Source organism: Mytilus edulis, chromosome 2 (genome assembly GCF_963676685.1).
Source record: "Mytilus edulis chromosome 2, xbMytEdul2.2, whole genome shotgun sequence".
NCBI classification, from domain to species: Eukaryota; Metazoa; Mollusca; class Bivalvia; order Mytilida; family Mytilidae; genus Mytilus; species Mytilus edulis.
The window spans coordinates 6,984,531-7,056,619 of record NC_092345.1 but is presented as its reverse complement, the minus strand read 5'-3'; the positions used below and the strand labels follow the sequence as shown (position 1 = coordinate 7,056,619).

The 72,089-nt window shown below is 32.1% G+C and overlaps 5 protein-coding genes and 1 long non-coding RNA gene across 6 annotated transcripts in view; 3 read left to right on the top strand and 3 right to left on the bottom strand.

Annotated features, from left to right (window-relative positions):
• Positions 1–1,270, top strand: part of LOC139511321 (uncharacterized) — a 30,231-nt gene extending 28,961 nt beyond the window's left edge. Inside the window, exon 11 of the mRNA XM_071297963.1 lies at positions 1,041–1,270. Coding sequence (XP_071154064.1) covers positions 1,041–1,224 — 184 coding nt within the window. The 3' untranslated portion in view covers positions 1,225–1,270. The remainder of the gene's footprint in view (positions 1–1,040) is intronic.
• Positions 1,271–20,255: 18,985 nt separating this feature from the next.
• On the top strand, positions 20,256–27,716 carry LOC139511320 (uncharacterized). Its single transcript, XM_071297962.1, has 6 exons — positions 20,256–20,339; positions 22,377–22,574; positions 22,977–23,028; positions 24,257–24,655; positions 25,184–25,285; positions 27,401–27,716. The coding sequence occupies exons 1-6, from the start codon at positions 20,316–20,318 to the stop codon at positions 27,595–27,597; spliced, it is 972 nt and encodes a 323-aa protein (XP_071154063.1). The 5' UTR covers positions 20,256–20,315; the 3' UTR covers positions 27,598–27,716.
• A 1,384-nt stretch (positions 27,717–29,100) lies between these two features.
• On the bottom strand, positions 29,101–32,149 carry LOC139510463 (uncharacterized). The gene is made up of 4 exons (XR_011661884.1): positions 31,305–32,149; positions 30,536–30,701; positions 29,846–29,917; positions 29,101–29,188 (listed from the first exon to the last, which is right to left on the bottom strand). It is a non-coding gene; the product is annotated as an uncharacterized lncRNA (long non-coding RNA).
• A 12,707-nt stretch (positions 32,150–44,856) lies between these two features.
• LOC139511319 (putative mediator of RNA polymerase II transcription subunit 26) lies at positions 44,857–57,791 on the bottom strand. Its single transcript, XM_071297961.1, has 4 exons — positions 57,777–57,791; positions 47,141–48,011; positions 45,783–45,845; positions 44,857–45,116 (listed from the first exon to the last, which is right to left on the bottom strand). The coding sequence occupies exons 2-3, from the start codon at positions 48,000–48,002 to the stop codon at positions 45,790–45,792; spliced, it is 918 nt and encodes a 305-aa protein (XP_071154062.1). The 5' UTR covers positions 48,003–48,011; positions 57,777–57,791; the 3' UTR covers positions 44,857–45,116; positions 45,783–45,789.
• LOC139511318 (eggshell protein-like) lies at positions 53,799–57,401 on the bottom strand. Its single transcript, XM_071297959.1, has 3 exons — positions 56,504–57,401; positions 54,791–54,853; positions 53,799–54,056 (listed from the first exon to the last, which is right to left on the bottom strand). The coding sequence occupies exons 1-2, from the start codon at positions 57,384–57,386 to the stop codon at positions 54,798–54,800; spliced, it is 939 nt and encodes a 312-aa protein (XP_071154060.1). The 5' UTR covers positions 57,387–57,401; the 3' UTR covers positions 53,799–54,056; positions 54,791–54,797.
• A 5,431-nt stretch (positions 57,792–63,222) lies between the features above and the next one.
• LOC139511317 (uncharacterized protein PF3D7_1120000-like) lies at positions 63,223–71,827 on the top strand. Its single transcript, XM_071297958.1, has 3 exons — positions 63,223–63,763; positions 65,886–65,932; positions 67,887–71,827. Exons 1-3 carry the CDS (start codon positions 63,487–63,489, stop codon positions 68,469–68,471), a joined length of 909 nt encoding a protein of 302 aa, XP_071154059.1. The 5' UTR covers positions 63,223–63,486; the 3' UTR covers positions 68,472–71,827.
• The last annotated feature ends 262 nt before the right edge of the window (positions 71,828–72,089 follow it).

Sequence of the window (72,089 nt, the reverse complement as noted above, 5' to 3'; positions counted from 1 at the left end):
CATACTAGTATATCTTCTCAATATACATTTGCGTTTCTATTTTTTTTTATATTATAATTATTGATGTTGTTTTTGTTTTTTGTTTAAATATGTTCATAAAAGGATAAAAGAATATATTTGCTCCTTTCCATAATTAAAATATGGAATAATCCAAGTTATAATCTCTGAACGACTTTGGGAAACACACCATTTTACTGATAGTTTATATATGGTAAAATGTCAAACTCGATAGTTCCTGTATGATTAACGTCAGTATGTACCGATCTAAAAGCAGCTTCTAGAAGCAAATTAAAAGGCAATTGTACCTAACTAATAATTCGTGTTAAACCGACGAATCAAACAACACACAGCCACTAGGTCAAGTGTAAAGACCTCATCGACAGTCTATAAAAGAAGTTTTCATGCATATAGACGTCAAATTTATAACTATCATTTTATTGAAATAAATACCAAGTAGGTACGTGTTAAGCCTTGTTGTGTTAAAATGGTTCACTACTCAATTAAATAAAAGCTTTTCATACCACTAGTATATATTGATAGGGGATTATTAAAGGAACCAAAAGAGCAAAAAATATAGGTCAATGTGCTTGTTTTCGAGATATTAGCCATTGAAATTTTGGCGGGAAAGTGTTCTCTCTTTATTTTTTATATCTTTATCGTTTAAGTGCTCAAAAACTATTAAAAAACAAGGATTTTTATGCAACTTTTAATGATTACTTATAAATATACATGTTAAAGATTTATAAAAAGAAAAATAAGTGTCAATGGGCACATTTTTAAGGCATTCAAAAGGATTAAACCAGAGGATTACAAAAATCTGACAAAATTCCAAAACATGACAAGCGATCATCCTTAATCTGTTATAAATTTATATATATTTTACTTTAACGCTGCTTAATCAATATAAATTGATGCAATTGCCTTTGTTGTTCGATTAAGTTACATTAATATATCGGACATGCGGGCGATTTTTTTCCGAGAAAAATTAATAAAATGGATTGTAGAGTTAAAGGCATTTTATATGATATATTTTGTTTCAGATGCGTAGATTTAGCTACATGTGAGAACAAATGGAAAAAAGAGTCAGCTGGTCTTGATTATTGTAAAGATTATGGAGTAGTTCTAAATCCGGATGCCTATTCTTGTCACTTCTGTTGTACCCAAGATAAATGCAACTCTATGCTAGTTCCGAATAAAACCACGTGGTATACTAAGACCAATTGAAATGGCAGCAATTGTTATTGTATAGGCAATAAAAGTTCAAATGTAATTCTCTTTGTTTATTTCATCTGATTTCAATGATTAATGTATATGTTTATAAATATTTCTACTTTTAAGTACATTACAGAATATATATAGATATTTATATACACATTTTTTAATGATACATTTGATTTAAGTATGCGTTCATTTAAATAAGATAAAGGGTCATTCCATCAAATACCATTTGAAAATAAGCAAAATTCTTTGATATTAAATCCTGTTTTATTTATCAAAAGATGTTATGGCATTTGAGCTGGAATCAACAACATTTCTAAATATGATATCCGTAACATTCTCCGAAAATAATTTCCAAGTAACTAATGCCAACAGTCATTTCGTAACATTAGCCTCAATAGCAATTTATACCATGGGAACACATTTCATTAAATACACATTAACAGGGTTTGTTATTTTCCAGACCATCATTCTACACATAATTATGACTTGCAAAATATTGAAGTCATAGGCAATATTTTTATATTCAAATTAAAATTGCTAATAACTTTAAAGATATTATGATGAACAGCCAGTTGAAACTGCAAAACTCCGAAAAAAGTTGATCACATTGTTTAAAATGAAATCTGAAATTATCACAGATCAGGCAACAGTAGTAAACAGGTGTTTAAAAGTCATAAATCGATAGAGAGAAAACAAATCAGGGTTACAAATTAAAACTGAGGGAAACGTATCAAATATAAGAGAACTACGACACAACAGAAACGCAACACCGAAATGTAAAACACACAGAAAGCAATAAATATTGGTCAAATTAAACAGTGTTTAGAGCTAATAACCTATAATCGAGTTTTTTAAAACCCAATCAACCTTTTAAAACCGTATTCCTTTTTTCTAAGATGAGTGGTATCAGACATTAAAGGACTAAATTAAGATGGTAAGTATGCACTTTTTTTTAACATTCGCTGAATTCGTTCACAACCGTTCACTGAAAAAAAACAATATTTCACAAGTTGATGAGTTTGAAGAGGTATTTCAAACTTCAATCTGGTAAAACTGGTTTAGTGATAAATATCATGAAAGGATAAAGGCTTCATAGTTACATTGTAGCGCAGTAATACAGAATGACAATTCCATACAAAGAAGTACGTTTTAACCGATTCAAAATCATTTTGAAAGGTTTTAGTTAAACTCGTGGGAAGAAGAACGGCTAAGGTCTGATTCATTTTTATAAAAAGGTTAAATTCTAAAATGAATTGTAAAATGTATTTAATCAATGAGTAATTAAAGGTGTATCCCTTAATCAACAATTTGGAAATACCGTGAAGTATTAAACTGTACATTAATTCGACAGAAAACTTGTTGTTAAATAAACCGTAAAACCATGGTGTTAAACACTTGATATTAAACAATCGATTGTCATTGCTATTGATAAATTCAAGACAAGACAAGATTGAACTATGCTACGAGTATAAATGTCGTCGGTCGTCTTAAAAATGCACATGCTATAACGGACGTCGCCAAACTATTTAAGGAAAACCAGAACACAATTTAATGCTTTTTGTGGAGATGAATCAAGTTTGTTTCTCTCAAGATCGCTATTAAAAGTGATATACTCAGAATTTGTTAAGACATCACAATCGAATTTCCATGAAAATGCAATCTCTCGTCAATACATGAACATTTTTCTCAGAATATTTCCAGTCCATAAACTCATGTTATTGTACTTAAGTCAATGTTACACTTCTCACAGGTTATATCTGATAGTTTTGCTTGTTCTGTATCGATGCTTGTGTGCTCTTTTATGTTTCCTAGGCGTTAATAAAGGCAACAGTAGTATACCGCTGTTTAAACTCATAAATCCATGGACAAAAAACAAAATCGGGGTAACAAACTAAAACTGAGGGAAACGCATAAATGTAAGAGGAGAACAACGACACAACACTACAATGTAACTAACACACACAGAAACGGACCAAGCATCAGACAAAATCCCACGAGAATAACAAATATAACATCAAAACCAAATACATGAATTTGGGATAGACAAGTACCGTGACACGTCTTATCGCAATGTCAATTTACACTAAAAAAAATAATAGAAAACAGACGACGCAACGTTAAATTGTAACACACACAGTACGAACTATGATATAACAATGGTCATATTCCTGACTTGGTACAGGACATTTTTAAAGGAAAAAAAGGTGGGTTGAACCTGGTTTTGTGGCATGCCAAACCTCGCACTTTAATGGCAATGTTAAATATAACATAGAAATGACAACATAATATTACAGGACTACAATACAAATAAATAGGAAAACGTATTAGACAAAGAAACACATGATTAATGAATAACAAAAAGCATCAGGTTTAAAATTTAATACGTCAAAAACGCGCTTCGTCCACACAAGACTCACCAGTGACGCCCAGATATAAAAGATCGAAAGCGAAAAAAAGTACAAAGTTGTACAGCACTGAAGATCAAAAGTTGAAAAAGGTTGTGTCAAATACGGCTAAGTTTGTATGCTTGGGTTAGAACATCCTAATTATTTAGAACAATTAATGATATTGCAAACAGTAAATTTTATCAAATGAATATAACAGATATACATAATGAAACTGAAGTATTAACTCATTACATAAAACAAACACGAATACATAATGAATGACCAACACAGAATAGACACACCCGACTCAGTCCAGGCCTCAACGCAGTAAATTATGAAAATGACGTCACATACGATGGTGAAAAGGCATTAAAAATTAAGTCACATTTGAATATATGAAATTTCTAAAACAGCAGAAAAATTACGTCACATATGAAAAACTATATCTCAAAAGTAAGATAGAATTAGAATTGATTAAAGATTAAAATAGAACTAAATACTGATATTGCAATTAAACACAATGCATATTGCAATACTTATTAATAGCAATTAATTAATATTAATAACTGATGGAAGATTTTCCAGAAACACGTTTTGAGCAAAAATGTTCTTATGCAATAGTAAAATTTATCTGTACTAATTTTAAGATAGCTTGGCATAATATTTTTAATCCCTGTATTTATTACATTGTAAATGTCGACAACTCTATTTAAGGTTATCAAAATTTAAGAAATAATAATGAAAAAAGATGCTAAAACTTATGTTTTGTATCAAAAGTATTGCTCCGAACCTAGATTGATAAAAATATGATAAAAATATGGAAACTTACATGTACATTTAGTTTTTATGTCTGAGACGGCCATTTGCAACATATAGATTAACACAGCTATTTATTACAATTATAAATGGGTGATGTATTCAAAAATGCACTATAACTGTGTTATGCAAATACGTTTTAAGCTGTACTGATAACCGATTTGTTGAAGGTAATTACATTAATTTAGAGTGGATTTATGATAAGGGAAGTACATTCTGCACGTCCATAAAAATGGCAACCAAATTTGTTTTAACAGTGAACTTTCATTTCCAAACGGTGAAGTTGAAATCATCCCTTCGTAAATTTTACGGACGCCATCACGAGTTGGTTGACCGTTATGGAATAACCGTTTCACAAATGATATCGGATATGTTCCTTACGTCGTAACTACAATCCCCTTCCCTTTCATGAATGTGACCTACCGAATTAGACTATTTACCGGATTTGTTATCACATAAGCAACACGACGGGTGCCACATGTGGAGCAGGATCTGCTTACCCTTCCGGAGCACCTGAGATGACCCCTAGTTTTTTGGAGGGTTCGTGTGTTTTCTATGTTGTGTCATGTGTGCTGTTTTTTGGTTGTCTTTTTCATTTTTAGCCATGGCGTTGTCAGTTTGTTTTAGATTTATAAGTCTGACTGTCCCTTTGGTATCTTTCGTCCCTCTTTTAGGTAATGTGAAAGATATTTAAGTACCCAAGTGGTGAAGTTAAAATCATCCTTTCGTAAATTTTACGGACGCCATCACGAGTTGGTTTACCGTTATAGAATATCTGTTTTACAGATGATAGTAGATATGTTCCAAATGTCGTAACAACAATTCCGTCCGCTTTTCCTCGAATATGACCTACTGAAAAAGACTAAATTATTTGTACAGATATGAGCAGCACGACGGGTGCTACACGTGAAGCAGGATCTATTTAGTACGACTCTGAAGCACCTGAGATCACCCTCAATTTTGTGAGGTTTGTGTCGCTCATTCCTTAGATTTAAATGTCTTGTTATGTTTACTTAAGTCTGTCTGTTTTTCTTTTTTTGTTTTATTACCCATGGCGTTGTCATTTTTTTTTTTTTTTTAATAATTACACACCGGTATACTACAGTTCCCTTTAATTATGAGTTTGAATGTCTCTTTGGTATATCTTGCCTCGTTATGACTTACTATGTAAGAGGAGTAAAACAACTTAGTACCTTTAGGGGTATCTTGGTTCACCCTGAATGTTGGTGTGGTGCTTGATATTAAGTCTTTTCCTTTCTAATTGGTGTTTTGTGGACTGTTTGTCTTTTCGTCGTGTATGGTTATGTCTGGGTTTTTTTTTAACTGATAATAAATCATTGCCAACGACCAACGAGATTAGCCAACAACAACATACATCCATGGCAAAAGAACATTAAAAATCTATGGACAGGTTTAAGTATCATCCAATAAAACAGGAAGTAATATCAGGTACTCCGGAATGGTAAGGACATACTGTTGTGTATGCAACAAGTGCAAATACAAATGGAAAAAACAAATGACTGAATATCAAGAAAACTAAATGCAGTGTTAAGTACTATAAAACAACAAAAACTGGATATTCAAAAAAGAATTCTTAAAAGGAGATATGAAATTTTTAAAAATGGAAATCTTTGTGCATCTCCTACAGATAATTGTACACTTCTTACTCAAAAATAGATTCCCTTAAATATCATACGATTCTGTCTTTATAGTTTATTAATCTTACACGATCAAAATGTATCAAAATATCGTTTTTTATAAAATAATCACGTCTTTTAATGCATAGATGAAAACACAAACAGTTTATTACCGTTTTAACATATCTTACAAAACCATAAAAGGTCATTTTCATTGCATTTTTATTAAATGTTATTGGAATAGACAATCGTTGACTGCTTAAATAACAGCGAGACCTTACTGAACTTTCAATGTCTAGACATTCATATCATGACTATCAAAAGGATATTTCTAGACATTGTTATTCTCATTATGTCTGGGGGAACTTAAAAAGTCATTTTACTACTATCAAAACATTAAATAAATCAATCAATGAAAATAAACAGAAATAGACCTGGTTCGTTGAATCACCTTGCAGATTTTTCAAACAGTATTAAATTAAGTACTCAGTAATTTAAAGAAAAGCGCTTCGGACGCATTGAAATTATTTAATGCGTTGTTTTCAATTTTTTACACCCCTTGGTCGATACCTCTGATGGTGGACTATCACTCCCCCATGTTGTCGTCAGCTCAGTAGTCAGTACTTCGGTACTGAAATGATTTAAAAAACTTTTCTAAAATTGTCCGTTTATGTGAATACACATTACAGGTCATTATAATTTGAGGAATTTATGGAAAAAATGGAATGGCTGTAATAGTTTTTCTTTCCATTAAAAAGTAACATAAAAAATGTGGTGCCCACTGAATAACCCGCGTAACTATAGATATAATCATTCAAATTGAAATAAATTTAATTCTAAATTTCATTTTAAGCTGGAGGAAATCGTGAAAAACGTTGATGACGGCACGGTCACATGACAAAAAATGTCAGCTAATCAGAAGACGTGTTACATCCAATATTAATTCTTATTAGTACAAAGTTGAAATGTTAACATCAATTCGAGAATGCAGGCAACTGGTTGGATACAAGTACTTAATATCGAAAAACGAACCGTTTGCTACCTTCACATCCATTAAAATCTGGTTGAGGTGTAATACCACCATTGATTTTCCCCTATTAGTCTTTGTAAATTTGCACTTTTCAAAAAAATGTGCAGAACTAATAAATGTTTGTTTCAAAAAAAGAAATACTTTGCATGAGTAAAGGTTCATCCTGTCGAGTACTACAGAAAAAATCCACATAACATTTCATTGCATATAAGAAAATAACCATCACTGGAAGTTAACCAATCAAATGTTTCCCCATATTCTATCTGTGTACAAGGTTTAGTAACCATGTGACCTCAAGATTACAAAATATTCTTTAGAAATCCCAAATAAAAAATAAATAGTGCTTTGAAATACCTAGACATATGTTAATGACACAGAAATGTTTTACTGCAATAAAATGCAGGATTAATTACCTACAAATGCCAAATTCTAGGGAATATTTTTTTCGACCTATTTTCGTATACAACCGGATGTGATGTACCATGATTTGGTGGTATCACACCTATAATAATGCAGCATCTGGTTGATAGTGTCGCCTTTTACTTGGTGTTATATTAAAACAAGACATGAAGATGTAAAGTCTGACGAAAAATAACATTACAGTAGAGTTAAATTAATATTTATCTTATTTACAAGGTTCGTCTGAAAAATCGCACTTTGAGTTGTTCATTGCAAATCACATGACTTCCAATAACTCGGTTATGGTTATATAAATATCCCGTCACATGATTAAATTCCTTTCTTAATTTATTTGTTTGTTTGCATAATTACACGAAAAATCGGTTTTCAGAAGTTACGTCGGTGCATATAAATACTGTCCACATCTGCTTCTTTTAAAATATGTCCACAAATGACTAAGAAAAGAAAGAAATGGGAGTATCTGATAGCATTTCAGGGATTGATGGTGACGAGAATAATAAATAGAAATTCACTGTCAAATTGGGATAACGTTTTCGTCATCAGATACATAAAACAAACTTATTGATAATATACTGTTAAAAAATCTCTGAAAAGTTTTTACTATGTTTTTATTATTTATTATTATTGTAATTGAGTATGACAAAGGAACTAAAAATGAGTCTGTACGCTGCTAGATCTTTGTTTGGCCTGTGACTTACTCTCTAAAGACATAATTTTTTACATTTCAATAACACCTGCATACCTATAATTAGTTATTCCAGCCATATTTATCCTGAAAAATTCCTTTAATTTCGAGAAATGAGAATATTACTGTTTGCCCTCATTTGTTTAATTAATCATATTGGCTATAAATACATTGATGAAAGGGACGTTTTACTTAATTATAGGGGGAAATATTGGCAAAACGGGCATAAGATATAAACATATATTGATATGTTTTTAATCTGTAATCTCTTTATTAATATAGTCTATCTAATATTAATTGATACTTTTACTAGTAAATATTTTAAAAGCAGTTTACTTAATGTGATAAACCAGTAATTACTTTTGAATTTTATAAAGAAATGCTCATTTTATTTTTTATACAAATGTACAGTTGATGTGTTTTAAAGTGTCTCATAAGTCTATTCTAAGGCTGGATATTTGATCTCTGTTTGTATTATGAATTGTTGTATATATATATTGTCTGATCAAATATGTGACACTATAATAAAATAATTATTTATTTTTTATTATTTAGATATATTAAGGTCAGATTTTTTCAGCAATTAAAAATTATTGTTTTCGTAAAGTTTGCAATGGTAAATATACAATAAATTTGTAGAAATGTTTTGTAATATAAATTGATAGCTTTTTTCTACTTGACAGACAAGCATAAATATTTTTATAATATGTTCAAGTAATTTGTGGATTTTAGTAGCCTATTTTACGAGAATAGTTTTTCAAAAGCTGTACAAATTTACAGTCAAGAACGGTAAATTCGCTTGTCTGATATATCGTCTAAGTATGAAATTCTCGTATTCGAGTCAAATTTCCCGAATTAATGTCTAATTTAAAGTCACATATATTCTACATAAATATATAAAATATGCTTTTTATACACTATAAAAAGTACATTTTAACAAAATAAATGATTTTGAATTATATATTTTAAAGAGATTATATCAATCTACATACTCATATAAAGATGATTATTTACATGTGATAAATTCTTCAATATAATTATCACATAATTGATTTATTTTCCTTTTGAATATTATTGTCAAGTCCACCCAAGAAAATGCAGATTGTCATATCATATTGCATTCGAAAATGTATTTTGGGATGAGAATTTAATAAACCCATAAATCACACCATAGAAGCACACATTTTGACTTTATCTTTATTATATCTATCGTTAAAAACAATTATAATTTTGAACGTAATTTTATTTTACATTTGATTAATTCTTAGTTCTCAGTAGTATTCTAGAATTGATGTCTTATTTGACGTCACAATAGCTCTATATCAATGTCTAATTATTGTGGCAATTCAACAAAAATGTCGATTACACCATGGGCAATCAAATTCTGAGCTGGAATAAAGACAAACAAATCCATAAGCTAAGAAAAAAACATGGAGAGGCAAAACAAATCCCACAGAAAACTAAAGCAGCACAAAATGTGAATGAATTGAGCTCTCTGTAATAACACTTTTCACGGTACCAATTGCGAAACATCAAATTATAGTAATACAAAATTCTTATACATTTTTGTATCATGCCAGTACCGAAGAACTAGTTGCTGGTGATACACTTGGGGACTAACAGTCCAGCAGCAGTGGTATAAACCCATTGATATTACTTTCATAAACGGTACCTTTTTTTGGTTGTAAATATAATGGAATTTGATGCGACTGTCATTCATGTGAGAGGATTAGCGCTATAAAACCAGTTTCAATCCACCATTTTCTTCATTAGAAAATGCCTGTACCAAGTCAGGAATATGACAGTTGGTGTCCTTTCCTTTGATGCGTTTGATGTGTTTTATTATTTGATTTTGCCATTTGATTAGGGACTTTACGTTTTAAATTTTCCTTGGAGTTCAGAATTTTTGTGATTTTACTTTTAATGCACGAGAAGCGCTTTTCAAAAATCTTTATATCACAACAGATGGGTTTTTTTTATCTATCTTCATCAGACCACTTCAAGAAGATATCAATTTTAAACCAGCTTCTAAGGTAAAAGTCTGGCATTGGGAAGAAACTGACAAAGAAAATATGATTAATTCAGCCCTGAAAGCAAAGGCAAAAGCAAACTTTCCCTGAATTTATAAACGTTGTATGAAAACATGATTGTTTCCATACGTACATATATTTCCTCTACATTGAGGCTTAGAGAGCTAGCAGGTAACGATTAACAGGTAACAATAAACATGAAAAGCGGTACAGATGTTGCCTTTATTCATTCATGTGATGTATTCTACTTTTTTCATAACCCGCTTATTTTTGTAATTTCATATAATTATTTACATTTGATAAATCCTCAGAAATATTTGTCAACTAATTAATTTATTTAATTGGGTATGTTATTGTTATGTTCGCCACAGAATGTGCAGATTGCATAGATCACATAACGGAAACGCTCATTTGAGTTGTTGATTGTTATGTTCCAGACCGTATCAGTATTTGGACCGTACGTGTGCGGTCTGGACCGTGTGCGTACTTTTTCAAAATACTCATACAGTCGGACCGTACGCGTAAGGTCTGACTAATATTAAGAAGTTGGTCAAGTTTATTAGATACAAATGCATATTACAGATCAACATAACTTAACTCTCAAATTAATATAAAAAATTTCAATTGTAATTGAAATAAAAACTTTCTATTCTAACTATACACATGGAAAAAAGTATTGCAACACCAAATTGAAATTGAAATTAAAAAAACACTTTTTAATTTTTTGTGATATAATTGGTAAAATAGAACTAGTTAAACATTATTTAAGTATCACCTGAGTTTAATCAATAAATATCGACTCGATAAGTTTTTATCTGCACATGCAGCTACTGTACCCGTAAACAGCAAAACAGATGTTTTTATCCTCAGTGTTTTCAACACTTTAAATAACAAAGTTTTTAAAGTTATGTGATTGACACCTTGTAATGGGCCCTTGACAACTCTTAACTGCAGCAAGATGGCAGATTATCAGCATAAGAGAAGCAGGGATGTCGCTGTAACAACTGCACGAATTGTTGGTCATCACCATTCCACTATAAGTCGTTTTGAGAATAAAAATCAGGCAATAGACGCTGTTAAAGACCTTCCGACATAATGAAGACCCCCTATACCATTTGCTAGGGAAAATCAAGCATAATGAAGGTTGGTCTGAAGGAAACCCATTGCATACAAGACAATCCTAAAACGAGAGTGGTGGCCATACAGGAGCCTTTTAACAAGAACTGTTCGAGATCGACTCATCGCTACTGGTTATCGTGCGATAAGACCATTTCGGAGACCTTTGCTAACGAACAGACACACAGTTTTCCGTATCCAATGTAGTGCAGAGCTCGCCAAACTTGGAAATTAGCATCGTAGAGGAAGATCCAATGTTCAAATGGAATTCGGTTCATCTTCCTTGGCCCGATCGTAGCCCGGATTTGAACCATATCGAGCATATTTCGGACACTAATGGGCGGAAAGTGCGCGAAAGGACACCAAAGTTCAAACACATCATGAAATAAACAATGCCCTTCATCAGAAATGGTTACTGCTACCTTAGTAACAAATTAGTCGATTTATGGCAGGAATCAGAAGACGTTTAGATGCAGTTATCCGTTTGAATGGAGGCTGCGCACAAAGTACTAATTCTTTGGCGTATAACGATCAACCATGATGTGAACAGTCATCTGAAGATTATTTTTGAAATGTCTGACATTGTAAAGTTCGACTACAGTAAAAGTTGTAAAATGCATTTTTTTGTACAAAAAACACTTCATTTTGTTATTAAAATTGTGGTTATATAATCTTTTTTTTCAAACATTTTTTGTTCGTTTCAATGCCAATGTTATCATAAACTATGTTTCAATAATATTATACACATATTTTATTATATTTCATCCAAAAAAAAAGGCTGATTTTTCAAGTTTTAAAAAAACAAGGTGTTGCAATATGTATATTTAAAAAAATCACGCTAATCAACTCTGTTTGTAACCTGTATTTAACATATCGACCAGTTATACATTAATTGAATTATGATCACTGAAATTGCAGATATTTGAAGTAAACATAATATGGGAGGACAGTTGTTTTAAACTGTTTAGAAACTTTACAAAAAAAGGCAAAGGCAAAGGCACATGCATGAACTGCAAACATGCACATTTTTAAATGTAAAAAATATTACGCTACCTGTTGTAGCAAGTTTCAATGGGCGAGTGTGCCAAAATAGGATTCAGATATACAATTAAACAATGTTTAATTTCATTGTTCGTGTGTGCAGTTTATCCATCTAATTGTAATAATAACATTTGTAAAACTAAAAATAAAGATTGTGATAAATTTAACCCATATGATCCAATCACATGTATGGTCAGCTCGTACTGGACCATACGCGTATGCTCATACGGTCCGACCGTACGAGTATACGTATACGGGGTTTTTTTAAGAATCTTGATATTATATTGTAATGTTGCATATAGTTCCTACATTCTTACAGTCCTGTGATTAATTTAACTGTTTGCATTTTTGGTAGCCACAACTCAAGAACAGCCATTCAAAATAATCAAACGGTTCGTTTATCCTTGATAACAAAGAGAAAAGATATCAAGGGAGGATCAAAAGTCATTATTCAAAAGTAAATACTACTATGTAAAAAAACTAAAAATATTATTGAGAAAAACGAACCCCACCAAAAACCAAGGGCAAAAAGGGTACTCGGCAAAGGTAGGCATTTTGTTTTAAAATTTGTGATCAATCAGGTTTTTTTGTCCCAAATCGTAACCGGTGATAGCTTTACTTGTTTATGCTATTGGCATATCCCCTCTACATACGTTCATTTTTCTTCAAAGCTGAAATTATGTTTCAAACTTATTGAAATGCCATGTTCATTTCTCGTTGATGAATGTGAAAGTATTCAGTATCAAATGTAGATAAACATATGAGGGTTAGCGCTATAGAACCAGGTTTAATCCACCATTTTCTACATTTGAAAATGCCTGTACCAAGTCAGGAATATGACAGTTTTTGTCCATTCGTTTTTGATGCGTTTTGTTATTTGATTTTGCCATGTGATTATGGACTTTCCCAATTGATCTTCCTCTAAGTTCAGTATTTTTGTGATTTTACTTTTTTTTTATATATGCACTTTCAAACATGATAATATTTATCTAAATGTTTTGCTAAATTTTCGGTTTTTGTTCGTGTATTTGTCGTTATTGTTTAGAGTATTATCATAAGATATGTTGTCATATACTTCACAAATCGGAAACATACAGCTTACCCATCACGCAACACATTTGTTGCATAATATTCATGATTATTTAATATTGTAACTTTATTCTTTTTTTTTCAATTTGAAGAAAGAACAATGGAAGATAACTCTACTTAATCAAAGGATATTTCTTTCCAAATATATGTGAAGATGTAACAACGATATACACATCTAATTAAAATGCTTAATTTAAAAGTGTGTATGTTAAAGGGTTTTTTCTACATTAAAAATTCTTTACTGGATTTATCTTCATCAGGAACGCTTAAACCTAAACATTGTAAATCCAGTGATGTATAAATACGCTACATTATTAGGAGCAGGTCCTTACCAGAAAAGCTATTTCACTAACGGTCGCAATTGGTAGTTTGAACCTGATTTATTTATAATTTTTTAATAAATAAACAGGAAATTTTGAATATGAACGATGTCGAAGCACAGACTTCTGAGCTGATGATGATGTCAGGGACTAAAAGTTTACAACAAAGTATCTACCCATTGCTAATAAATGTTATAAAAATTTCATAAATTGTGTTCGTCCGAAGTGCTTTTGTGAAAATTATTTCATCAGGGCGCTTAAATCGAAACATTTGAAAGCCATCTTTACGGTAAACCTCCAGCATTAGGCGCTATATGACAAAAAAAATCTACACAGAATAGCAAAATTAATCTTTGTTGGAACCTTATCTGTTGTTTTTTTTATGTTATGTTTTTTTTTAATTTATGAATAAGGAATTTCAAATAAGTATAGTGTACTGATCTAAACTTCTTTTTGTATCCCGGTGTTTTTTATGATCGTTTATTTATTTCAAATATTGGCTAAAAGAGGGGCTACTATTTAACAAAACAATACGAAGGACTGTGATTTTAGATTTCCCTCGAGTCCTTGTTGAGATTATGTGATATAGATACAATGGATAAGCGTTGATTCTTGAAAAAGAAACCATGAGCCCGGAGGGCGAATGGTTTGTTTTTCATGAATCAACGCTTATCCATTGTATCTATAACTTAAACTATTGTGTTAATTTCTTTTCAAAATTAACGCTTATTCTTAATTAGAAGGTATTGTAAGTGAGTTTAAATAACCATCTTATCGTGTCAAACGATCCATTACAATAAATTAAATATCACAATTAATGGTTAAAAAAATAAAAATATATTATAACACAACACGTCTGCCCTTTAAGACCCCATTTTATCATGCATCTGAATATTATCTGTTTTTACAAAATAAGATATAATCGAACTTATTTCTATTAAAATTGAAAATGAAAATGAAGAATGTGTCAAAAGGACAACAACCCAACACAGAACATATATATAGTGCATATAATAAGTATGTTTCCGAAATTTTTAACAAGAATTCTAATTATATGCACATCATGATTTTCTTGCATAGGAATTTGAGAATAAACATTTGTAAAATTATGTAGTAAAACAGATAAAATCATATTATATTAATTTAATTTTATCAAACAAAAATGGACAAATATGTAGAATAGCCAACATTAATCCGATAATAAACGACCAATCACGCTTTTATTACACAAAATATCCACGATGATATACAAAACAAGAACACAACTGGAAAACTATAGAATAGGGACAACAATGAGAATTCAGGGATTCGAACCTAAACAGACAAGTTCTTACATTTAACTCATTTTAGTAGGGTGCCCAATCAACAAATTTTATCGATTTGCCTTAACGAAATTACACACGGCTATATTTTATATCAAGGGAAAGAGGAGAACAAACCTCATCGAAATATCGTTGTCGTCGTTGTCTGCCGTGGTCACGTTTTTTTTAAATCAGGGTCAAAGGTGAAAGCAAAAATTTAAGAAAAATGCACAGTCGCTTTTAGATAGCTGGTTTCTCCTACATATATGCGTTTGGAGCAAAATAAAAACAACTATTTTATATCTTTTGTATCTACATTTAGAACTTATTTTATATTTTTATCCCCAAAAATGTCTTTAGATTGACTTCATTGCATATAGGGTGCAAATTTGAAATTTTCAAACAGCTGTTAAATAACAGTGACCTTGACTTATTTCAATTTCTAAATTTGAAATTTTTGTATTCAATTCATTACAAGTAACATCTAAAGATGTTTTTTAGATCTTAACAAAATGTGATTTTCACGTCTTTTGATAGTAAGGTGTTCGTCAATTTCTAGGTAAATATCAAACTTCTGTTATTGGTTGTGAAAGAATATATATAAATGATTTGTTTTGAAATTTGTGTAACATTAACGTCAAACTTGGTTGAATATGAAGCTCTGTGTATAGCTTTCTTTACAGAAGTAAAAACTAACGCAAACGGAGAAAAAGGGGGGGTTAAAGTTATAAAAACAAAACGTCTATTAGAAATAGGTAAAACACCCCATCCTACATATAAAGATGACAAAATGAGCAACAATTGGCTATACTGTTTACAAGTATTCCAAAAATATAATAAGGGAGAGGGTTATGTACAGCACAGATGTACTTTACAAACAATTGAAAACAAAAAAGGCGTGAGAAACCAAAGGGACATTATAAAATAAAGACAAGCTGACAAAACAATTGCAAAAACACGAAAAAAAAAGAACAAAATTAATGCAAATAGAAAATTATGAATGAAGCGGGTATAACCTACTTCGTTGAATGGTCTCCTGTAGTTTAAGCCCACCAACCACGGCAAGGTCAGAAACCATACGGCAGGTTTTTTTTTTTTTTTTTTTTACATTTCTTTCCCCGATAGATAGATTATTACTATATTTCCAACGATTTCAAAATTGAGTAGATGTTGTATTTATTGTTTAGAATTAATTTTCATTCGATAGCTAGCAATGATTCATAAGGTACAAACAGAAAAATGAAATCCTATACATCTACATCTTCGTCGTCATCAATGTTTCTAACTGCAACCAGACGAGTATTTGCATTTTGACAAATGTCATTTGTCTGACATGGGCATAAATCTGTACATGATAAATTTTGTTCGAAGCAAATGCAAACTTAATCTTGCAGAAATTCATATGACATCTGACCTTCGAGATAGGAAGGAACAAGTCATTCTTCTTTTCTTATCCAAACTGAAGAGGAGAATGTACTTATGGTGACCTATAGTTGTTAATGTTTGTGTCATTTTGGTCTTTTGTGGTTAGTTGTCTCATTGGCAATCATACCACATCTTCTTTTTTATATTATAGTTTTGCTATATATATGGGAAGACATCAAATTTATATCTGGAGTGAAGCTCTTATTACATATTGTTTAAAAGTAAATTTACAAAAATGAAGTTTGACAAGGGAGAAATTATAAATTGTAAACTTGAGAATGGAAATGGGGAGTGTACCAAAGAGACCACCACACGACCATAGAACAGACAATTTATTCAATTTTACGCTCAATTTGTTTAGGTAACAATTATCTATTTTGAGTTTTGACTTGAGATCATTCAGCGTAACAACAAGATCTCGAGATCTGCGTCCATAGATCCATCGATGTCAAAAAGAAAGGTTTGACAAATCGGAAAAATCATCTGGGTTGTCCTTTAAGATTAAAAAACAGCGCGCTTACCGATCCTAAACAGGGATGACAAAATGTATCGTATCATGTTAAAACATGTGCGCTTGGTAGAATGTTACAGATGGCAAACCCGATACTTTTACACATTTCGTGGACAGGCATATAGCGGCGAAAATCTGGTGTGCAAGTAATAGTGCCTGATTGAAAACATAGCTCATGCGTATGCTGCATGGAGGGAAAGTAAAGAACGCATAACATCAGAACATCTGTAACTTGTGACTTTATTATTATCCTACCCTATATGCCTTTCACACCGAACTCTTTATCTACATGAATAGCATTTAAAATCATGCGGGTATTTACTTTATCGGGTGTACAAAATAATTCTTAAAACCTGAATACTCCTTCTGAGCAGAGTTAGGGTCCTTGGAAGCGCTAGCTAGATAAACGACGCTTGAAATATACTTAAATATACATGATCTTTCCGTGTTCCCAGACCCTCGATAAAGCTTTTGTTTGTGCTATTTTGTCTCATATTAAAGAGCAATTCAGTAATTAAGAACCCTGACATATAACTCACTTATTTCATTTCTTCTTTGTTTAGGGCTTGATGGGCATAGTTAAACAGGACTGTGAATGTGTGTCATGTTCCGGGTCTGAAACGTGACCGAAGGATTTGATTTGTATATTACAATTATATCAAAAAAAAACAATTCTAAAAAACAATTGAAAATATAAAAACCAACAAAACAAATATTTCCTAAAACAAATTAAAACAACGATCTTCAAAATAACTCGACTATTCAAAACATACAAATCGACCATACAACAAGTAAAAAGAGAAATGACGTAAGTGATAATTATCCTAGTTAATGACCTGATAGTGTAAGCTACAAAACGATTAACGGCACAGAAAAAGGCGTGTTTGAATCAAAGCAGGTATATCACTAAATTTGTGTTATAAATTGCTATTTTCTTCTCACCAATTAACATTACACGAAATATATTTGGCACATATATGAACCATGTTTTATTGATGAAACCAGAGTAAAAATTTTGTGAAAGTTACACGCAATAAATTTTCTTTCGTTCAAAATGTGGCAAATTTCAGCTAAAAAAAAAGTCTTACTAAAACCATAAAACACTTATACTTAAATTATATAAATCTTTTCAGCTTTTGTTATATGATAATTTATTTTTTAAGCTAAATAATATCATTTGAACAAATAACACAAAAAGCAATAATTTTATTTTTCGTGTTGAAGATGGCCTGTATCATATGAGGAGGTATTTTTGGGCAGTCAGGAGTCTACTTCGTCAAAATTATCTCCCCATTACGCCAGTTCATTTTCACAATCGTAGAAATGGAATCCATTGTAGGGATGACGCGCAACCAATATTGCTCTTGGAAACCGATAAATTTATCCACATTGCACCATTACGATCCTTATATGTCAGTTGTATTTTAAAAGACAAATGTATTAACTAGCTAATGAGCATCAGTTAATAATCTTGTCTGCATTGATTCAACTTAAAACTATTGTCTGATCGGTTGTCAGGTGGAATTTTCGAAAATTCATAAACATTTAAAAAAATTCTAATTAAATATTTCGTGGAAGGGCAGACTAGATTTTTTTAGTGTATGAAGACTATAAACCCTAGTAATCACACACACAAAATTAGAATTTTTCGAAGATATGCATTTTCATCATCCAACTTGAAAGACTGTCGTCAAGTACTTTCAGTAAAAAATAGCTATTCGAACACACCTTCTCTGTTTTTGTGACTCATTAGATAGGTATTTCACTTGACCCATATATTTCATCTTTTAGTACTGTGATTTTTTTGTGTTATAAAGTCAACCTGTAGCTTTAATATATAAAAATTATAGAATCTGAAGCGAGACGATGTATGAAATATTCTTACTTTGAACGGTATCAAGACAAAATACTCGATACAATTGTTACCCATTTTTTTGAATTTTTTCTTCAGTCACATAATGGAAGGGCAGACACGAAAATTACTGAACTAATTGACATGTTTTCCGTCCGTGGTAATTTTTTCATAAAAATCGGAGGTTATGCATTTTCTTCATCCAACTTGAAAGATACCCATGTCGTCGACTTGATATCTAATTGTTCTGCTTAACTATGTACTAGATAAATTGAAAACTTATGCAAATGGTGTTTTTAAAATAAAACACCTCGTAATTGAGAAGAAAATTGCAATTTTGTTTGTTTCTATTAACTTTTAAAAATTTTGTCACTATAGTAAACAATACAGTAAACATTTATCGCCTTCTCTAACAAAGAGCTTCGATTTTTTTGTTCTATTTCAACCTGGTTTCCGACTGTTGGGTACCCTAAAAAAGCACAAAATTTTGAAACCGTGACCACAGTAGCTTACGACGACATTCATGATTGGAAAATATAATGATTTTCCAATAGTTTGCATATAAATATAGCCGTGTGTTATCCGTTAACTTAAACTCGCTAACTAGACTTCTTTGTCGATACTGGGCACCCTACTATTTATCTTAACCATGAAACCTCGTGGCTACCAACTCATACTATACGTTTGCCTATTATGCATATATAAAAGTACATGTCGGTGTTTCCGTTGTACCTATGTATATCATTTATTCATTTATATATATAAAATAGACATTTAAATCGTAACCGATTGGTATCCCAGAGGCTTCGTCGATATGTTGATGTCAGAAACACGTAAAAGAATTCATGGACGGGTTCGATTCCCAGGAAAGGTATATAGAAATTACAAAAAAAATAAATGTAAGTTTTTAAAATAATTCCAATAGTTAACATAAATCAGTAAAGTATTCAATTGAAACTTAATGAAATTAGGCACTCAAATAAAACAATCGAATATATTCTGGTGAGTCCATTTCAGCGACGGATTTAGGGAGCGTTGATTCTAGAAAAAAAAGTATCCACGGTAAATGAATAGGCTGACGTCACCACAGTGGTTTAACTATGATGACTGATTGATAAGGTGTCCTTGACTAAGCTTTTCAATGATCTATAACCTTGTTCATTCATAGCTTTGGAACATCATTCCTAACTTACGTCATACTTTTATATAACCTTTTTTTTATTGCTGTATATATATATATATTTATAAATGTTTAGTTTGAATCTTTTCAAGTATAAAACAAGTATGGTATAGAGAAGTGAAAGTGGGCGAAATGTTTGAATTCAAATTTACATATACAATACGTTGTTCGATAAGTACTTACTAACACTAGAATACGTTACTACTAGGTTATACGCACTGTGTCTGATAAGATATGACACCTTACTACAAACCATGAAGTTCTCACTTTGTCTCCAGGTCAGTAATAAAACCTTCCTTTTTATGTGAATATTATAGAAAAGGATATGAGAAATATCCTAAATTTTACCCTTTTCTAAAACCATGTTTTATCTTATTAAATATGTGAATCCTGTCAGATAATTATGTTGTCTCTGCCTATGTTACTTTTATAACTTGTCTGATCTCTTAGCTGATTAATGTTCGATATACAGAGAGAACCCTTTCTCATTGTTGAAGGTCACATAAAGTATATATAGGTTAACGTTTGTTGTTAAGATGCTGTCTGTCTCGCATCTCTTTTGATAATCTTGAATATCAATAATTTCCTAGATCACTAAGTTCAATAATGAAATCATAAAAAGATCGATAAAAGCATTTCAAACGATAAACAAAAACACTTGTTTAATTGTATGATAATTCTCCGCTGTTGACATTTGATGCATAAATAGTCTAGAGAAGTCATAACTCAACACGCCAACTGAAATAAATTTAGGCATACAAATAACTACAATATACACTTGAACGAAGATTTTGAAGCATATGTGTAAGTGAATATAAGTTTTAATGTAAACGGAGCAAACTGATCACTTGGAACTGATCAGAGTAAAATAGTTTTGGTTAGAATCTTGGAGAATCAAAATAATCAAATAGAAGAGAGACCGGCAAAATTGTCGCAAAAAAAAACCAAAAAGACAAACTACAGTTTACAAACCACTTTCCAAAAATTAAACATTTGTTCTTCGTTTATTGTTATTAGGTCTTTCCACCTTTCCGTGGAAAGACCTATTGATTTTGTTCTGATTATTATTTTATTTTTTTATTTTTTTTCTTTCACCTAATTTTTTTTCTTGCGTAGTATTGTTGTTTCATAAGATGTCGCTTATTAGTTCATTCGCTTTAAAAATTTACAACCGCGTAACACTTTACGTTGAAAGAGTTATCTCCCCAAACACTGTTTTCCTTGTGGCCACTACTCCTTCACAACCGTAAAAGATTACGACAAATTTATTTTACCAAATTGCTCGTTACATCTTCAGGATAAGACTTCATTTGGACCGAAGCTATTAGGAGACTCCATATCAGAGCTATTTCCCCTTTTTCATTTGATTCAAGTGATATGCATTTCTAACTGGTAAACCATAAGTGATAGAGACCTAGGGTCTTCAGATTTGAAGTCATTGGTTCAAAAAAAGAAAATGAGGTCAATGTCAAAGGTCAAGGTCATGTTCTAAATTGATTTTTTGCTTATTTTCACTGATTTTCAAATACCATATGACATATCGACAAATATTTTTTCATAAATTGTTAGTTGCAAGATGTCCTTACTTGTATTTTTTGGTTGAAAGGGTGCGCACACATTAATTGGGAGTTTTTGCCCATCTTACATTCAGAATTACGCGTAAAGTGATATTACTCTTTAACCAAACATATTAAAGACCTAGGGTCTTTTGATTTAAGGTCCTTGGTTTGTGACCTTGAAATTGAAGCCAAGGTCATAGGTTAATAGGACGTTCTAAATTTTGACCTTTGCTTTAAATTCATATTAATACATCATAAAGCCATAGGAACTAACATTTTAAACTGATTTTTTATATTTTAATATCAAATTAGATCTTTACAAGTGGAAAGACCTTCAATTGTTCTCTGAACAATTGGTTTTTAATTGTATAATGTGTTCTTGTTTTGTGCTCCTGCATCAGTCCCATGTTAGGGGAAGGTTTAGCGATCTAACAAGTTAAGCCCGCTACATTTTGTGTGTTGTCTTTTTCAAGTCAGGAGTCAGTAATGTGTCGCGGTTGCTGTTTGTTGCTGTGTAACATTTTATTTTTATTATTATGTCAATAATTTGTATCCGCTTCTTTATTCTTGTGATTTGTTCTACATTGGTCATTTCGGGGCCTTTTATAGCTGACTATGGAGTTTCGAATTTGCTGATTGTTGGCCGTACGGTAACCTATATTTTTTTTTGTGTCAGTAATCCAATTATACCACATCTTCTTTTTTTTTATATCAATACTGAACAATCCGAATTAATGTTTTATATTGAAATTGTAGGTTTTAGCTGTTTGTTTCGTACTAGAAGCTAACTATTCCTCTGCTCGTGATTGTCTGTGTGTACATAAGGGAACAGTCCTCCCTGTAGACCAACATATTACTGTGACAGAACTCCCTGGCGGAACATGTGTAGAAATCTTGAAGGAACATGTCCATTTCAAGAATGCAAACTGGACACATATAATGTATCAAGGTCATGTAAGTGATTGGTATGAAACGTTTTAATCATAGTAGATAAATCTTATTTAAAAGAAAAAACGTTACTTCAATTTCAAAGAACAGTTCCATTCTATATAGATATAAGAAGATGTGGTATGAGTGCCAATGAGACAACTCTCCATCCAAGTCACAAATTGTAATCATTATAGGTCAAAGAACGGTCTTCAACACGGAGCCTTAGCTCACACCGAACAGTAATCTATAAATGGCCACAAACTATACATATATACATATTCTACTTAAATGCACTTGTTTCCAGGACATTTGGTTTCGTCATCAACCTACATTTACCTTTCACTGCTCATGAAATACTTATCTAAAACATGTTGTCATGCAGGAAAACGACCATTTATTAGTATATAATATTGTTTATTATTACAGCACGCTTTTGTTGAAAAAATCAACACAGCATTCGATAAAGTAAAGTGTGATGGTAAGTTGATTGTATTGATACACCTATAATTTTGTAAGGTGACTATAATTTATGCTAGAATGTGTTGATAAAAGATGCTAACCTTCTAACAAAGCTTGTACTGTTAATAGATATACAGCCGCCTTTCGTCTGCTTTTTATTTATGTATCATTCTTATAGCGGTGTAAAATTACAACTGCTTGATGACTGTTAAACCCGGAGTGTTAGACCAGCAAGGTTGTCAGTGCTTTGATATATATTGACACGATGTGTATCTTATTTTTTTCTTTTAAAATTTCATAAATTTAAAAATTACTTAGAAACCCCGGTTCGGGGTCCTCCGGGCAAAGTTGACGATATTCTTTAAGGTTTTTTTGGGGTTTTTTCATAAAGTTCCTAACGTTTCTAAGTCCTTGGTCTCAAATGTTTTGGTTTGAGCGGGTTGGTGACGGAAAATAAGAAAAACACCAAATATATAGAAAAGGTTATTTTCATAGATTTCCTCACATTTGACATAATGTAAAAGTATAACATTTTATTCCAGATTGACAGCAATGTAAAAAAAATAAGAAGATGTGATATGATTGCAAATGAGACAACTCTCCATCAGAGAACAAATGATATAGAAGCAAACAAACTATAGTTCTAGAAATAGTCTTTGACAATGAGCAAAACCTATATAGTGTAGTAAGCTTTAAATAGCCCCGAAAGGATAAATAAACGGAAAATGGTTGACCTACATCATCAAACAACACTGAATTGTAGGAACCTTATTTGGGACGGGCACATACTTCAAAGTTAGGGAGCTACCATTTGATTTTTATGGGGGGGGGGGGGGGGGCTAGGATGAAAAATTTTGTCCTGCATTGTTTTTAGTTGTAATCTCTGTCCTACCTTTTTATTTTTCACTCTATTCGGTCCTGCCTTTTTTTTTTTGCAAAGTGTCTCATCCTGCCTTATTTTTTTACTCAAAACTCCTGTCCTGCCTATTTTTTTCAAATTTCATCCTAGCCCCACCCACCCATAAAAATTAAATGGTAGCTCCCTTATGGTGATATACTTGGTTATCATCTTCATTAATAACAAAGTTGTTTGCTCGCCTTTTCTCAAATGACATAAAAGTCCTTTTTAGCAGACTAGGTTCTATAAGAACATATGTTAGTGGCTAAACAATCTTATATACCAGATTTGAAGTTACGCAACTATGTCAAAAGCTCTATCGATTACAACAAAAATGTAATCTTTTCAGATAATAACGTTCCAATCACAACAACAGTTGCGTCTACAACAAGGCAAACAACACAATCAACAACTCAGCCCACAACTCGGCCGACAACGCCAGTTCCCCAAACAACGACAATGCATGTAACCACAACACTACACCAAGGAACAACACTACCACCAGCTCCATTTTGCCCTCCTACTAGTGGAAAACCGTCACATGATAATTTAAATTGTACTGGTGTTAAAATTCTATCCAGGAGTAGTTGGGAAGCCTCTTCGCAGTATGAGAGTATAAACGACTTAACCAGACAGTTCTCATGCAGTGTAGATTTTGTTGTTGTTCATCACACTTTAGGGGATCGATGTGTAACATTAGCTGATTGTGAACAAAGGATTAGAACTGATATTCAAAACTGGCAGCATAGTAAGTAGTTTTACTTATGTTATGTATTTACCTGCTGTATAATTTCACTCTGTCACATGATCTTGCGTTACATTGGAATGATTTACATTAATCTGTTATCATCACGCCGACATTTGATAGCACACATTCTATTAGTTACATGTATAGAATAACTTCCATTTGGAGCCACACTAGTGTGTTATGCTATTTAAGTTGAAAATGTGCCTGAAATTTGCATAGTTTTAATAGACATATGAAAATTCTCGCTGATGGCTTCAAATTATTGGTGTTGTAAACATTTTCTCAATACTTTATTAATATTTATATTTTCTGAGAATTTCTTTGTGTGGTGTCATTGCAATTTAGGATTTTCTGTGAAATAACAGGGCTAAAATAAGCCCAAACATACATTATTATTTGATAACTGTGTGTACTGATATTTTTTATTGATTTTAACCTAGAAATTTAAACTTATATGAAAAAGACTTTTTGGGTCATCTTCCTGTTGTTTGTATATGATTTTTTTGATTGTACACCTTGTAATTACAGGACAATTCAACTTTGCCATCGGTGGTGATGGAACCATCTACGAATTAAATGGTTTTGATAGTGTTGCAAAACATGCAAATTTCTATGACAACATATCATTAGGTATGTATATCGTACACATAAATTTCATAGATATCATGTGACGATAAAGATATGAATGTTGAAATCTTATGAAAAATGCAACAACAAAATAAACAGCCATCTTTCCCGAACTAAATTTCCTCATATGAAGGCATGTTGATACTGTAGTTAAAAGCTCCAAAATATATAATTTCACAATTAGGCCATACAACTTTTTTTTTATTTTGTACTGACTTCAGATTATTTCCATCTGTCGTTCAAAAAAGAATTCAGATTGTAGTATCTTAAATGTTATCCGACGTTGATGCGAGTTTGCGAAACAATGTAGCCTTCATGCAGTATAAAACAGCAGTGACTGTGATTTTTCTGGAAATGTATTCATTGTCAGCACTTTAAATCAAAATTGAAAAACTAGTGATGGTTACTAATTCTATCGTTGGAAATGCATGTTATAAAATCATGGTACTGACTGCGAGGCTAAAGGGTCCAAAAGGTACACTTTGCATCCTAACAGTCTGCAAGAAGCGGTAGCGACCCAGTGATAGTCCGTCAGAAGCACTATACTGGATATACCTTCACCACGAACGTTCAAACCAACAATTGTAAAACCAGAGATGTTTAAAACAGGTCAAGGTTAACATAGCTTTTCTTTTGTTAAAAACATATCTCATGCGATAGCATGATGTGTGATTATTTTTTTTTATTATTATTATTTTCTTTTTCTTTTTCTTTTCTTTTTTAATTATTCTATTTTCGTTTTTCCTATGACTTCGGTTTAGACAAGTTGTCAAACAGTGATACTAAACCCCTAACGGGAAGGATTGTGCCTGATATTCATATGATGAAATCATAATCTTTCAATCAGTTTAATTGAAGTCTGGAGCTGGCATGTCAGTTAACTGCTAGTAGTCTGTTGGTATTTATGTATTATTGTCATTTTGTTTATTTTCTTTGGTTACATCTTCTGACATCAGACTCGGACTTCTCTTGAATTGAATTTTAAATGTGCGTATTGTTATGCATTTACTTTTCTACATTGGCTAGAGGTATAGGGGGAGGGTTGGGATCTCATAAACATGTTTAACCCCGCCGCATTTTTGCGCCTGTCCCAAGTCAGGAGCCTCTGGCCTTTGTTAGTCTTGTATTTTTTTAATTTTAGTTTCTTGTGTACAATTCGGAAATTAGTATGGGGTTCATTATCACTGAACTAGTATATATTTGTTTAGGGGCCAGCTGAAGGACGCCTCCGGGTGCGGGAATGTCTCGCTACATTGAAGACCTGTTAGTGACCTTCTGCTGTTGTTTTTTCTATGGTCGGGTTGTTGTCTCTTTGACACATTCCCCATTTCCATTCTCAATTTTAATCAAACTACAGCCCCTGTGTCAATGCGTTGTTTACAATTGTCCGTTCTTATTTCAGTTGTGGTAATTATAGCATCAGCTAATGAAATCGTTTAATGGGTCTATCATTACTACAACATACTAGAGAATCCCGAAACCAGGCTGAAGCTAGCGAACAATAATCCAGCGAAAAATAAGCCGATATATCGAGAAACCAGGAAAAAATAATAAGACAACAACGGCCGTTAATTCTAAAAATATTTAAAAAGGCAAAAAATCCGTCCAAATATTGTAATTACAACTCAATTTTGTCCCGAAAGGTCTTTAATAAAAAAAAATGGAATGAAGCACTTGCAGATCCTAGACTGGTCCTCTCCCTAGCAACATAATGTTGCTTATATATGTAAGAGCAAACCAAAAAATGAAGCCATGGCAGATTCTAAGCTGGTCCTCTCCCTATCAACATAAGGTTGCTAATATATGTAAGAGCCAAACAAAATATGAAGCAATGACATATTCTAAGCTGGTCCTCTCCCTAGCAACATAATGTTGCTTATATATGTAAGAGCCAAACATAAATGAAGCAATGGTAGATTCTAAGCTGGTCTTCTCCCTTGCAATATGTCAGAGCTAAACAAAGAAAGGACATGTAACCAGTCTATGGGAGATTCTAGTGATATGCATAGTGTTTGGACAAAGGGTCTGTGTTTTAATCCAACTTGGATATCAACTGTCTTCATAATCCTATCAATATCAGTTCAAAATACTCATGACATATACACCATTTATTTTTAGGAATTGCTTTTATTGGTGATTTTTCATCAGTACCACCTACTCAGGCCGCCATTGATTCACTCAAGAAGTTTTTGGCATGTGCAGTACATGAAAGATTGTTAGCAGCCTATTACGTTTTACGGACTGAGCGTGATGTTATCGGAACAGGGTTTGGCGATGCATTGTATAGTGAAATCGAAAAACTTCAACATTACTAAATAAAATGATGTTGTTAAAAAATTATCTTCGGCACCAATAACTCCAACAAGAGACACATAATGAATTGTATAGCTCTGCTTCAATAAAAAATATAACTGTAGGTACTCTCAGAAATGTACTTGGTGTATTTTTGTTGTTAGGCTGTTCAAGTACCCGGCCACGTCCACTGTGTGGTTTTGTTAGATGCATTTTTATTCGTATCAATCTGATGAGTTAAGACTTTGTCGAATGATTATCATAGTTTGTTGTATTGTTGAACTGTTTCACCACTGCCCCAGGTTAGGGTGGGTTGGGAGCCCGCTAGCATGTTTACCCCACCATATCATGTATGTGCCTGTCCCAAGTCAACAGCCTGTAATTCAGTAGTTGTCGTTTGTTGCTGTGTTACATTTTTGTTTTTCCTTCATTATTTTGTACATAAATTATATTTAAGCGGTTACTTTTCTTATTTTAATTGTTTTACAATTGTCATTTTGGAGCCTTTTATAGCTGACTATTCGGTATGGGCTATGCTGATTGTTGAAGGTCGTGGGTAATCTTTCGCTGCTAATGTCTGTGTCATTTGGTCTCTTGTGAAGATTTGTCTCATAGGGAATCATACCACATTTTGCTATATGTAATGTCTTGCTACCACAATTCGCCGTTTATATATGTTCACAGCTGTTCTTTTTCGTTAAGTTTGTACTAACCTCATGATTATCTATTATAAACAGGCCGTGGGTGAATTTGTATAAGACAGCAACCCAATAATCAAAACACATAAATGAGGTTTAAATACAAGCACAAGAGATAGCTAAGCATTCATATCACATAAATTTCGCCCTCCAAACAGTTGTTCAGCGATCAAAACCAAAAGAAGGCACATTCGATAGTTGTCAAAATCTAAAAAGGACATGGATTACGTAGGGAAATATACCATTTATGAAACAAACTATGGAAAAGCTAGCAGTAATACTCAGTTTCTTATGAATCGTTATCAATAATCTGACAACCCTCATAGAAATACATGACTAAGGACGGGGCGTTAACATTTGACGTTTTGCAAAATCTTAAAGTAGACTCTTCATGGTTGCTGTCCATCACAATTTACGGTTAAAATATATTGTTTTTCGTTTAATGTTTATACGCTTTAAGAAGACCATTAGTTTACTCTTTTGAATTGTTTCGTATTTTATTATTCCATGGTCTTTTGTAGCTTATTGAACGTATGGTTTGTTTTCATTGTTGAAGGTCTCACGTTGACATGTAGTCGTTTGCATGGTTGTCCTTAACTTTGGAACCGTATCTCTAAGGTCCTTATGATAATTTTCGACTATTTGCAACATCTATGGTCCGTAAATATTGAAAGCAAATAAACACAAGGACATAAGAGTTATGGTTCCGAAGCTCGGTTGTCCTTTGGTATTTTGTGAATAGCTGTCTCATTTGTAATAGTGTCATACCACATTATTTTTCATATTTTGGTATTTCATTGAATAAGGATACCACGTTCATACTTTTAAAAATAACATTTATTTTAAACATTCAACAAACATTCTGAAAGACGTGGTGAGCGAAGTTTCTTTGGTGTTAAATCTGCGGTTACAATACCTGTAAGAATAAATTCACAGTTAATTTAGATTATTGTAAACAATATATTGAAAACCGCTGTAATTTTTTTTAACTTTAATTAACTTAAGTATCATTTGTCAAAATTTGCAGCATATTTAATTAAGCAAGTGCTATGACTTGAATGCAAGTTTGAAGTATACATTCCAACGACATGAGAAGATGCGCCACTTGCCATGCTTTATATTTCAGTAGTGAGAACATTCGCAATTTTGACTGTGTGTGCCATATACTGACTTTACTGACAACGAAAATATGGCCGGGGCATCAGAAGACTAAGGCAGTTTTATTTCAATCAATTATTAAATTTGTGAGAAAGTTTTATGGTTACTACCATTGACTACTGCGAATTGACCTCTATTTTCCGTTCTCATTTGTATATTTATTAGAACATACAGTTACACAACACTTTGAATGTTGGAAGATAAATTGAGACATATCAACATAATCACGTCAGGTATGACTTGTTACATGATATTACCAATAAGTGAAAATGGCGGGTTCCTCCTTAATATTAGTTCAATTATTTGAATTCGAGTTGCCTCCCTTAATGGCTTTTATTAATTTGGAACTCAGTAATGTTTGATACTATTTATAACTGTATGTACATATGATCATATATGTGTGTATATATATTACCTGCCAGCTGTACTTATTTGGTTGTTCTATTTCCAAAATTCTTCAGAACTGACATCAGCAAAACGTATATCACTAAAAAGGACAAAATAAAATAATATTGAATGTGGCTAAATAAAATGATTCTGTACTTATCTGGTTTTATAACAATTCTACGTACTCATAGACGGATACAGGGGAGGGGGCGCGCCCCTCTTTCGTGGGAAAAATTTGGTTGATTATATAGGGAATCACTGAAGCATGACTGGAGCGCCCCTCCCCTTTTAGGTAAGTCAGCGGCCAATTATGAAAAGTTCTGGATCCACCACTGGTACTATAATCAATACGGCGAATGTTGCACGTTGTTTGGAAGATAAAAGCCCGTGCAATAAATTAACAGAATAACGTAAGTACTGTACTTAGACCAGAATAATTGCCCTCCGTCTGTTCGAAATTCAATGAAACTAATTGCTTTGAATGTTTAAGACAAAACAGCAGCTCCCTCTAACGAAGTCAGTTTTGGTTCTTCTTTAAAATATGTTGTATTTGATACTTTCAAAAGTTGGAATATTTTTATTTTTAATTATTCTAGACTTTTTTTTATGAAGAGCGTATATGATGCTTTTAGCCGATTTGTCATGTGTTTTATTATCAACGTGTGTATATTCTTTTGCACGAAAGTTTAACGATAAAGGACAGTTTTACTTTACTTACGAAATAATCCACCTAGTTGTCCGAACACATCAAATACTCCTCCTGTAGAATAATCTTGTTGTACGGGATAATAGGATGAATATGGTAAGTTATACCCATGTACATGTACTGTACAAGCGGCAAAAATAGTAAAAAATAAGATACAACTGTTCAAAAAGTTTGTCATCTGAAATACAGAAATACATGATTGAATAAGTTGTCTCTTAATAGTCGAAAATACTGTCATAGATGATATTTGATGAAGAACATATAATATGATGCTCTTGTGTATCTTACATGTTTATTATAATCTATGTATAAATGTCACGATTTGCTTTTACACAAATACGTAACTCTGAATGATGTTTTATTTACGGAATAATCCAAATAGTCTTGCACTTACTTTAACATGATAACATCACTGGTCAGAATGATTTCACTCCAGATGTTTCCAAAGTTAATGAAAGTATTTGTTTTATAAATTTGAGCTAAAACAGTAGCTCCCTGAGAGAAGCTTCCAATTTGTCATGCCTGTATCGCCTTTTTCGACAATTTTCGTTTCGGCGTTTTCACAAAAATATTTATAACAGAATAATAGTTTTTCATTTTTATCTCTTCATCTTAGAAAAAAATGTACGTGTTAATTTTCAAACCTAACTATAACTGTTCAGAAGTAAATAGGGAACACATCATTCTAAAAATGATTGCTGTCTATAGATAAGTAATCAACTTTCATTTCAATTGAAATATGCGAATATCATAACCTAAAATTGATATAGTTTTGACTTACGTTTATAGAGATTTGTTTTCTTTGAAGTACACTTATGTAGTTGTAATGGATTAAGGATAATACGATCTAACATACACGGTTATTGGCATTTATATACCAAATATGACGGATATATTTGTGGTTATTCTGGGTACAAACGTGTACATGATTTATTTCCGAATTTGACTCACCAATTTCCGATACAAGTTCTTTTAATATTTTGGAATTTTATGTTTTGTATGGCGTCATCAGTTTTATGGTTTGCACCTTTCACAGCTTTCAATTCACTGGAAATATTGCAAAGGACGGTCTCGCACGTTAATTGTATTTTGATTGTGTTCCGTCATTATTCCATATTGCAGGTTAAGTTTTAATGAATTATCAGTGTAGCAAGTTTGAGTCATTTAACCGTATTAATTAATAAGTAAGACTTAAAGATTCAAGCGTTATCATTTTTTTGTTTGTTTCAAAAGCAAGTGTAAAATACAAATCCCGAGGACAGGACTTCTAGTTGATCAATGTTGACTTTACGTCAAGCAGCAAATATTACATGTAGATTTATGACAATAAAATGCATTGCTTTTTTCCTCTGTGCTTGTTTCCCCTGCTCAGCTATACATATCACGGCTTTAGGACGGCACATATGCTTGTTTCGGTCTTAATAAGTTGGAAGAAAAAGTGTTTCTAACTGAGAAAAAACATACAGTCTACTCTAATGAGTCTTTTATTACATTTCATGATATTCAAATTGTAAAATGATAAAAAGCTAATACTTCACAGTATTAATATGCAAAAAAAAAAGAGTATCGAAATTGATGTATCTTGCTTTTTACTTCACTTTCAATCCAGTAAAATATTTTGTGTTTAACGGCTTCAAACATTATGAGGAATAAAAAATAACAAAATATATCTGCTTCGAGTTGAACCAAGACAGCAATTTGCCAAAACTCCGACGAGAAGTACTGCTTGATAAAAGATTTTTATACGAAAAAAACATATAGAAAAATCGTATTTGACAATTGTAATTGTGTGCATGCTTTTTATTATTCCAAGAAATAAAAACCACCCAAAAAAGAAATTCAATTTAATAAGTAATTCTCATAGGTTACACATTCAACATCAGATCTTTGAATACTCTTTTATTGGTATAAATATTGATGTTGTTATCAGAAAATTACAAACATTTGACACATTATTTTTATACACATATGGACTTTCATGGTACCACAATATGTCGATACCTATATTTTGACATTTCACATGGTCATGTTTTTCTATGACGTCTTCATACTATCGGTCAATTGCTATATCAGTCAAGTTGATGTTACGCACGTTATTGCGTCAATACCGTGTAATCAACCAGTCCACACTAATAAACAGCTTTTTCTATAAAATCATAACAGTTAAGTAATATAAAATTTATATCCATAGACTAGACAGGTAAAAACTATTCCGAAAAGTACTACAAATTGTTTTATCATATTTTACAATAGTCTAAAATAAGGACATGTTGTGTCAACCGTCAAAAATATGCGTGTCAAACGTAACAGACTATACGCATAATAACTTTAGCAGGGGTGTTTGTGTTCTTCGAAACAGATATTCGCGAAAATTCGAATGAATGATATGCTTAATATATTAAGTATTACAATATAACTGAATATGCGTTCCTGTAACGACTAACGCTATTGTTTGGCAAAAACAAATAGTGTTCATTATGGTCAGATTTAGGAAAATGTTAAGTTATCAAAATTTATAGGTTTTAAAATGTAAGATTATATGAAATTTCGTTTGTATAAATTATGCTCACAAAAGTACATAGATAACCATGTCAAAATCGAATTTTTGCAGCATTCACACTACATATAAAAATGCAACGGCTTCTGGCAAATGTCTTGCAAGATGTCCAATGTCGGATTTCGCCGCTTTTTACAAATAAACTGTCATTTTCGCGTTCTTTATTGAAAATTTAGATTTGTTGCATGCTAAATAGTGCTTTTCCGTAATTGTACTTTAACTCTACAATACAGCTACATACTTTTTGATAATTTGCGTAGTCGAAACCACTTCGTTTTCAAAGAATTGAAATGTCTTGCAAGTTTGTCTACTGGACGATTTCCATACGTTTTCAACGTTGTCGATTCGAGACGCTATTTGCGGGTGGATCATCCTAAGATATAATTTTCTTGATAGTCAAATACTATCAATAAGTTCACAAAGTATTACAAAAAATCCGATGACTGGGAAAAAGTTGTATATTACGAAAGGATAAAAAAGTTATCATTTTTCAAATTTTCAATTTTGGGAAGCGTAAAACTGCGAGTTTTTTTTATTCCTCTGCAATATCATTTATATGTATAGAACTTGAAAGTGAAAATAAAATTTGGCCTGAAGCGTAGCTATATACCTCTCCAGATCATACAAAGCTTGTAAACATATGAGATTAATATAATTAACCTTTTTTTCCTGAAAATCGTTTCATTTCTTTATCTAATTGTTCCGTTATTAAAGAAAGTTAAGTGAATTTTGAACAGATATATCATGTTATGGAGGGGTATTTGCGAAAAATACAAGTCGAGGGACTTAAATTTCCCGAGCCGCTAGGCAAGGGAAATTTTGTCCCAAGACTTGTATTTTTTTCAAATACCCCTCCATAACATGATATATCTGTTTAATTACACCGAATGAATTTTAATTTAAACTCTCTGTACTAGGAAAAGGAAATATTTATTTGAGGACAAGTACTATCATAAAATATACCGCGGGAACTATACATGTACTTATACGCGTTCGCGCTGTCTTTATGTAATGTCATATCCGAAATAAATGGCGGGAAAATGCTCGCGAGGGTAAAAAAGGAATATCCAAAATGGCAAATACCATGGTATTTGAGGCATATTCACCGGCAGTGGTGAAAAACAGTCAGATTCGTTTGAAATGAGGAAGAAATGTTAGAATATGCGAAAAATACACTGGCTATCAGCCAATCAAAAGCTGGCATTCTTATATAAGGTGTAATTATATAAGCAAGACCCGTTTAAATTGACGTAATTCCCGACAAACTTTTTTAATTAAAGCAAAATGTATATCTAATTCCTTTTCGGACCTAAATGGGGAATCATTGCATTTTATTACGTGTTATGTCAATTGGTCTCTGGTAGAGAGTTGTCTCATTGGCACTCATCATACCGTATATATCTTCTCATTTCATAGACTTATGCATTACCCAAATACGATATATGTGTTGTTTGTTGATTACGTTACTTTCAGCGGAAAATAGTTCATGCATATTCGAATTAAGTACAACCAAACATTAAGAAGTAATAATATTGATGTGCAAAACAAAAATTACAAGCGAAATAAAAAGATAACCCCAATAGTCATTATAATCACCGTAAAACTTAAAAAAATTGACGTTACCATTTGAGACGCAAAATCGTGCGTAACGTCTCTTATATCGTATTTTTTATTAGTTGTTATGGCTTTGACCTAGCTGTAAGTAACTGCGAGTACTCTCAGATCTGCTCTTTGTGGTTTTGTTGTTGTTTAAATTCCCTATCATGTCAGGTCTGTGTGTTTGATAGATGTTTTTTCTGCTTTCGATATCGATCTTATGATCTAATTAGGCTTTTCAACTGATAATTATAGTTTGTTTTTTTGTTGTGCTGTTTTGAATATGGGGAAGGTTGAGCGCCTACAAATATTTTGAACCCCGTTGCATTCTTCGTCTTCCTGTCCCAAGTCAGGAGCCTGTAGTTCATTGGTTGTCGTTGGTTACTGTATGTCATATTAGTTTTTTCATAATATAGGCCGTTATTTTTCTAATTTCAATTGTTTCATTCTTCTGTTTTTTATGTCGGGGCCTTTATAGTCGACTATACGGTATGGGGTTTTCTCATTTTTGAAGAACGTACGGATGAATATAATTGCTGACATCCAATTCATTTCAACTTTGATGGAGAGTTGCTTTATTGACAATCGTACCACATCTCCTTCATTTTAAATGTTAGTAATGATATTAGACAAAGATACGTTGTTGGTCTATATGTGACACAAGACAAGCAATGAGATTCCCGAGTAAGCACATGGACATGGTGGGTATATATATATATATATATATATATATATATATATATATATGCCGTTTTTAGTCTCCTTAGTTACATATATATATGCCGTTTTTAGTCTCCTTAGTTACATAAGAACAGAAGATGTGGTTCAGTGTATGATTAACAATGCGTACATATCTATTCTCTTCGTTATTTTGAATGCGGATTTTTTATTATCTAGAATGAGATTTATAAAGAAGCATGCATTTTTGTTTAGGTACTTTTTTCTGTTGAACTAATAGGAGAAAAAAAGAACGAAATCACAGAAATGGCTTAAATTTTATAAGAGTTCAGTTGAAGTACAGCTTATTTGGAAAAAAATATAAATATATATATAGGACACCAATGAGTTAAAAAAAGATATATCAATTTTAATGCAAAAAATGGTATTTTTTCATCAAAAGGAGATAATGTGGAGCTTTTTCAATGATATAAACATTTTAAAAATCATCTGAGGCCATAACGAATTGATCTTTTTGATTGATTTTTGTACCATATTAAAAAGTAACAGCTCATGGACTAAGTGAAATAAATAAAGTTTGTAATAAAATAAAAATGTTTAAATATTTGCTATTTTTTTTTTTTTTTTTTTTGTACCCTCGAGCCTCCTTAAACGATTTGAATATATACACTCTCTTATAGTATATTAGTACAACCTAAGATATTAAGAATATTTGCTCTTAGCGTTCCAGAACAAAAGGTTGATCCAAAAATAATCGTACTAGTATAAAACAAAATGATTATAAAATTAAAGTTCAATTCTTCTTGAATAATTGATAGGTCTTTCCTTCCATTTTCTTTTAATTATACTGTCATAAATAAATATATCATATATATCGATTGATTAATTTATTGATTAGTTGGTTGGTTGGTTGGTTGGATGATTGGTTTATTAATTAAACACTTGATATAGGGTCTCTTGAAACAAGCGAAAAAAAAGAGATCTTGGATTCCGTATTAAACACATGAAACGGAAACATGCATTGATTGATTGGTTGGCTGGTTAAACACGTTGGTTGGTTAGTTAAATACGTTTGTTAAACATGTTGGTTAAACACGTTGGTTAAACATGTTGGTAAAACACGTTGGTTGGATAGGCTCAATTAAAACAAGCGAAAAAAAACCTTGGATCCCGTATGAAACACATGAAACGTGACATGCATTGATTGTTTGGTTGGTTGGTTGTGTTAAACACGTTGGTTGGTTAGTTAAACACGTTGGTTAAACATGCTGGTTAAACACGTTGGTTGAATACGTTGGTTAAACACGTTGGTTGGATAGGCTCAATTAAAACAAGCGAAAAAAAAACCTTGGATCCCGTATGAAACAAATGAAACGTGACATGCATTGATTGATTGGTGGGTTGGTTAAACACGTTGGTTGGTTAGTTAAACACGTTGGTTAAACATGTTGGTTAAACACGTTGGTTGGATAGGCTCAATTAAAACAAGCGAAAAAAAACCTTGGATCCCGTATGAAACACATGAAACGTGACATGCATTGATTGATTGGTTGGTTGGTTAAACACGTTGGTTGGTTAGTTAAACAAGTTGATTGGTTAGTTAAACACGTTGGTTAAACACGTCGGTTAAACACGTTGGTTAAACACGTTGGTTGGATAGGCTCAATGAAAACAAGCGGGAAAAAATCCTTGGATCCCGTATGAAACACATGAAACGTGACATGCATTGATTGATTGGTTGGTTGGTTAAACACGTTGGTTGGTTAGTTAAACACGTTGGTTAAACATGTTGGTTAAACACGTTGGTTAAACACGTTGGTTGGATAGGCTCAATTAAAACAAGCGAAAAAAAAACCTTGGATCCCGTATGAAACACATGAAACGTGACATGCATTGATTGATTGGTTGGTTGGTTAAACACGTTGGTTGGTTAGTTAAACACGTTGGTTAAACATGTTAGTGAAACTCGTTGGTTAAACACGTTGATTGATTAAACACGTTGGAAAAGGTCAATTAAAACAAGCAAAAAAAAAAACCTTGGATCCCGTATGAAACACATGAAACGTGACATGCATTGATTGATTGGTGGGTTGGTTAAACACGTTGGTTGGTTAGTTAAACACGTTGGTTAAACACGTTGTTTAAACACGTTGTTTAAACACGTTGGTTAAACACGTTGGTTGGATAGGCTCAATTAAAACAAGCGAAAAAAAACCTTGGATCCCGTATGAAACACATGAAACGGAAACATGCATTGATTGATTGGTTAGTTAAACACGTTGGTTGGTTAGTTAAACACGTTGGTTAAACACGTTGGTTTAACACGTTGGTTAAACACGTTGGTTAAACACGTTGGTTAAACACGTTGGTTGGATAGGCTGAATTAAAACAAGCGAAAAAAAACAACATTGGATCCCGTATGAAACACATGAAACAGAAACATGCATTGATTGATTGGTTGGTTGGTTGGTTGGTTAGTTAGTTAAACACGTTGGTAAAACATGTTGGTAAAACACGTTGGTTAAACACGTTGGTTAAACACGTTGGAAAGTGTCAATTAAAACAAGCGAAAAAAAGAGACCTTGGATCCCGTATTAAACACATGAAACGGAAACTTGCTTTGATTGATTGATTGATTGATTGATTGATTGATTGATTGATTGATTGATTGATTGATTGATTAATTGATTGATTGATTGATTGGTTGGTTGGAATTCAAACACACATAAAACTGTTTAAATAGTGCCAAAAAACACATAATTTGATGACCTTGACCTTTGACCTTGTGACCTTCGTCAAGGTCATTGCTCCACAAGGTCAATGCAAAAGACCGTATGGGTCAAGGACCTTTTGTTAATGAGTTTTGCCTAAAAATGGCTTTTTAAAAACCATCAATGGGAGTTATGTCCCTTACATGATGGTAAAATCAGTATAGTCATAATGTAAAAAAGTTGCCCCTTGAAGTACCGATCATTTTCAACTGCTTAATTTTTCTGTATCTATAACCGTTCAATAGTTATAGGGAAATGAAAAACTTTTGAAAATCTAAAATATGACCTTGACCTTTGACCTTGACCTATATTTTCTAGTTTTGGTCCAATGAACTCAAATCTGAAGACCCGCAGTCTTTATGACTTACGGTTCATGAGATTTATATGCATATCGTAAATTTAAATATTCAAGGGGAAATAACTCCTATAAAAGGTCACTGGATCGCTTCGGTTAAAGTTATTTGAAGTTGTAACTTTTGGCAAGGAACATTTTAAAAAAAACCATTTGCCGCTAAGTCTTATAGTTTATGAGGAGTAGTGATAACAGTGTTTTTTGTAATTGGGGAGATAACTCCTATAAGGTAAACAGTAAACCTTGGTTATTCTAATACAAGATAGATATTATACCTCCGATACATGATACCAAAGATCATTTGGATATGTTGCGTACTTTTCTTGATTTTGGACTTTGAAAACGGACGAGGAAAAAGAATAATAATTAAAGTTCAATTCTTCTTGAATAATTGATAGGTCTTTCCTTCCATTTTCTTTGAATTATACTGTCATAAATAAATATGTTATACTTATTGATTGATTAATTTATTGATTAGTTGGTTGGTTGGTTGATTGGTTTATTAATTAAACACTTGATAAAGGGTCTCTTGAAACAAGCGGCAAAAAAAGAGACCTTGGATTCCGTATTAAACTCATGAAACGGTAACATGCATTGATTGATTGGTTGGTTAAACACGTTGGTTGGTTAGTTAAACACGTTGGTTAAACACGTTGGTTGGATAGGCTGAATTAAAACAAGCGGGAAAAAAACCTTGGATCCCGTATGAAACACATGAAACGGAAACATGCATTGATTGATTGGTTTGTTGGTTGGTTAAACACGTTGGTTGGTTAGTTAAACACGTTGGTTTAACACGTTGGTTTAACACGTTGGTTAAACACGTTGGTTGGATAGGCTCAATTAAAACAAGCGAAAAAAAACAACCTTGGATCCCGTATGAAACACATGAAACGGAAACATGCATTGATTGATTGGTTGGTTAAACACGTTGGTTGGTTAGTTAAACACGTTGGTTAAACACGTTGGTTTAACACGTTGGTTAAACACGTTGGTTAAACACGTTGGTTGAATAGGCTCAATTAAAACAAGCGAAAAAAAAAACCTTGGATCCCGTATGAAACACTTGAAACGGAAACATGCATTGATTGATTGGTTAGTTGGTTGGTTAAACACGTTGGTTGGTTAGTTAAACACGTTGGTGAAACACGTTGGTTAAACATGTTGGTTAAACACGTTGGTTAAACACGTTGGTTGGATAGGCTGAATTATAACAAGCGGAAAAAAAACCTTGGATCCCGTATGAAACACATGAAACGGAAACATGCATTGATTGATTGGTTTGTTGGTTGGTTAAACACGTTGGTTGGTTAGTTAAACACGTTGGTTAAACATGTTGGTTGAACACGTTGGTTAAACACGTTGGTTAAACACGTTGGTTGGATAGTCTCAATTAAAACAAGCGAGAAAAAAAACCTTGAATCCCGTATGAAACACATGAAACGGAAACATGCATTGATTGATTGGTTTGTTGGTTGGTTAAACACGTTGGTTGGTTAGTTAAACACGTTGGTTAAACACGTTGGTGAAACACGTTGGTTAAACATGTTGGTTAAACACGTTGGTTAAACACGTTGGTTGGATAGGCTGAATTATAACAAGCGGAAAAAAAACCTTGGATCCCGTATGAAACACATGAAACGGAAACATGCATTGAATGATTGGTTTGTTGGTTGGTTAAACACGTTGGTTGGTTAGTTAAACACGTTGGTTAAACATGTTGGTTGAACACGTTGGTTAAACACGTTGGTTAAACACGTTGGTTGGATAGTCTCAATTAAAACAAGCAAAAAAAAAACCTTGAATCCCGTATGAAACACATGAAACGGAAACATGCATTGATTGATTGGTTAGTTAAACACGTTGGTTGGTTAGTTAAACACGTTGGTTAAACATGTTGGTTTAACACGTTGGTTAAACACGTTGGTTAAACATGTTGGTTTAACACGTTGGTTAAACACGTTGGTTAAACACGTTGGTTGAATAGGCTCAATTAAAACAAGCGAAAAAAAAAACCTTGGATCCCGTATGAAACACATGAAACGGAAACATGCATTGATTGATTGGTTTGTTGGTTGGTTAAACACGTTGGTTGGTTAGTTAAACACGTTGGTTAAACACGTTGGTTTAACACGTTGGTTAAACACGTTGGTTAAACACGTTGGTTGAATAGGCTCAATTAAAACAAGCGAAAAAAAAAACCTTGGATCCCGTATGAAACACTTGAAACGGAAACATGCATTGATTGATTGGTTAGTTAAACACGTTGGTTGGTTAGTTAAACACGTTGGTTAAACATGTTGGTTTAACACGTTGGTTAAACATGTTGGTTAAACACGTTGGTTAAACACTTTGGTTAAACACGTTGGTTGAATAGGCTCAATTAAAACAAGCGAAAAAAAAAACCTTGGATCCCGTATGAAACACATGAAACGGAAACATGCATTGATTGATTGGTTAGTTAAACACGTTGGTTGGTTAGTTAAACACGTTGGTTAAACATGTTGGTTTAACACGTTGGTTAAACACGTTGGTTAAACACGTTGGTTGGATAGGCTGAATTAAAACAAGCGAAAAAAAACAACATTGGATCCCGTATGAAACACATGAAACAGAAACATGCATTGATTGATTGGTTGGTTGGTTAAACACGTTGGTAAAACATGTTGGTAAAACACGTTGGTTAAACACGTTGGTTAAACACGTTGGAAAGTGTCAATTAAAACAAGCGAAAAAAAGAGACCTTGGATCCCGTATTAAACACATGAAACGGAAACTTGCTTTGATTGATTGATTGATTGATTGATTGATTGATTGATTAATTGATTGATTGATTGATTGATTGATTGATTGATTGATTGATTGATTGATTGATTGGTTGGTTGGAATTCAAACACACATAAGACTGTTTAAATAGTGCCAAAAAACACATAATTTGATGACCTTGACCTTTGACCTTGTGACCTTCGTCAAGGTCATTACTCCACAAGGTCATTGCAAAAGACCGTATGGGTCAAGGACCTTTTGTTAAAGAGTTTTGCCTAAAAATGGCTTTTTAAAAACCATCAATGGGAGTTATGTCCCTTACATGATGGTAAAATCAGTATAGTCATAATGTAAAAAAGTTGCCCCTTGACGTACCAATCATTTTCAACTGCTTAATTTTTCTGTATCTATAACCGTTCAATAGTTATAGGGAAATGAAAAACTTTTGAAAATCTAAAATATGACCTTGACCTTTGACCTTGACCTATATTTTCTAGTTTTGGTCCAATGAACTCAAATCTGAAGACCCGCAGTCTTTATGACTTACGGTTCATGAGATTTATATGCATATCGAAAATTTAAATATTCAAGGGGAAATAACTCCTATAAAAAGTCACTGGATCGCTTCGGTTAAAGTTATTTGAAGTTGTAACTTTTGGCAAGGAACATTTAAAAAAAAACCATTTGCCGCTAAGTCTTATAGTTTATGAGGAGTAGTGATAACAGTGTTTTTTGTAATTGGGGAGATAACTCCTATAAGGTAAACAGTAAACCTTGGTTATTCTAATACAAGATAGATATTATACCCCTGATACATGATACTAAAGATCATTTGGATAAGTTGCGTACTTTTCTTGATTTTTGACTTTGAAAACGGACGAGGAAAAAGAATAATAATAATAATAATAAACAAACGAAATACAGTAAGGTCTTTCCATTTAAGAAAGGAAAGACCTTAATAATAATAATAAACAAACGAAATACAGTAAGGTCTTTCCATTTAAGAAAGGAAAGACCTTAATTACAGACGTTGTATATGTTTACATGTATTTTCACTATTTTGTACTCAGTATCATTGTAATAAATAAAATATAGTAGTCATTTTGATATAGTAAATTATTCTTTCAATGTGAATATCTCAATCATATGTCATATAAACTTATTATCTGATTAGTCGGCGATGTCGTGAATTCATGTCTTAGATTCAGATTCAATATTTTATTAAAGTCTCACCACATACAATTACATATATTTACACAATAAAATATTCATACAGGTACATAAAACATACATGTATAACAACAAACTTTAAATTCACATTGTATGTGCCAATCTTAAAAGATTTATGAGAGACTGTATTTGCTTATGAATATTATTAAAATACATATGTCTTATTTAGCCCTTTTCGACTTTAAACTGAAATGTCAACAATACGCCACAAACGAGTTTGAATTTTGTAATGTATTAAAATATTTATTTCCAATTCTCTCGGACACATTCAAAACATTTTATAATTCTACATTTTTCAAATAAAATCGAGGATGGAAATGTGGAATGTGTCAAAGAGACAACACCCCGACCAAAGGGCAGAAAAGGGTAGAAAAACTGGAGATGAAAAGGATTCTAAATATAAAAATGCAGCCCTTGCAACTAATTATACCTCACCCATTTGAAACCAAACTTCATGGTTTCTGTTTGCATGTTACATAGTTGCAATGTTTAGTAATTGTTGTTTATTGTTGTGGTTCACAAGTGTTTCTCGTTTATAGCTTAAACCGTTTGAGTTGTTTTACACTAGTCATGTTTGGGCCCTTTATAGCTTGCTGTTCGGTCTGAGCTAAGGCTCCGTATTCGTTCGGTGTATGTTCACTTGCTCTGGTTTAAATGTTTTTTGGATCAAGTTAAATTATTTCAATTGATATTCTATAGTAGTAGAACACACCCGTGATATCGCGGGTCCGTGACTGAATTAAATTATATAACCATGCGTAACCCTTATTTAAGTAGTCTATCTGATAAAGTCATGCCGATTATAAGATGCTCAGTTTTCTCTGCTTTCAAAATCTTTCTGTTTGAACCCGTCGACCTGGAACTTATCAATTATTGGTAATATTAATTATTTGGAAAACAAAAGGTCCTGGATTGATTGATTGTTGGTTGCTTTACGCCGCATTAGCACAAAAAGGCTATATCGCGGCGAAAAGGTCCTGGAATGGAGTGTTTTTTAATCAACAGCATTGTCCTATATTAGTAATAAATAAAGTTAATTTTTTTTATTTGTTGTTTTACGTCATGCCCGCTAACAAATTGAAAACTGTACCTATATGCCTTATTTTAAGTCCAGATTTTTAGAATTCGTATTGTTATCTTAGAAAGTCTTACTACAATAGGGAACAATTTGACAATGCTTGAATTGATTATGACCCGTGTATATAGCATATTAATCCTGAATACACCGTCAAAGTTAGTGGTGCGCCTGTCAGATGCGGAACGTACAGATAAGGTAAGAGGTAACAGGTGAATATACTATTGGTATCGGTATCGGACTCGACCCGGAACTTCTTAATTATTGGCAACATTAATTACGTGGAAAACAAAACGGCCTGGAGTGGTGTAATTTTTAATCTACACCTTTGTACTACATTAGTTATATATAAAGTTTAATTCTTTGATTCGTCGTTTTTACGTGATGACAGCTGACAAATTGGACCTCGTAATTTTAGTATTATAGATGTCTTTTTATGTTACGTTTCCTGGATAAGTTTCTTCTAGTAAGAATAAGGAGATATGCTTTACTCAGATGTATAACTCCAACATACAATAAGTCGGAATTTAACTAATTTCAAAACATTCTGTAAACTAATTCAATCTTTCAGCACACTGCATTTGAAGTTGGACTATTATCTGTAGCTGAACATAGCAGAGTTTTTCCTTCTTTTTTAAAGATGTCGTTTTTAAATTACATGTAATGTTTTCCTGTCCTATAAATACGTTAACAGATACATCATATGTTACATTCTTTCATAGATAACTGCATTGAGGTATTTTCGAAAACCCAAACCCGAAATGTTTAAAAGTATGATAGAAAAACAAAAGTCATTTGGTTTGTTATGTTGTTGTATCTCCCTGTATTCATTAACTATTCGGTGTTATCTCAAAACTATGACAGAAGACAAATAATTTCGTAATCAAATACTTTTGGCACCGCTTTTTTGAAACGCGTCACACAATGTTTGTCCTTTTATAATAAGTGCGTATCTTGGTTCACTCTTATAACTATTTACTAACAGGTAATGACAGATATCAATGGAAATAACTAAATACAATTGATTGGTTCACTCTTATAACTATTTACTAACAGGTAATGGCAGATATCAATGGAAATAACTAAATACAATTGATTGGTTCACTCTTATAACTATTTACTAACAGGTAATGACAGATATCAATGGAAATAACTAAATACAATTGATTGGTTCACTCTTATAACTATTTACTAACAGGTAATGACAGATATCAATGGAAATAACTGAATACAATTGAATATATGTTGTGTCTGCTTTCCCTCATAATTTTTATTTGGAAAAGTACATTTCATCAATAAGAATAAAAAGACATTTAAATTTTTTATTTCAGTACAAAATATTCATAACAATTGATTAGAGTATTATTTTAAAATACTACTTTTACACGTATATTACATTTTATTGCACATTTCGAAAAGACAATATAAATTAAAACAATATAAATAAAATGACAATATAATGATAGAAATTCTTATAAAAATGATACATTTTGGTTTTTTTTACAAACACTGCAAATCTAGTAGGCGTAATTTGGAGACATCTTGGCTTTGGTAATGCTGTTCATGATCTGAAAGATAAGATTATCGACTAGATAATTTTCCAAAGATACCATGTGACGTGTTTAATGTATTAAAGTCAAATGATACATTAATAATTTACCCTTTATGTTAGTTATTTGCAAAATTTGGTGTCATTTCAAGAATATAACTATGTGTCCGTCTCAAGTCAGGAACCTTGCCAGTATCTTATGAAATACCTTGTTGTTTGTGTTTTGTCATTTGAAGAAATTGTTGTTGATCGCAGTTCTTTCTTTTAAACACTTTGGATGATTTAGAGCTTGACGTATTGTTTCGGCACATGTTTATTGTTGAGGACTGTGTGTTGCCCTTAAGATGTCTTATGTTAATTGTTGTCGTTGGGTTAATGTCACATACTGAATGTGAACGCCAAAAATTTACTGGTGAACTTATTCTAAAAAAGTATTATACAGAAAGCTCTAAATCGATCAACCTCTAAATAATAGTAATTGGTCTAACCCATTCTACCATCAATATATTACTTAGAATATTCAAAGGCATTTATCACTAAATGAATAGTGAAAATTACATGAATTTTATATATAAAAATAATATTTGTAGTACTTAAAATTTTTTAAACTAGACAGCATTTAAAATTGTGCTGTTCATCTTATTCATTCATGTCATTATCAGTACTGTAAATTATCATTACTCACCTTTTATTTATTTTTTTCCTTTGGCAAGCAATAAAAGAGGAGCTGCTATCAGGGCTGCAGGCACTGTTAAAATAAGATAACACAGATATAATTTAGTCATTAATGTTTACATGTGCGAAACAAAAGTACAATGTATAAAAGCAAAGGTACGCCCTCTTTGTCGATAGGGCTTTCGCGGTTTAATAAACAAAGAAACAAAGTTGGCTTTCACTTTTCCAGTTCAAAGGATGCTCAATTAAGATAATTTTCCCTTTATATGGAAGCAATAATGCCCCCCAAAACAAATCAAGATATGACATCGAAAAACAAAGAGGACCGACAGTCTAAGAAGCCATGGTTTCGACCTATTAGTAATTCTATCTGAATGAACGAATCGATTTATGGTATATAAAAAAAACAAAGCCCACATGGTTAGCATTGAATAAATAGAAGGCCACTCTTAAATGATCACAACGTAGAAGTTTTTGTTCTCTTAATCAATAAGATATTTTCTGAAATAACGCGGGTCCCTATTAACCTAAAAGTTTTTTTGTTCTTCTTTTACCATGAATAAACTTTTTTTATTATTATTATTTATTGATATCAGCTCTGGACATTAATATTCTTAAAAGTGAAACTGTTGTAAGTGATGGTATAACAATTATTTAAAATAAAATCCTTAAATGATTTGTGAAAAGAAAGTTTCATTTTATGTATAAAAATTTGTAACAAATGATTATTTAAATCCCCACTCGAAGGCCTCCGATAGACTGAGTGAGCATAAAATCATCGCCCACGACAAACAAGTTAAAGGTAAACTTTTCAGTACAATTACTAATAAACGTTTTACTGTCGACCACACTGTTATGAATTTCGTTCTAAAACTTTGGGACTAATAGTCTTCAAGAAATTGCAAAATAATGTGAAGCAGCGTGAGTATTTTTTTGAAATACTTCTCACCAAGAAGAACACGAGAACTAATAATATATAAATGGTAATCAAAAGAATGCCTTACATGTACACGCACAACTTCCCTTGTGAAAAATTGATCAACTGTAAATAAAAACAAAAGAAAGTACCAAACACATTGACTAACTTTGGGAGCCAACTTTTCAAAATGAGAAGTATGAACAACGATAGCGAGAAAACGTAAAATATACTACAATTAAGGGACACTTAATAAGTGCTTGATCATACCCCCCGTAGTCGATGCAGAAGATAGGCCCAGCAAACTAATCGTTAAAAAGTGTTTGTTATTGGACCAAGCTTATAAATGTATATAAATATAAAGACAGAGGGTATTCAATCATTATGTATCAAAATAATAAGCAAGTAAGAAAAACAACATATTTGGGTGTGATTGAGGTAGATGTACTTACAAAGTGGACTGTTCATGATTCTTTCGCCTAATGAAGGTCTGCGTTGAAATATAAATTGATTTGACTGGCCTCCAAATGGCATCCCAACTGGTACTGGTAACATCATGTGATTCCTCTGGGGTAAGTGGCGGTTTCCGTAACCATAGTTTTGGTAAACACCATAATTACCAGTGTATCGAAACAATGGATGAACTCCATACATATTATGTCCATATGGATTAAATCCTGATTGATGACCATAAGACATTGGAAATGAACTGAAAGGGTACCATGGTAATCCTGATTGAAATCCACTGTAACCAGAACCGAATGGATTCATAAAGAAGAATGGAAATGTGTTATAGAAGTTCTTCGCATAATTAGAACCATAACCGCTCCTGTAACCTTTTGTATATCCTTGATTATAATTTGTTCCATATCCTTTATTGTAATTTGTTCCATATCCCGAATTGTAGTTACTTCCATATCCAGAATTATATTTGGTTCCATATCCAGAATTAATGTTTGATACATACCCGCTATTATAATTATTTAAGTTTGATCCATACCCGCTATTATAGTTATTTAGTTTCGATCCATACCCGCTGTTATAGCTATTTAAGTTTGATCCATACCCGCTATTATAGGTATTTAGTTTCGATCCATACCCGTTGTTATAGCTATTCAAATTCGATCCATATCCGTTATTATAGGTATTTAAGTTTGATCCACTATTATAGGTATTAAAGTTTGATCCGCTATTGTAGTTATTTAAGTTAGAATTGCTGTTATAGCCCACGTTACCAGTATATGAAACAACACTGGATATGTTTATGATAAGCAATACATATAAAAACCAAATCTGCTGTAGTGAGTTCTGCATAATTTGAATCTACAATATAAAATAATGAATATGTGTAAATAACTATTGGTTTGATGTTCAACAAAAGTGTTTAAATAATACTAAAAGTTCTTGTAAGAAAAATACACATCAATTTAAGAATAGTTTACTTTTCTGAAACTTTCTTTTTTAAGTGCATGTTGTGTCGTAAAAAGAAATCTACGGCGAATTAAGAATACATTGCCTTCAAACTATATGCTAGTATATACTTTGTGATGAAGAAATGTAGGGTGTTCCTAAAAGTGTAAACTTAAGATAAGACTTAAGATTATATGCTTATTTACTTAAACATAGTTTCTAATCGGATAGCAAAACCATCGCGTTATTGTACTTGATCCAACTTGAAGTTTGTGAACGAAGGAATGAACCTTATAATATATTAACAAAATCAAAATGCTTACTTACTTGTGTTTCTATCGAAAGTCAAAGTTGTTCGTTTACTATGAAGAGTGAAACAATCATTTATAGGTTCCATTCTGTTGCTAGTCATTTCCCGAAATACACACGTCATATTTCTGTTACCTCTGGTTTAATGAGGGTAGGTATGAGTAATACAGTATTTTCCATGTATTGGTTGACAAGTTGTCAAAACTATTATAGGACAAGATATTTGACAAGTTACATCTTTATTGACCCAGGATTACCTGTATTTCATACTGTAAAATTCCATTCTGTACTATACCTTTTTGGAAGTTAAATAAACTTTCAATGTCTGTCATGCTTCAGCTGAAAAAATATTTTTTTACTCTTGCGATCATGGATTTGTATATAAAAATTCCTGTTGCGATGGTTATATTTTCGTCCATTTTTTTTGTCGGAAGCCCATGTGAGGTTGTAATATGATTTCATTACCGTCCATTACTGATTTTATGTTCACCTCCGGTTTCCATTATCCAACTTAGCATAGCTTAAAAACCGAAATGAAACATAAAAATACAAGTCAATTGTGAAGGCAATGATGTTAACATTTTCCGATATGATGAAACTGGTGGAAAAGGTGTTTTCATTTCAGAGTCCAGATATTTGGTGATATAAATTGCATTCTTATTGGCGAAAAGATTTAGGCAACACAACTATAGAAGGTTTAGGTTGAATTACTAGTACTCTAGCGTACAATGAATTGCAATAATGTAACAATAACGCAATGTAACCGTAGACTCAACTATTATTGTTACATTCGTAATTAATCGGATCCTTACCCAACCCTGTATTCCTGTAATTAATCGGATCCTTACCCAACCCTGTATTCCTGTAATTAATCGGATCCTTACCCAACCCTGTATTCCTGTAATTAATCGGATCCTTACCCAACCCTGTATTCCTGTAATTAATCGGATCCTTACCCAACCCTGTATTCCTGTAATTAGACTCCAATGTTACAATAATATTTTTATTATTATTACATTTCCATGTAACCAAAGCCAGTGCAATTTTTGTTTATGAGTCAACTGAAGCTCGCCTCCGGTTAAAAAAATCTCGCCGTGTTGAAGACCCATTGGTGGCTTAGTGCTGTTTTCAGCTCTTTCGTCGAGTTGTTGTCTATTGACACATTCCCAATTTTATATTTCTTAATGTTTACTTAACTTTCCATCTGGTAAAATATTTTGTGTTGAACGAAATTGAAAAGGAGATTTGATACGGGTTTTTTTTATATAAAAATCGCCCGTGACAAGTGTTTATATGAAAAAAGGGAGTTGTGATATGATTCCCAATAAGACAATTATTCACTACAGACCAAATGGCATAAAAGATAACAACTAAAGGTCACCGTACGGCCTGCATTCGTCTTCAACAATGAACAAAAACCATACTGCATAACAGCTATCAAACATCATGACATGCATGCATGTTTTTTTTTATTATAAGAAGAAGTAACCATTACCCTAAAAAGGCATTAATTTCTTGATGATCAGATTAACACTCGTTATTAGTTTATATTTTTTGACACAGTGATATATAGTCACTGATATTCAAAACTATGGACAGGCACATAGACACACAGTGGCGCTAAACTAGTTACTAAATATCTCATATCTCCACTTTGTATGTATTCCGCTACAGACTCCCTATTATCATAAAAAAAAAGAGATGCGATAAAATATATATGAATGCCTACGCGTATTGTTTATTTCTTTTGTTTATGCGGATTTTAATTACCACCCTTTTACATCCTTACTGTGCTGTGTGTAATTGGCATAATCATGAACAAATAACTTTATTGATACACTAATTCCAGGTATAATCTTTCACATTCTTTAAACATAGTTTGCGTCGTGCGATTTGAATATATCGTTGGCTTTCCTTTGTGTTGGTTTCATATTCCATGTGTTTGAATACATCTTAAGATTTTTGGTTTATTGGCTCTGAGCGTTCATGATGAAGATTGATAAAATAATAACCATAATAAAAATGATTGAAAAAAAAAATGACAGATGCGGTATATGTTTCATCTTCTTTTTCACTATTTTGTATTCAATATCATAGCGATATATATATCCTATTGTCATTATAGAAAAGAAGATATTATAGTTACCCTAACATATATCATATAACTATGAATATCTGATAAGTCGGCGGAGTCGTAAATTCATGTCTTATTTAGCCCTTTTCGACTTTATAATGTAATATCGAAGATGTCAAAGAGTTTGAATTTTGTAATGTCAGTGTTAGTTCTAGAACAAATTCGAACATTGTATAGTTCTACATGTCATCAAATGTATTTTGCAATCAAAACGCAAATTCTAGAAACGTTACCAGGAGATAGTATGGAATCTTAATATAGAAACTCAGCCTTACATCTCATACCGATACCTCATCCATTTGAAACCCAAATTTCATGGTGTCTATTTTCGTGTTACATTGTTGCATAGTTCAGTGGTTGTTGTTTGTTAGTGTGGTTCTTAAGTGTTTTTCGTTTTTAGTTATATAATAGATTATACCATTGGTTTTCCTGTTTAAATTGTTTATCAACAGTCATTTTGGTGCACTTTATAGTTTTTCAACAGACTGTCGGAATTCCAATGGGAACAAATTGCGCCCCTCTTCTTGCCGACTTGTTTCTTTTTTGTTTGAGGCTGACTTCATACAGGAACTTCTTAGGAAGAAAAATAAGAAGTTAGCAATATCCTTTTAACTTTACGTTCCGCTATATAGATGATGTTCTCTCACTAAACAATACAAAATTTGGTGACTATGTTGAACGAATCTATCCCACCGAACTGAAGATAAAGGATAGTACAGATACAGCTAAGTCAGCTTCATATCTTGACTTACATCTAGAAGTTGACAATGAGGGTCGGTTGAAAACAAAACTTTACGACAAAAGAGATGATTTCAGCTTCCTACCAGCAGCGCCTGCATACGGAGTATATATCACCAAATTGATACGAAATTCCCGTGCTTGTATTTCCTATCATGACTTCCTTGATAGAGGATTGCTTCTCACAAGGAAGCTATTAAACCAGGAGTTCTAAATGGTTGAAATCATCCCTTCGTAAATTTTATGGACGCCATCACGAGTTTGTTGACATTTATAGAATAACCGTTTCACAGATGATATCAGATATGTTCCTTACGTCGTAACTACCATACCCTTTCCCTTTTCACGAATGTGACCTACCAAATTAATTAGATATAGGAAGTTGTGGTGTGAGTGCCAATGAGACAACTTTCCATCTAAATAACAATTTATAAAAGTAAACCATTATAGGTCAATGTACGACCTTCAACACGGAGCCTAGGTTCACACCGAACAAAAAGCTACAAAGGGCCCCAAAATTACAAGTGTAAACCCACTCAAACGGGAAAACCATGGTCTAATCTATATAAAAACGAGAAACGAGAAACACGTATAAATTACATAAACAAACGACAACTACTGTAAATCATATTTCTGACTTAGGACAGGTGCAAATATTTGCAGCGGAATTAAACGTCTTAATGGTACCAAACCTTCTCCCTTTTTCCTGAAACAATAGCATAACATCACAACGTAGAAAACCACACGATAAAATATCAATTGGAAGGCTTAACTCAATCAAAAAACGTAAATTAAATCAATTAAGACTATTTATCAGATTTGTAATAACATAAGCAACACGACGGGTGCCACAAGCTTACCCTTCCGGAGCACCTGAGATCACCCCCAGTTTTGGTGGGGTTCGTGTTGCTTAGTCTTAAGTTTTCTATGTTGTGTCTTCTGTACTATTATTTGTCTGTTTGTCTTTTTATTTTTAGCCATGGCGTTGTCAGTTTATTTTCTATCTATGAGTTTGACTCTTCCTTTGGTATCATTCGTCCCTCATTATAGCTTGCTTTTCGATGTTAGCCAAGGCTACGCGTTGAAGGCATGTAATTTGACCTATAATTATCAACTTTTTATACAATGTGACTTAAATGGAGAGTTGTCTCATTAGCACACAAAGTTATACCCTTGGCAATTTTACAGACATGAAGTATCTCTTTCAGCCTTGACCAGTTTATCTGGTTAAGAATATTGGGTAAAAGGAATTAATCAAGGTATTTCCTGATCAAGTATCAAGAAATGATTCATATATGCGACTGGTTTTCGCTAAGATACCGGTAAAACAGACACAAGTAAATTTGGCCTAAATGCAATGTGTTTTAAGTCTGAATTGTTTTACAATTGTCGTGTTGGTATCTTTTGGTAGTTTCTATTTTTTTACCATGGCACTGTCAGTTTGTTTTCGACTTACAAGTTTGAAATCCCTTGGTAATTCTACTGTATTGTTAATGATACTGTGCTTATAGCAAATTCTTTTAATTATATTTTACAATGTTTATGTAAGAAAGCTTAAAACTTTGAATGAGTTTCTTTAAGTAAGAATAAGGAGATATGATTACAAATGAAACAGCTATACATCCAACACAGACCGCTTAATTTCGCTTTCCAAGGGGAAGATTGGTTTATCCTCTGATCTACTTATTAGTCAAGATATAGGGTTAAAGGGTGTATTTTTCAAAGCTTCCTCTTGCTCTCAAATGGATATCATGTATTTGCAGTATAAGGCAGCTGGAAATCTTGATAAATTTACCAATCTGCTGCTTCTGTATTTTACATGCTTTTGTTTAGCTTGATGTTCGGTGCGAGCCAAGGCTCCGTGTTGAAGACAATACTTTGACCTATAATGGTTTGCTTTTACAAATTGTGACTTGGATTGAAAGTTGTCTTATTAGAATTCATACCATATCTTATTGTAAATCAAAATATACAACTTCAAATGCACAGAACAAGTCGGAAATTAATCAAATAAAATTCTGTAAACTATCCATTCTTACAGAACACTGCATTTTATGTTGGATTTTTTTCTGTAACTGAATATAGCTGGGTTTCCCTTCTTTTAAGATTACATTTTTAATTTACGTGTATAGTTTTCCTATCCTCTGAATGCTTCATTTTTTAAGCCGTTTATCATCGACCGAATAATATCTCTATTTTTTTGGGCTGTTTAATCTCATTGAAGTTTACCTTACATCTTCCTGCATTCATAAACTATTTTGCTTGTTATGACTACAGAAGATTGTACAAAACGTTTGGAACGTGTCAAACAGCGCTAGTCCTTTTATAAAAAAGGTTTCACTATTTTGTATCTTGGTTCACTCTTCCTGCGATTAACTCACAGGTAATGACATATATCAATACAAACAATTCAAATAAATTTGAAAGCTGTATAAAAAAGAAGATGTGCCTGCTTTCTTCTTTCCTTCATATTTTTGTTTGATGGAAAAGTACTTTTCATCAATAAGAATAAAAAGTCATTTTATATCTAAAACGTTTATTTCATTTCAGTACAAAATATGCATAACAATTGATTAGAGTATTATTTTTTAAAGACTACTTATATATTACATTTTATTGCACCATTCGAAAAGACTAAATAAATTAAAACATTATAAATCAAACAATATAATGACAGAAATTCTTATAAAAATGATACATGTCGGTTTTTTACAAACACTGCAAATCTAGAACGAGTGATTTGGAGACATCTTGGCTTTGGTAATGCTGTTTATCATCTGAAAGATAAGATTATCGATTAGATTGAAAAGAGGTCAAATGATAGATCAATAATTATCCCTTCGTGTTATTTCTTGGCAAAATTTAGCGGAGGATTGAGATATAAGAAAAACTTTATACATGTGACTGTCAAGAGTCAGATAGTTCATTAAAAGTTGTATTATGCCGTATCCTAAAGTTTTGGTTTTTTTTTTTTGGTATTTTGAGAATTGGGTGTTGATGTGAGATCGTTGGTTCTGTCTGTATAATATGTTCCCCCTTTGTTTTCATGTTGTATTGACGCTATCTATAATTTGTGAGGACTGTATGTTGCCATTGAGATGTCTTCGGTAATTGTTGTGGTTGGGTTGATGTCACATTTGATTCATACTAAATGTGGACGCCAACAAATTTACTAATGCACCTAAACTTTTTACGTCTGCTTAAATACAGAAACTCTATATCGATCCTAGTGATTGAAATAAACAAATCGGATCGAAGTTTCTAATATGAATATCATACTTCAAAAATTGACAAGCATCAATCACTAAATAAATATTGCGTCAAAACTGGGAACAGTATAATCAATATGTTCCTGGTCAAAATTATAAAGATTTAATAAAAAAAAATTGCAATACTAGAATTTAAACATTACCACAGTACTTAAAAATATTCTTTTCAACTTCATTTTACCTATTCATTTCATTATTAATACATGTACTATACATTATCATTATTTTTATACAGTACTCACCTTTTCTTTATTTTTTTCCTTTGGCAAGCAATATAAGAGGAGCTGCTATTAAGGCTGCAGGCACTGTCAAAATAAGGTTAAGAACATATAATTTAAGTTAAATCAACCATTATTGTTCAAAGTGCGTTAAAAAGGTATACAAGTAAAGGTATGCGCTTTTTATCGTGAGTTCTTTCGTAGTTTGATAAATAAAACTGGGTTTCACTAATCCTGTTCAAGGGATGTCCAATTAAGATAGTTTTCACCTAATTCGGACGCAAGAATTTCCCCCTAAAATCAAGATATGGCTTCAATCGGAGAAACAAAGAGGACCAACAGTCTATCAAGCCAATACATGTGGTTTCGACCCAGTAAATCTTTGAGACAAAAAGTCTTCAAGAAATTGCAAAATCAATTGAAGCAGTCTCAGTCCAAAAATACTTAAAGTAAAAAAAATACACGATAATTAATGATATACAAGGGGTTATAAAAAGAATGGCTTAAATGTACACAGACAACTTGCCTTTTTATTTATTTTATTTATGTATATAAAAACAAAAAGAAAGTGCCAAATACAAAATGAAGAGTATGAACAACGAAAGCGAGAAAATGTTTGTTTTGCTACAATCACGGGATGATTATTAGGCCACCGCAGACGATGCCAAAGAGAGGCCAAGAAAGGTATTCGTTAAAAAAAGTGTTACTGGACCAAGCTTATACATGTACTTATATATATATATATATATATATATATATATATATATATATATATATATATATATATATATATACAACTCGTCTAAACATCAACCCAACAATGTTAGATCTGTAAATTTGCTTTCGCAAATTTTTGGTTCTTCCCTCGCCGGGATTCGAACCCATGCTACTGTGATATCGTGACACCAAATCGCCTGCACTGCAGCCGTCCTGCTAGACCACACGACCACCTGGGCTCTCAAAAAAAGAGCTTTCGGTGGGCATGTGTTACCTTTCCACGTCAGTTTTAATCTAGCGGCGTACTACAGTACATGATATATAAGGCATGAAGATGTTATTGTTACAGATCAGCTAAATTATCTATAGTAAAGGATCCTACAAATTAATGTAAGATACAGTCACAGAAAATAATTATATTCATAAGTACGTCTGAGTCAGTGACAACCCTACAACAGATGTATCCATCGGATCGCCATCAATGATGGTGATACATGGCTGTGTACATAATGTATATACAACTCGTCTAAACATCAACCCAACAATGTTAGATCTGTAAATTTGCTTTCGCAAATTTTTGGTTCTTCCCTCGCCGGGATTCGAACCCATGCTACTGTGATATCGTGACACCAAATCGCCTGCACTGCAGCCGTCCCGCTAGACCACACGACCACCTGGGCTCTCAAAAAAAGAGCTTTCGGTGGGCATGTGTTACCTTTCCACGTCAGTTTTAATCTAGCGGCGTACTACAGTACATGATATATAAGGCATGAAGATGTTATTGTTACAGATCAGCTAAATTATCTATAGTAAAGGATCCTACAAATTAATGTAAGATACAGTCACAGAAAATAATTATATTCATAAGTACGTCTGAGTCAGTGACAACCCTACAACAGATGTATCCATCGGATATATATATATATATAAAGACAGAGGGTATTCAATCATTATGTATCAAAATAATAAGCAAGTAAGAAAAACAACATATCTGGGTGTGATTGAGGTAGATGTACTTACAAAGTGGACTGTTCATGATTCTTTCGCCTAATGAAGGTCTTCGTTGAAATATAAATTGATTTGACTGGCCTCCAAATGGCATCCCAACTGGTACTGGTAACATCATGTGATTCCTTTGGGGAAATTGGCGATTTCCGTAACCATAGTTTTGGTACACACCATAATTACCAGTGTATCGAAACAATGGATGAACTCCATACATATTATGTCCATATGGATTAAATCCTGATTGCTGACCATAAGACCATGGAAATGAACTGAAAGGGGACCATGGTAATCCTGATTGAAATCCACTGTAACCGGAACCGAATGGATTCATAAAGAAGAATGGAAATGTGTTATAGAAGTTCTTCGCATAATTAGAACCATAACCGCTTCCGTACCCTTTCGTATATCCATAATTTGTACCATATCCTTTATTGTAATTTGTTCCATATCCCGAATTGTAGTTAGTTCCATATCCAGAATTATAATTGGTACCGTACCCAGAATTATAATTGGTGCCATATTTCGAGTTGTAACTTGTTCCATATCCAGAATTGTAGTTTGATCCATACCCGCTATTATAGCTTTTAAAGTTTGATCCATACCCGCTATTATAGTTATTTAAGTTTGATCCATACCCGCTATTATAGTTATTTAAGTTTGATCCATACCCGCTATTATAGGTATTTAAGTTTGATCCATACCCGCTATTATAGGTATTCAATTTCGATCCGCTGTTATAGTTATTTAAGTTGGATCCGCTATTGTAGCTATTTATGTTCGATCCGTAGTTAGAATTGCTGTTATAGCCTACGTTACCAGTATAAGAAATCACACTGGAAATGTTTATGATTAGCAATACATATAAAAACCAAATCAGCTGTAGTGAATTCTGCATAATTTGAATCTACAATAATAAAAAAATTGATATGTAAGTAATTTGTATAAATATCTATTGGTTTGATGTTCAACAATATTGTTTTATTAGGGGGAAAGCAAATCAGTTGAAGTACGGATTTTTTTTCAGTGCCTTTTGAAATCTACTAAGAACTATGAATGTAATTGCCTTCAATAAATACTATGTGATGATGAAATGTAAGATGTTCACAAAAAAACTCAACAAAAATAAGATGCAATGCTTTAATATGTCTTTAAATATAGTAACTGTTACAATTTTTAATCGGATAGCAAAACCATCACGTAATGTACTTGATCCAACTTGAAGTTTGTGAACGAAGGAATAAAACTTATTATGTATAGATGCAAAATCAAAATCATAAAGACTTACTTGTGTTTCTATCGAAAGTCAAAGTTGTTATTTTACTATGAAGAGTGAAGCTAGCTTTTATAAGTTCCATTCTGTTTGTTAGTCATTTCCCGAAATACACACGTAAATAAATGCGTCATTCTTCTGTTTCCTCTGGTTTAATGCGGGTAGGTGTGAGTAACACAATATTTTCCGTGTATTGGTTGATAAGTTGTCAAAACTATTTTAAGACAAGATATTTGACAAGTTACATCTTCATTGATCTTTGATTACCTGAATTTATGATCATACCGACGTCGAACGAAACTTCCGACTTTTCTATAAAAAAAAAACCACCGATTATTTTTTGGATCCAGTCATATTCGAAGATGGGCTTAGTTTACAAAATATTTATTCAAATAAATCATCAAATAGCGATATCATATATTTGAAATAATTATATTTAAGAAATAATTGATGCCAGCTATACTTTATTGCAGTTTTAACATGGGTAGGCATTATATTCGTGATTATTTTTGCCAGAGCGATAGCGAGGGCTAAAATAACACGAATATAATGCCTACCCATGTTAAAACTAAAATAAAGTATAGCTGGCATCAATTATTTCGATTCTGATTAGGACAATTACGGTAATTTCTATGTTCGCTGTGTATAAGTGTACGATCTTCGTGTAGGCTCTTCCATCAACCTCGCTGTCGATTTTTATCCAACTAGTTCAAACCAGTTTAATTTCGCAAAGTTGTAGGTTTCTAAAATTCAAAATTGAAACAGAAATTAACAAATTAATTTATCAGCCTAACTAAAACAATATTTGAGTCACAATATAACAGAAAATTTATATTACAACAGTCTTTTCCTTTGAGGTCAATTTCTGACACGCACATTTTCAAGTCAGTTGTCAATGGCGGTGGACGCACAAGGAGAATCGGGTAGGTCTTTATTTTACTAAATTAATCGTAAATATTTCGCCGGTTAATAGTGTAGCATTGGTAAATATGTTTATATTTGATAGAGGATTCCTTGATAAAGTTGTGCTGACATTTGAGACTTGGAAGGAGGGGCCCTTTGACAGAGATCCATTTATACTTGCGGTGGCTACACCTTGTAAAGTTGATCAAAGGGCACGCCTTTGTGCATCTGACGATTTCAAATGCTGTATTACATGATGATTAAAATTAATACTGGGTGACAATCTTGTTGCATTTGTAAAATGGATTGGAAACCTTGGTGGTATATTGGTAATTACGCCTATTTTTTTTTATAGGAGAATGGGGTTCGATTCCCTGCTAGGGTCAATCCATTTTATCAGAAATATATGAAACAATTTTGTCATTTCAGTACAACAGTAATAATAACCTATACTTGATTTTATATTTTATCATCGGAACATATGTTTCAATGAAATTATTCTATACAATGACATGCCTTTTTAAAAGGAGAGATGAAACGTGTTTTTCAGAGGGAGGGGTTTTGAAGTTAGAACAGCCAACATGAACGATGCGGTATCTAGGTCAAATATGTCAATTACGAATTGTAACACATTGTTGTCATTGTAAAAGTATAAGTAACAAAATGTGTATCATTTTAGTGTTTGAAAGTGGTTTAATTTAAGGAAATACATTAAATGCATATCAATTTGACGAAATTCATTTTTCTGCCGTAGTCAATATACGCATGTGCAAACTAATTTTATTGGATAATAAAGTATGGTTTCTTTACAAAGCTTAAGAAGCACGTCATATTAGAATAAGAATTCAGAAACAAGCAAATTTGCTTTTACAAATGTCTCCTATCATACGTACTTATTGACCAATACATAAATATAATTACTAACATGCTCTGTAATAGATATAGTTTACTTACATGTATATTGAAATTGCATATTCGACAATTGGACTAACAAATGATATGTAAACCTATCAAGAACATTTTTTTTCATTTTTCTAATTATATTTATTTTTTTGTAAGATTTAAAAATTATGTATTCAGTATGGGCTATGTGATTTCTAAAAATACCAGCAATCAATACCCAATCAATTAGGCATGAATCAATTTGTGAAAAACACACAATTTCTCTAAACAAACTAGCTTTATCAGGCGTGTGCATATCTCAAGGTGAAATAGGATGCATGTCCAAAACAAAATTGTAGATTAAAATTAAATTACGTAAAAGTTTAAAATATGTAATGATGTTCATTTAAAAAAATAAAGATAAAAATATACGTTTGTAGCTTAAACTACATAAAGTTTGAGTAAAAGTTAGACATGTTTATTGATGTTCATTTGAAAAGATAAAGATAAAAAAATATACGTTTGTAGCTTTAACTAAATGAATTTGGAGTAAAAGTTTAACATATTTCTTGATGTTCATTTCCAAAGATGTAGAAAAAAAAATATACGTGTGTAGCTTAAACTACATAAAGTTGGAGTAAACGTTTAACATATTTATTGATGTGCGATCAATTATATTTTTTATAAATTGTATGGTTTCAAGATTCTTGATTTGATCTTTTTCCATCTCTCTCATTAAGTCCATCAGGTTCAAGAGTTCGTGACTGGTGCATTCAAAATCTCTCTCTCTCTCTCTCTTTTGTCTTCCGGAATGAAAAATAAACCACCATTTGGGACAACTCTGACAGAACATTTATCCAAGATGTTATAAGAAGCTTTCGTTAAGGCAGAAGAAAAAGACCGAATAAACCTATTTGAATACAAAGTAAAGACGGCATAGACAATTAAAATTCCGTTTGTTGTCAGTTTTCATCCTGACCTCACAAATCGTTCATCTATTGTCCACAAACACTGGTGCCTTATTGAAAATGATCCTTCCTTAGAAGAGATTTTTCCATCACCTCCCGTCATAGCTTACCGCAGACCCCAAAACCTCAAAGATATTCTAGTAACATCCAAAGTATATAAACAGGAGATATCGACAATAGGAGGTTATAAACCACGCGGGAGGGGCAATGGTAAGGGCTTCAAAGTCACCAACTTCGTCAGAAGTGTCATCAAGAAAAAAATCAAGATATTTATAACATCCAATTGCAAAACACAAAGTTGTATTTATGTTTTAACGTGCAAGTTGCAATATGTTGGTGAAACAGAAACACCATTTAACATCCGACTAAATAACCATCGGTCATTTTTTACAAAAGAAAGAAACTGCCCAATCATAAGACATATTTTAAGAGAAGGACATGATTTTTAAAACGTCACATTTCAAAACCATTGAGAAAAACCAAAATTTGGATACACAAGGAAGACAAAAGAGAGAGAGAGAGAAAGATTTTGGATGCACCAGCCCAGTAGTCAGCACTTTGATGTTGACATGAATACCAATTATATGGTCATATTTATAAATTACCTGTTTAACAAACTTTGAATTTTTCGAAATACTAAGGATTTTCTTATCCCAGGCATTATATATATTTTGATCTGAGGGTCGCTGATGAGTCTTATGTAGACGAAACGCGCGTCTGTCGTATTAAATCATAATCCTGGTACCTTTGATTACTGTTTACGAACTCTTCACTTGAAGGACTCAATGAGAGAGACGAAAAAACATTTAAAAACAAATCAAAATAATAATCTTGAAATCATACAATAATTTTGAACCCATACAATTTATAAAAATTCATATGATTGATCGAACATTAATAAATATGTTAAACTTTTACTCCAACTTTATAAAGTTTAAGCTACAAACGTATATTTTTTTTATTTGCTTTTATAGAACATCAATAAATATGTTAAAATTTTGAATATATTAAAATCTAACTTAGTTTTTGTTTAGTTTAAGCTACAATATTTTTTTGTCATCCATCAGATTTCACCTTGAGAGATGCACACGCCCGATGAAGCTAGTTTGTCTATTTCTATTTAAAATTTAATACAACTTTTAAAAGTATCAATTAGCGTGTTAATTCCAAGACATTGAGAGAGAGTGTTAATCGAAAGATGTAGTTATATACATATATGTATTATGTAATATCCATATGACCATTTTGCATGCTTGATGTTCTATCATTACATTCAAAGCAAGTGTAACTTGTCAAAAATGCACACAAACCGTTTGAACTGTAATATGATCTTATCAACAGAATGTTGCGAAGGTTGCGGTGATCAACACACGATTTAGTGGCAATAAATGGTGAAATTTTAAACACCAAAATTAAGAACTGGAAATGAGTTTTCTACAGGTAAAACCAAACTTCAAACACAAATCTTTATATCTATGGAAGAATATAGTAAAAGATTTTAGTAATTTGTGGTAACGATCTCTCTAACTTAATAACTTACCCGTAACAAATAGATTATGTTCGTAAAAATCTAAAACGGCACAACAGACACGGGTATAGCGAGCGACTTGCAAAATATAAACAACGTAAGATGGTGTCAAAGAAACATCAACTTCCAAAAAAGGAAAATTTACAATAGGAAACGATGTTCTTTTGTCGTAAATTTTAGTTTGGAGTTTCCTGTGTAAAACTGAAATATCTAGATTTAAGAAAGAATAGTTGTTACCATTTACATTTGATTAATTTAAGTGTTCCGTTTTGGTGAATTTCGCCAGTATATTTAGAAAATTCTTGATTATTACTATACTATATATAAACATATTAATTTTCGCGAACCATTTAGGTCACGGAAATTCCAAAATATGGCATCAGTAAGGAGAGTTGTACAAATAATGTGAATACACAAAACCCCATCCAAATTTTCTTTAGCTAAAAGTATTCATCTTTTTCTATTTAATATGTACTAACAATATTCCATTTTTCTATAATTTCGATTAAAATGTGCCAAAATCTGAGTTAAAATAGGTCGAATGCCCCAAATAAACATTCCCTGATTGGTTGAAGTACTGTGGCGTCGATGTAAAGCATAGCAAGCCTCGATGTAAAGCACACGCTTCACAGGAATAAGTAGAGTTTTACAAATAATGTTAATACATATCCCCTCAATCCAATTTATGTATTGCTGAAAAAAATTAAGTGTTCAGTATTTTCTGTTTTGATTCTGCTAACAACATTCCATTTTTTCTATAATTCCGATTTAAATATGTGAAACCCCGCAATAAAAATAGATGGCCTCAATGGTCTTTAGAAAATGCCCAACTAAGTCAGAAATATGATTGATTTCTACTCGTTCCGTTGTTCGATACAATGTGATTTTCTCATTTATATATGGACTTCCTCTTTTTGAATTTACCCTTCAGTTCGGTATTTTGATATACTTTTTAGCGTGACAAGGGCAATATGTCATGTTTGTTTTGTAAGAAACTTTGGACTTGATAGATATTAATTTAAAGAGTGTTTGGTCGTCATTAGGAAAATTATCAACTGTACACAAATTAAATGTATGTAATTTACCAGTTAAAAACAAACTAGTCAAAAGAATACTTGATACAATTATACTGATTTCGAAACACATATTCTAAATCTCAATGACATCTGATATTTAATTACTTTAATGGACGGACGTCTCGCAATACTATTCGGTCTTGATATAAGTGGAAAGTTTCAATCAATTAAACTTGAACATTTCCAGCAGTTAAGATTAAAACATATGTAATATCTAATTTGAAAACTACACTTACTCTAGTATTTTTTTTAATTCAAATGGACTTCTATTCTTGTTTGTTATAGTTGTGTAATAATACCGAAAACTAATGTAACAACTATTATTTTTTTCAAAAGGAAAAGAAACGTTATATGAAGCGAATAAAAATATGGCTGATACAAACAAAAGGATCGAAAAGAGTCTTTCTTTCATAAAGGATAATCTGACTCACGTTGACTCTGTTATTGACAAGTTGATTGAATTTGATGTTATACCAATGAAAGAGCGCGATTCTATTGTATGTAAACATTTAGAAAGAGATCAGATCCAAAGTGTAGTGGATGTCGTTACAAGAAAAAAAAGAGGAGAGGCTTTTTTGTCAGCGCTAGAGGAGACGAAAAACGAGCACGTGGCTGACACAATAAAGTCTGTTAAACTAGTTGAAGGTATGATTTAGCAAAAACAATAGATCTTGTCAATCTTGTATGACAGTTGCGTATGAAATTGAAATTAAGTATGTTCTTTTCAAAACAACTTTTACATTGAATACAAATTACATCTTTTGGCCATTCGAATAATTGCTTTTTATGGCGGATCACTTGGACATATTTTTATTTATTATTGTTTTGCAGGAGAAACAATGTACTTTTACTTTAAGCCTATTGACAATTATCTCTTTCTGATTAATCAATTTCTTAGAATATTCAGCCGTGTGAAGAGATTCTGTCTTATATTTAATTCTACAATTTTCTGAAACCGTATCAGTTAAGGTTTTTTGCAGAGAAAAGTGAATTTCGATTCAGAGTCCTGATTTAGAAATGATCAGCAAGACAAAATCTTAGTCATGAAAAAAGTAAAATCACATATATGTATTCTAGTCTTCATATCGAAAATCCATATATCAAGTTGAAAATGTTATTAAAGGTACCAGGATTATAATTTAATACGCTAGACGCGCATTTCGTCTACATAAGACTCATCAGTGACGCTCAGATCAAAAACGTTATAAAACCAAACAAGTAAAAAGACATATTATGTTCTTTTGTGGCTTTATTTATAATTTATTATTACGAATCAAAATGATAATCACGAATTGCATGATTCGTTATCACGGATAACAAAATACTGTCATAACTAATTCCATAAATTCTTTATAACAAAAATAACATTTTTGCGATTTAACATTTAAATTCGCTTTAGAACATGTTTAACCCCGCCACATTATTTATGTATGTGCCACTCCCAAATGGAGCCTGTAATTCAGTGGTTGTCGTTTGTTTATGTGTTAAATATTTGTTTTTCGTTCATTTTTTTTACATAAAAAAGGCCGTTATTTTTTTCGTTTGAATTTGTTTACATTGTCTTATCGGGGCCTTTTATAGCTCACTATGCGGTATGGGCTTTGCTCATTGTAGGCCGTACGGTGACCTATAGTTATTAATGTCCGTGTCATTTTGGTCTTTTGTGGATAGTTGTGTCATTGGCAATCATACCACATCTTCTTTTTTATATCACCCCTTCTCGTCCAATGAAAAGTCAGTTTTTTACCCTCTAATTTTCATAGTGAATGGTTTTCCATGCACTTAAACCCATGCACTATGAAATGCTATACATGAATGACTTTTCATTGTCAGTTAATTATGAAAGTGAAGTCTTAATAACTGCACTACGTAATAAAGTGTACCATCCCCTGAGGCGAGCCTATCAATTAAACATGAAAGAGCAAAGATTAAAACAAAACATTTTGAATTTTAGAAATGTTCATACATTCTCTAATGTTACACATATTTGAATAAACCAAAACAATGGCAGACTGCTGATATATAAAACAAAGGATTTTTTTAAGAGAAACACAATACATATAAAATTAAAAAGTAAGCATTTAATGTTGAATGGTCTGAATTTAAATGGTTATACAGAGAGTTTTATATTTATAAAAAAATCAAATTTCAAAAAGGGGATTTATATAACATTGTGTTGCTTTTTAAAATAAAAAAAATCTCAAGATATATAAGTATTAAATTTTACCTGAAGCAGAAGAAAAACAATTTATCTATTGGTCCTCACAAACTATGTCAGTGCTATTTCATTCCATCCATTGAAATGATGATTACCTATGTTTTACATTTGTTTCATTATAAAAAGTGAACTCTTATTAAGATTTGAATATTACAATGGGAACGGCTAATTTTGTAAGGTCACTCGAAAGGGAATATGTTCTAACTTGGTCAGACAAAGATTTAAGTCCTCGTCTTCGCCTTGGGCTTATATCTTCATAAAACATGACCAAGTATTGTCTAACCTATAAAACAATAACACAATATAATCGATTATACAATTCGTTTTAACGAATTTGATTCGTAATGACGAGTTAAAAAAACTGTAATAAAAACACAAAATGTCACTAAAATAATCTGGTAATGAATTACACAATTCGTGATCACGATTGAAATTCGTCATCACGAAGTCAAATTATATTTTTGGAAGGTTCTAAATGGACTTCGGTGGTTCATATTACGGTATACTTTCAGAGAAACTGAGTAATTATAATCAAGTTTATGTTTTCAGACATGGAAACGAATGAAAGATCTCGAACATACATAAAAAGTCCAAAGGTAAGTATATTTCTTACATCACATGCGGTTTTGTTCTTGGTTCAATGTTTCTACAGCAAAATATTAACTTGTGACACAACTTGTTTTCACATATTAAAACAATTATGTTTAGCCATATGTTTACTATATATTATAATGAATGTTTTATATATAGAAATAAAAAAAGAAGTCATGGGACTGCATTATAAGTCCCCAAGGAACAATTCATTATTGGTAGGTTCCACTACTATTTTGTTTATTACACTAAAAGCTATTTCCAATTTGAACAAGACTACGATTTTAACGTTAAGCAGTTCCCATGGCTTCTTTATATATATATATAAAACATTCATTCGGTTTGTCTTATAATATATTAGTAAATACATGGTTAAAATTGAGAATGGAAATGGGGAATGTGTCAAAGAGACAACAACCCGCCCAAATAAAAAACAACAGCAGAGGGTCACCAACAGGTCTTCAATGTAGCGAGAAATTCCCACACCCGGAGGCGTCCTTCAGCTGGCCCCTAAACAAATATATACTAGTCCAGTGATAATGAACGCCATACTAATTTCCAAATTGTACACAAGAAACTAAAATTAAAATAATACAAGACTAACAAAGGCCAGAGGCTCCTGACTTGGGACAGGCGCAAAAATGCGGCGGGGTTAAACATGTTTGTGAGATCTCAACCCTCCCCCTATACCTCTAACCAATGTAGTAAAGTAAACGCATAACAATACGCACATTAAAATTCAGTTCAAGAGAAATCCGAATCTGATGTCAGAAGATGTAACCAAAGAAAATAAACAAAATGACAATAATACATAAATAACAACAGACTACTAGCAGTTAACTGACATGCCAGCTCCAGACTTCAACTAAACTGACTGAAAGATTATGATTTCATCATATGAACATCAGGCACAATCCTTCCCGTTAGGGGTTTAGTATCATACCATCATAACATATATGAGAAGAACATAACCCGTGTCATGCCAACAACTGTTTTTAGAATAAATGTGTTTAGTTCCGATGCAAAGACCTTATCAGTGACTCAATATTAACGCCAAAATATGCAATCTTTAATGACTTGACAACAGTATCGTAATTATATCCCTTCTTAATAAGTCTATTCAAAGGTTTTGTAAGTTTCTGAGGTGAATACTGACACCTTTGTGCTTTATAAAGAATATTACCATAAAAAATTGGATGTGAAATACCTGAACGTATTAGAAGTCTGCATGTTGAGCTATATTTACGAATGATGTCTTTAAACCGATGATAAAATTTAGTAAATGTTTTGACTAGTTTGTGATATCGAAAACCCTGGTGTAATAATTTTTCAGTAATACATAAATTTCTCTCGTTAAAATCTAAAACATTGTTACATACACGAGCGAATTAGCCTATTTTTCCTCCAGAATATATAACATATGTCCATTTCATTGTATTTTTTTTTTTCTATAAAATATTGATTACTGTACCGTTCGTAGACTTTTATTTGTAAGTTAGTTATGTGTTTTGTTTTATGTAAATATATACGGTTGGTAAAAAAAAATGGAAAGAACACGATAGTGTCGATTTATTGTAAACGGACGGACTTTTCCGGGTCATTGTTTGCCCTGTACCAAGTCAAGAAAATGATCATTGTTATATTATAGTTCGTTTCTGTGTGTGTTACACATGTTACATTTTAACGTTGTGTTTCTGTTGTGTCGTAGTTCTCTTATATTTGATACGTTTCCCCCAGTTTTAGTTTGTAACCCGGATTTGTTTTTTCTCTATCGATTCATGAATTTCGAATAACTGTATACTACTGTTGCCTTTATTTTTGGCCAGAAAAGGTTTATGATCCCTAATCCTAAAAAGTGTTTTACAATTTCATCATATTAACTGTAATATGCAAACAAGCTACCAACATGTTATAACATGTAAGCTTATTTTAATTGTATAATCTGTGTCGACATTTTAGAATGAAGACAATGTCGAAGCAAATGATAAGGCAGAAAAGGAGCTTCAAAACATAAAAGAAGAGAATAAACATTTGAAAACGCACCAGGAGAAATTGAGAAAGCAATTGGAAGAAAAGGTCAGTCGAATGAGAGAATTAAACAAAAAAGCCATCGAAAGCCAGAATAAATGTAAACAACTTGAAGACAAAACCGAAGTTATGCAAAAGGTGTTGAATGAAAAGGAAGAAAACGTTCTAGCATTAAAAGACGAGTGTGGAAAACTGAAGACACAAATAGATCAAGTGGAACAAAAGTTGAAAGAAAAAGACGAGAAAATAGACGCTTTTAGTAAAAACTTACAGGATGTTTTCAAAGAATTAAAGAATCAAAGTGAAAATACAAAACAGATTTTAAGTGACAATGAACAGCTTAAAATAGAAGTTGCTGAAATGAAAAAGGGAATCGAGGAACTAAAAAAAATGTGTACTAGTAAATATGATGAACCAAAAAAAATGAAATCAGACACTAAACCAAATATTTCCAAAAACCGACCTCCACTATGGCGATCAGGAACCTCAAGTACACCAAGACACTTGAAAAAATGAAATGATTGAAAATTGTGATAAATCGACTTTAAATTCTACATTTTTGAACGCTTCGTTTTATTTAAGGAATGACTAATATTTTTTCTATCTATGAAGAAATAACATAAAAAATTTGGTGCACACTGAATAACGCGCGTAGTGGGTTATTTAACAGTGTGCACCACATTTTTATGTTAATTCGAATAGACAGAAAAAATATTACAGTTATTTCTTATGATTTAATTCTAAATTCCATTTTAAACCGTAGAAAACCATGAATAAACGTCGATGACGTCACGGTCACATGACTAAATTATGTCTATGGGCTCATAACAAAATAACGTCAGCCAATCAGAAGACGCGTTACATCCAAAATTAAATTATATAACAATAGATGGAAGCTTAACCAAATAAACGATATTTTCATTGTAGATTTTTTTTAAGAAGAACAATTATTGAATAGACTTGCGTATAGTTGAACATGATTGAAGACATGGTATCAATATACAGATATATCTCGGTTCTCAAACATTGCGTTGCTGTCTCATTGATTTATATCCCACATTTTCATTATTCATATCGTTATCTTCTGATAAAACTGTTAGGTCTACAGTGAACGGAAGACTTTTTCGCTTTCCTGATCCTGTGACATTACATGAAAAACTCAAAGCCGCATTTAGCTGGTTACTTGAACGTAGCCAACGTGTAGTAAACAATATGAAGGACAAACAGGACAATTATGTTTTTGACGAAAACATATATACCGATGAAATAAGAAATTCAAAAGTAAAATTTACCAACATTTAGGTAAACATAACCATAACATTAAATTTATAAGATTCCAACCACTCTGAACGATCCGGAAATAACAAAGGTAATCGCGTAAATATTTTGAGGAATACCGTAAAATTGGATTAAACAACTGCAGACAGCATATCCCCTGGGTCTAAATGACAATATAAATGGCCAAAGGAACATATCTTAAACGTCTCCGATAAAGTTAATAAAAGACAACGTATAGAATATGTTTCATGGCAAACTATCAATCGAAATCAACGAATTTAACATCATGTACATTAAACACTTGATGATCTCCTATCTGTATTTTAAACTATATGGTATGCATCAATTCTTATGTAAACTAAGTCAAAAGTAAAATCACAAAAATACTGAACTCAGAAGAAAATCAATTTGGAAAGTCCATAATCACATGGCAAAATCAAATAACAAAACGCATCAAAAAACGACTGGACAGGAATTGTCATATTCCTGGCATGGTACAGGCATTTTTAAATGTAGAAAATGGTGGATTGAACCTGGTTTTATAGCTAGCTAAACCTCTCACTTGTATGACATTCCCATCAAATTCCATTATATTGTCACCGATGCGTGAACAAAACAAACAGACACAATAGGTAAAAATGTCAAAAATAGGGGTAGAGCAGTCAACATTGTGTTATCATCTTAATCACTATAAAAACAACAAATGTAACGAAGAAGCACAAAAAGGCATACATCAAATCAACATCCTCATTTTGATTATATTATACGATTTTATTTGTCTATGTAAAATGCACCCATCAAGGAAGGAGGGTTTTGAGTACTGGTGTAAAATTGCGCGTTTGAAATTCGCACAGGTAGACATAAAATAATTTTGTCGTTCAAAGTATGACGGGATGCATAAATACAGTCACGCAAAAAAGATATAACAAAAACTGACTTAACAGTTAAAGTAATAATAATAAATAAAATAATAGTGTGGTTCAAAGTATGACGGGATACATTCCATACTCTCAAATGTTGGTGTTAAACAAGGGTGTATACTGAGTCCCCTTCTTTTCAATTTATTTATGAATGATTTTCCAGGATATCTTGATAAGAAGTGTGATCCAGTAGATATAGGGAATACAAGTTTAAATTGTTTAATGTATGCAGATGACATAATTTTAATGTCTCAAACCAAAGAAGGGCTACAAAATTGTTTATCCTCATTGGAACTTTATTGTCAAAAATGGCATTTATCATTGAATATAGAAAAAACTCAAATAATAGTATTTAACAAATCAGGTAAATTATTGAAAGACTGTAATTTTTATTTTGAGCAAAATCTTATCAAAAGTGTTCAAGAGTATAAATACCTAGGTATTGTAATGAGAGCATCTGGTTCTTTCAGTACTGCAGTTGAAGATCTTAGTAAGAAAGCACTTAAAGTAATTTTCATGATTAAACGTAAATTTCATTGTACACATAATAATACACCTTTGCTTTTAAAACGTTTTGATTCCTGTGTTAAACCAGTCCTTCTCTATGGAAGTGAATTGTGGGGTTCGTACATTCTTAACCTGGACAAAAGATTAACACAAGGTTCAAATGATGATTTAGAAAAAACTTTTTTAAATTTTGCACCTGAAAAGGTTCACATTCGATATTGTAAATATGTACTTGGTGCCACTAAATATGCTTCTAATATAGCCAGTATGGCAGAACTTGGTCGTTATCCAATCTCTATATTTGTTATTTTGCAGTCTCTTAAATACTGGCTATATTTGTATAACGACCCTCTTATGAATTTTTCAAAATTAGCATATAAGTCAATCGAAGATGTTGATTGTACCTTTCCATGTACCTTCAATAAACACATTTTTCAGTTTCTAAAATTCATTCGTTTTGACCATGTTTGGAATAATACAAGAACTATGTCAGAAGGAAAACTCATATCTGCAGTGAAAAAGATATTACAAGAAAGATATGGCAATTATTTTTTCTCATGTTTGTCAAGTGAAAAGCAAAACAAACTACGCACATATTATAAGTTAAAAAAGGAATATAAACCTGAGAACTATACAATGTTAAATATCTCAAAACAATATATTAGACAATTATGTAAATTTCTAACCACAATTTACACATTGAAAAAGGCAGATATAATAATACGCCTTTGGATCAAAGAATATGTTAACATTGTATTGATAACAAAATTGAAGATGAGTTTCATTTTATATGTACATGCAACCTCTATCAAGACGAGAGAGAAAAGTTTTATGATGACATTGTTAATATTATACCATATTTTTGTAATTTAGATAATTTTGATAAATTTAGATATTTAATGAACTGTTCGGAGACTGATGTTCGGACCAGATTTCTTATATATATAGACAAATGTTTTTTTATTAGACATTCATCAGTGGGAATAATTGCATACTATTGAAGTGTGAGTTTTGTCTCTTGCTTGTTATAAGTGTCAAAATTGTTGACTGTTATGTTTTATTGTTGTTTTGTTTTGTATATGTTTTATATGTGTTGATGTGTTTCAGCGATGATCCTTTTGTACTTGATTTTATACTGAATAAAATTAGTTAGTTAGTTAGTTTACATAAGTACTAATTAGTAAATTACATTATTTTTTCAGCACACTCTATGAACATTCACGTATAATTACAACTTTTGCAATCATAGGCGGTTCCTGCGTATCGATAAACCTGAAAATCGTAAACGTCAATTTCTGAAAATTAAATATATCAACAGAAGTATTCATTTTATTAACTTATAGAGTATATTTAATGACTCTACCATTCAAAGCTTTACATCTGCCTATTTTGATAATACAGAACTACAAATTATGTCGTATGATACGGT

Excerpts from the sequence above, each read along its gene's own strand:
- LOC139511320 (XM_071297962.1), top strand. The coding sequence starts at position 20,316 with ATGAAGTTCTCACTTTGTCTCCAG. Across the intron at positions 22,575-22,976 it reads ATATAATGTATCAAGGTCAT|CACGCTTTTGTTGAAAAAAT; the intron begins GTAAGTGATTGG and ends TTATTATTACAG. Across the intron at positions 24,656-25,183 it reads TATTCAAAACTGGCAGCATA|GACAATTCAACTTTGCCATC; the intron begins GTAAGTAGTTTT and ends TTGTAATTACAG.
- LOC139511318 (XM_071297959.1), bottom strand. The coding sequence starts at position 57,386 with ATGCAGAATTCACTACAGCTGATTTGGTTTTTATATGTATTGCTAATC. Across the intron at positions 54,854-56,503 it reads AATCATGAACAGTCCACTTT|TGCCTGCAGCCTTAATAGCA; the intron begins GTAAGTACATCT and ends TTATTTTGACAG.
- LOC139511319 (XM_071297961.1), bottom strand. The coding sequence starts at position 48,002 with ATGCAGAACTCACTACAGCAGATTTGGTTTTTATATGTATTGCTTATC. Across the intron at positions 45,846-47,140 it reads AATCATGAACAGTCCACTTT|TGCCTGCAGCCCTGATAGCA; the intron begins GTAAGTACATCT and ends TTATTTTAACAG.
- LOC139511317 (XM_071297958.1), top strand. The coding sequence starts at position 63,487 with ATGGCTGATACAAACAAAAGGATCGAAAAGAGTCTTTCTTTCATAAAG. Across the intron at positions 63,764-65,885 it reads GTCTGTTAAACTAGTTGAAG|ACATGGAAACGAATGAAAGA; the intron begins GTATGATTTAGC and ends TTATGTTTTCAG. Across the intron at positions 65,933-67,886 it reads CATACATAAAAAGTCCAAAG|AATGAAGACAATGTCGAAGC; the intron begins GTAAGTATATTT and ends TCGACATTTTAG.